The sequence below is a fragment of the Perissodus microlepis genome, chromosome 5 (genome assembly GCF_051167445.1).
Source record: "Perissodus microlepis isolate ML-2025 ecotype Zambia chromosome 5, ASM5116744v1, whole genome shotgun sequence".
In the NCBI taxonomy this organism is placed as follows: Eukaryota; Metazoa; Chordata; class Actinopteri; order Cichliformes; family Cichlidae; genus Perissodus; species Perissodus microlepis.
Window position 1 is genome coordinate 33,133,583 of NC_140465.1, and position 58,062 is coordinate 33,191,644.

The 58,062-nt window shown below is 39.5% G+C and overlaps 2 protein-coding genes across 2 annotated transcripts; one reads left to right on the plus strand and one right to left on the minus strand.

Annotated features, from left to right (window-relative positions):
• Nucleotides 1-1,027: 1,027 nt before the first annotated feature.
• On the plus strand, nucleotides 1,028-11,003 carry LOC146387680 (cytochrome c oxidase subunit FA4). Its single transcript, XM_084929474.1, has 4 exons — nucleotides 1,028-1,219; nucleotides 5,643-5,728; nucleotides 8,162-8,225; nucleotides 10,790-11,003. Exons 1-4 carry the CDS (start codon nucleotides 1,178-1,180, stop codon nucleotides 10,844-10,846), a joined length of 249 nt encoding a protein of 82 aa, XP_084785600.1. The 5' UTR covers nucleotides 1,028-1,177; the 3' UTR covers nucleotides 10,847-11,003.
• A 13,942-nt stretch (nucleotides 11,004-24,945) lies between these two features.
• shmt2 (serine hydroxymethyltransferase 2 (mitochondrial)) lies at nucleotides 24,946-51,655 on the minus strand. Its single transcript, XM_084929475.1, is given in 12 exon segments — nucleotides 24,946-26,103; nucleotides 26,362-26,469; nucleotides 27,100-27,255; nucleotides 29,176-29,275; nucleotides 29,480-29,637; nucleotides 29,755-29,899; nucleotides 35,696-35,818; nucleotides 38,608-38,689; nucleotides 38,919-39,119; nucleotides 41,860-41,936; nucleotides 44,252-44,443; nucleotides 51,530-51,655. Coding segments are annotated over 12 exon segments (1,503 nt in total). The 5' UTR covers nucleotides 51,563-51,655; the 3' UTR covers nucleotides 24,946-25,975.
• Between the last annotated feature and the right edge of the window lie 6,407 nt (nucleotides 51,656-58,062).

Sequence of the window (58,062 nt, forward strand, 5' to 3'; positions counted from 1 at the left end):
GTGTATCCAGGCCTACTGTTAACATCTGAACAAAAACTCATGCTTGTCCTTTCAATTCTGTGTTGACCAGAAACACTATTTCAAAGTAAATCATCTGGCAATTATGAATGTTTCTATCAAATTTCACTGAAATCAAAAAATTAATTATCCGGACATCTCAAACCAACCTCATGAGGGTGGTCTAAGTTAGAACTGATATAAAACAGTGCTGAGATGCGTCTTTATGTACCATAGTGGTAGATCCACTGACCAACATATTAGTCTGGCATTACAATAATGACACTAATGTGGCTTAAAATGCAACCACTTTGCTGTATCGCATGATAAATAGCACCTTAAGTAGGTAATTGTAATGACCTGTACATTTTGCAGTGCACAGCATTTTGATGTTAATTAAATTAGGTCGGAAAATGCTGTTAAGAAACCTGTAAGGTCTGCAAGTGCTGCATCGCCGACTAATCAATTGCCATTATCATGTCCGGGACAAAGGTCTCGACCCGAGGGACGTGTTGGATTCGGCCGTTTCTTCTCTCCTCTTCGCACAGAACAAGGTGCTCTGCAAAAGCAGCACAATTTTATGGCCACTGAGGGATGATTTTACAGTTTAAGAGTAACGGCTACCCATAAAAATAGTGGCTCATCATTTCAGAAATGACAATATATTGTGAAACTAGCCAGCACAATGGCTGTATTGTTGGTGTGCTGTCTAAACATGAATCTATTATAGCAACACTACTGCTGCACCTTCAGGAGGAAATGTCTGGGTAAATGTCTATATCTGTGTGTTCAGAATCTGCGTGTTCAGAATCTGCAGTTTTGTTGTTGTACAACAAAACACTTTAGGACACAGAGTACTCAGTGAGCCTCAGTGGAAACATACAGTGTCCTCAACAGATGTCATTATGTGGATTAGGACTGTCTCTCCCGCTCTGCTCCCCTCCTCCCACTCGCCTCTGACCCTCTCATTTATCCAACACGAGGGCGGGTGGGGGGTGGGGGGGGTGGAGAGACGGGATAGACTGGCAACAGGTTTCGCCACACTGGCCAACATACTGTACTTAAGCTAGCAAGCACCTCTTTGTAATAATCTGCAGAGATAGAGAGTCTCTTATATGGATATCTTCATCAGCCTTTAACTGTCAGTTTCTGTGGATTTGTTTGTGGAAGACTTATAAAGATGATTAAAACCATGTTTCAACATGCGAAGAAACATCCAGGGGTAGGTTCCGTCATTCATTTATCTTTTATATAGTCAGAGATTTATAAACAAGGCCTAAACAGCTGCCTGTAATTTCAGACTGGTGTTTGCTAACAGTTGCACTTCTAAACTGCAAGTCACTGAAAAAGAGACACAAAACTGAAAACATGACAGTGAAGAATGATAGAAGAAGATACATTTGAAGCCAACCGTATAAATGGCATGAATAATGTGCAACACTGCCTCGACGCCGCTGAGAGCAATATGTTACTGTGCAGCTTAAAGCGTGGCACTAGAATACCAATTTGCAACTACAACTTATGTCTTAAAAATGCAGTAAAATACTGTCTACAAGACATACTAATGTTATTAATTAGTAACTGAGTCCCTTTCAATTTCACGATGACAGCTCAGAGATTACAGAAAGCTTCAGAAAACTAATAAGTGGACCTTAAAGTCTGGATTCTTTTGTTACAACAATTATAACTCCTTTCCTGATCAACTTGTTGGAAACAAGTACTGTGGCAGTGTATAATTACGCTGGCATCTTAATTTGCTTTACCAACATAATAAAATGAAAGCAGAAGAAAGACACAGAAGCTGTCTTTTTTTCTGCTTCAAAGCTGTGCTGGGCTGACCCAAATTTGAGGATTGACGTTGTTGGCTTGGCAGTGCACCAGAAAAGTAATAAGGGCAGCGTCAGTATCGAACCCCAGCGAGCATAAAACATTTCCTATATCGGTCAGGCTGATGGTGAAAGGTGAAACCCTCTGCTGCGTGGCTCGACATGAAGAGATCAGCACCCGGGGATTGGACAGCTCCCGGCACACGACAGTCTTCATTATTTTCTTGGTGTTTGTTTGAGTGTCAGCGATCAAAGCTGACCTGCTTTGTTTGTGTTTATATGTGCTGCCGCTTCAGTGATGATCTAAGCGAGGCATCTGCAGTAAGATACAGTGTGTGTGCAGCGCACAACGTGAACCTTTTTTCAAGGTTATGCCAAGTTCATCGAGATCTTACTTGGAGAAAAAGCAAACAAAAAACATGCAGCGTGGGCACACTGTGCAGTACACGAGTAAGACAACATGTGCTAGATACACAAGGAAAAAGTCTGTTTTAGTTGATGAAAACTGACTACAATCCTACTGACGCTCAGTTGTGATTAAAAAACAAACAAACCTGGAAATACTTACTGGTTTCAGCTCGTTAGCTTACAAATGCAAATCAGCATCTTTAGGTTTCAGGCTATTGATGATCAAACAAGAAATATGGAGATAATTAAGATGAAACACATTTGACAACGTGTTGACAAGGATAATAAAGAAAGGTGAGAAATCATTTAATCTTAATTGATAACGCATGCAGACGACTAGTTTCATGTTAGTGCATAATATCCTAATTATTATGAAATTTGGTTAATTGGCACCTTGGATCCTGGGTGATATTTAACATTAATTAAGACAAAATATTAATAACACAAGCAGGAAAATAATCTGCAGATTACCATTTGTATTAACTAACTGCTGGCTGCAAAACTATTCAAACTTCATTTTGACTCATGGACATGAGGACCAAAAGTCTATAAAACGCTCTGAATGAAAACGAGAGCGTAGCCACGGTGATGTCACTCCTGATTTTAAATGACACCAATACTTTTAAACTATAAAGGCAGCTTATGTAGGGGTGAGCAGTGTGTCATGATTTATGAGAGGAATCATCATCAATTTGCAAATGCTGAACACACTTTAATGACCACTAAATCACTGTGATTTTTGCTTTCCGCAATAATTAGTTGATACAACAAAACACATCTTTCAGCTTTTCATGTATTTTAAAACTTTTTTTTTGGGAGACCTGTAATTTTAATGTGGCTGTCTTCTGTTCTTTAAATGTTCTATAGACTGTAAACAAAATAGGCGTGACAGTCAACACAAAATATATTTTTTGTGACATTTTTCATAGTGCATAGGTATAGTTAGGGCTGGGCCATATCATACCGTTCACGGTAATACCGGTATAATGTTGGGCAACGATAAGAAAATGAAATATCGCGATAGAATATGGGTAAAACGCGCATGAGCAGTGCCTTTGTTTTCATACGCACATGGCGGAAAATGCGTGCCGGCGACGTAGAATGAGAAGGGCGAAAGCGGATCGTTGAATGAAACAGATGAACCAGAACTGGTTTGTAAAAATGCTGCAACTTCAGTGGTGTGGAACTGGTTCAGCTTTCGTCCGTCAGATACACAACAAAGCACTATTTTTGGTAGCGCATGCTAGCGGGCCGTCGTTATTACCGTGTTTTTTGGAAAATATGGCACACTTAAAATCAATCCTTTGATTTTTCTGAAAATCGACAGTGCCCCTTATAATCCCGTGTGCCTTATGTATGAATTCTGGTTGTGTTTACTGACCTCGAAACGATTTTATGTACACGGCGCTCGAAAATCTGTCAAATGTTTTAGTACGACTTTGCTAAGCTACGAAGCCGCACCACTTGATGGATTGTCGGAGCATTACGGCTATCGTAGGCAGGAGCCTCGCGGAGTGATACGTACTGTGCTTCAACATAATATTACCGTACTGTGTGTGCATAACCTCTTTTTAAGTTTTGTGGATATTATACATCAGCGGTCCCCAACCTTTTTTGTGCCACGGACCGGTTTATGCCCGACAATATTTTCACGGACCGGCCTTTAAGGTGTCGCGGATAAATACAACAAAATAAAACTAGTACCGGTACCGAAAAAAAGAAGATTTATTCATAACACACGTGAAAAGACCCAGGAAAACCGAGTAAACGATAAAAATGATAACAAAATAACGCTGAAAACCGATAAAAACCTTGAAAACCATACATTTCACACCTGAGCCTCAACTCTCGCGGCCCGGTACCAAACGAATCACGGACCGGTACCGGTCCGAGGCCCGGGGGTTGGGGACCGCTGTTATACATGGTTACGCTGAGGATACGTCGGCTAATTTCCACTGGAAATGCCTTTTGGTTAAACTGCCAACAAGGAATTAGCATTTTTTATATAATTTTAATGCACATAAAAAACAGCTGCGTTTGAAAGTGAAGTGAAAATACATTGATGTTTGGGGTTTTTTGCACTAATAAAGTTGTGGAGTTGTAAAGTATTTTGTCTTGTGTCAATTATATCGTCAGTTATATCGTTATCACAAATTTTCAAATGTATATCGTGATAAATATTTTTGGTCATATCGCCCTGCTCTAGGTATAGTTTTTCATTTCAAAAAGATTTATTTTTTACAGTTCTGTGAGATACATACTGGACTTGCAGGATAGAAAGAAAATATCAATACGATACCGGCTGCCGGCTTTGGTATCAATTCTACTGATATTTGGATTTAAAACTTAAAACTAGTACCTGAAACCATGAAAGTCTTTACTGAGATCACAAATCGAGTCAGCACTGGATTCGTTTTCTCAGACTTTTATACAACTGCACTTCATTTTGAAACCAGAACTGTCAAATCCTGCTAACTAAAGCCCTTTTAAAGGAACTTCTGCAATAACTTCCCAAGTCTATCTATCATATAGTCTATGCTTTAAGGTAGAAAATATCAAAGTTTTATCATCACCAGACTTTCTCCTAATCAACAACAAGGCAAGTGGCAACGCAATCAGACAGAAGACAGATGTCGAGATACAGCTGAGCAGAGACATCCTTCAGTTCAACCTGATCAAACTGTCATCTCTCTACAGCTTGACTAGATCTGTGTGGGCTGCAAACAGCTGTTCGCCAGTGGTGTGACTCTCCCTCTCCATCTTGTATACACAGTATCACACAGTAATATTAGGAAATTTATGCCTATGTAGTGTTGATAAATAGATGCGCCATGGTGAAGGGATTGTCACACCTAAGCTTTGGGTGTTTAGCATGACATCACATTTCCTCCCCCTTCCCCTTAATATACTTTTTAAATTCTTAAATCCCATCATCATCACCTCTCAGGATATCAGATAAATGTGTCTGCATAAACACATTCATGACTGTGCGTCTGAGAGCACCCACTGGGTGTGTAAGCTCATTTTTGTGCACATTTGTGTGAGTGTATGCGTTAGGTGTGCCTCCGCCTCAGTGTGTGTTTGTGTTTCTGTCGCTCACTGTGACAGGTATAGCGTTATAGGAGGAGAGGCTGGCACACAGCTCTCTCTTCCACTGCGTCCTTGCCCGTTCAACCCAGGCTGACAGTGAGCTGCCTCACACATGGCCTGGGTCTCATGCATATGGAGGAGGGCAGGGAGAGGAAAAACAGGAATAACAACTACCAGTATATGTGTGTGTATTTCACACGGGCGTATGTTCATGGTACATATCACAGCCAACCACTTGATGGAATGTGTTTGTTTACCACCTTCTGTCTCTGTGCTCTGGGACTAATGCAACCCTCCTCTCCTCTACTGTCCTTTCCTCAGTTAATCCCTCAATTTTTCTTCATGACTCTGGGCATCACAGGGGCCTCTCTCTACCTGATCCGTCTGGCAAGAGGGCCGCATGTCACGTAAGTTTTCATATTGTTTGTCTGCACACCGTAGGATTCTTCCACTTTGCTATTGCTAGTGTGAGTTTACAGGTTTTGAAACGTTGGCTGATTAAAGCTTGATATCAAACTGCCTGGACAGTTTGGTTTTAATAGCTGGTCCCAGTTTTGATCTGGGTCTCTGCTGACATGACATACTCCATTTTAAAACATAAAATCGGAAAGATTTGGAGTCAGCAAGTGGATGGAATACATAAAATGCTATCACCTCTGAACCCCAATGTCACTTGTATAGATGTGTTAATTTCTAAAGTAAAAAGAACCAAATTTAACCCCTGCTTCTCTTTAAATGTTAATTCGCTACTACTTTCTGCTGCTGAACTCTCTTAAAGTCATTATGGATTTGGTAAGACCCCTTAAAAGGTCGAGAATAATTCAGTCAGCTAAGTATTCAAAAATTGGTAAAAATTGTGGCGATAACAACAAAGAGGTTCTTAACCACCAAGGATCTGAAAATTAGGTCCAAATTACTGCAACATAGTCAGACAGAGTCCATCTTCTACCAAAGCCAATGTTCCATATCACAATTTGAAATAAAGTGATAAAAGATCAGAAACAACATTTTTTCAGTTTTCAGTTTTTTTTGTCATATGCAAGTTAGCACAGGGTCAACATCGCAATGAAATGTATTTGACGAGCAGAAGACAGTCACTCAGCAGAATGGTACAGTAGAAGAAAAAAAGCAGGTACCATCTTTGCCCATGCTTCTCCAAATTTCATGACAATCGATTCAGTAGCTGAAATTTACTCCCATCTCAGCTACTTGTTGAAGCCAAACTACGATTGACAATGTCTTCATGCTTTTAATTTTCACAGTCCAAAATCTAATAAATCCCACATGATCATTACAAAAATCAGTGTCTGAAGGGTAGACAAATAAAACAAATAATTTGTGTCACAGTGGAAACACTCCACAGCTGGAAGGAATAGTGGATTAAAATATCAGGATCAGAGTCATCTTCAAGCCTGATGAAGGACACAAGCCATCTGTTGGTCAGGTAAAACAGTTGTTCTACATACAACCAGTGTTGTTGGAGTTTTGACTTTTCCAACTAGTCACCATCAGCTTGCAACCATTGGAGAGCTGGTCAAAGTTGGAATTACTTTGGTTTTAACAACTATGAAACCTGTAGGCCAACAGACCTAAAGAGCCCCTCCTCATGCAGCCTCTAAATTAACAAAGTTCAAAGACCAGAGTTCTTATTCTTTCACTTAGTCTCAGCCACAAAAGACCCAAATTCAACTCTAACTGCCCAGTTCCTTCTAACATGAGCCTTAGACAATTAAACTTTCAAGATAAAAGGACTTAATTCACTCAAGCCTCCACCGATCCAGTAAAAGCTTCTACAGGACAATAATCCAAAGCAGAGTTCACGACACAACATGGCCTATTAAACAAAACAGAAGTTCTCACTTCAGCATCATTAAAATCCAACCACACATGTTCAAACATGCTATCCATGCAAGTTTAAAGTATCTTAGAACTTGAAGTGATTGAACAAAATTGTCTGAAATTACCTTAATCAAGACTACAAACTCTCTCAGCTGAATACAAAAGAGCATTTGCTAAAAAGCAAGTTCTTAAGCACCGACTTTGTATGGTTAATGCCTATTTGCTGGATGGCTTGTGTTTATTTCCAACTTTAAAAACCAAAAGGATATTTTGCCAAGTGGTGCTGAAAACACTGCCACAGAACTGTAAGTATGCACTGATTTCAATACGAGTATCAAAACAAAGCGTAAACACTAAGAATAAGACAATTTAATCAGGTAGCAGCATTAAACTGTCACGTTTTAGAACTGCACTAACCGCACTGAACTCGGTGACCGCTCACATACAGTAAATGTTCACTGCTCGTGTCCTACTTTGAGCTACACAAACCCACTTGTTCTGAGGGTCAGCCATAAAGCCTGACCTCATCACCAGCTGCAGACACTACTGTTGGTGGTAATGGAAAGCGAGGAGGGGAGATATGCTTTCTCTGCCATCGGTCTCTCTGTCTCTTTGTGTGTGCTTTGGCGGTGTGACGTGTTGCCGGAGGGGAGGAGGAGGAGGGATGGACAGTCACAGAGGAGTGCTGTGAAATCCAGACTTTGGTTAATGAACAGAGGAGAACTGCCAAGTCACTGGGATGAGTTCACCTTATCTCATAATCACTCTCTCTTCTCCCCCCAACTTCTGTCTCCATTCGGCATCCACATATTTATCTTCTTTTGTCTCCGTCCTTCTGTTGCTCTCTTTCTTTCCCTTGTTATTTGTTGCATCGTGGTCTGTTACCCTTGTTTAAGTCTTTTTCTCTGTACCTGCCTTGCTTTATGCTTATGTTCTGTCTTTGTTCTCCTTTGTCCTGCTCCTCTTTATCCTGCATGCCATGAATCTCTGCACATTTGCAGCCTCTGGGATAAGAACAACAACCCGGAGCCCTGGAGCAAGCTCGACCCAACCTACCAATACAAGGTGACTATAATCCCATCACACACCAAGACCACCTTTGCACCAATCATGCCAGAATAGTAATCTAGACAAGAATGGCATTGTTTCACTCATTCACTGAAAATCTCACATTTATCATCAGCTTAAAAATGACCAAAATAGATTCTGACAAATCAGTTCTGGCAAAATGTCAAATACATGACGCTGCTTCCTGGCTTTCTCCACATCTGCTCAAACAAAGAAAAACAAAGTGTCTCTCAAAAACAAATTAAAGCAGATGGAACCAGGAGCTTTTAGTGGTTTGTAATAATTTGCTTTACCTCTGAACAAGGCCAGAGCTCCAGACAAACTAATGAAAATATAAACAAAACTGACCCAAAATAAAGCAGAAATATAGCCACTTGACAGGACCCACTAAAGAACATTTGGATGATATTTTTCAGAGAAAAGAGTGTTTTCTTGGGGCTTGAAGGCTGCGTTGCACGCTAGTGGAATGAAAGTCCCTGCAGACAAAAGGTCAGGACATGGCATGTTTAATTCTCGATAGGAAGGCAAAGGTCTCGCATCGAAATTCTACTGAAGTCCAAACAATGATCATAATGAGGACGGTGAAGTGAGAAGGAGGGAAGGGACGAGGGGGGAGGTGAGGGTTTTAGTGGCAGACCAATCAAGAAAAATACATGTGGAGAAAATAATCACTGCCAGTGATTTCACGGCTGGAGGTCTGAGAAGCGTGCAGGACACACACATGCACTCGCACAGTATTTATTATCCATGGCATATGCAAACTAAGGGTCGACCGATTAGTTTTATCAGGGCCAACGCCAGTAGCAGTTAATAATCCAGAGAATGATAACTGATATTTGGAATTTAAATCAATTTGCAGTGAATGAACATTTTGGTGTTCAGTGAACAACACAAAAATTTATTGGTATTTACAGTGAAAACTGCAAACTTTTTTATTCTGGATGAAGTTGTTAAGAATGGATTATGTTGCCAGAACTGTTTATTTTATCTGAGGAAAAGGCCTCGCTGCAAAGTCTATTTTATAGTTTTCTTATACTACATTAGCCATGTTTGCCAGATCATGCAGAGACAAAAAGGCTGTGCAGGATGTGTATGAGCAAAGAAAGATAGTGGTGAGATATGTGGTAGTGACAGATGGCTTCACATCAGGAATTAGGGGGTGGGATTACATCAGGTACTGGCTCTTAGCTCATTTTTGTTTGCAGTGGTGATGGAAAGGTTGGCAGATGAGGTCAGGTCGGAGTTCCCATGAACTATGATGTTTACAGATGACCTCATGATTGTAGTGAGGGTAGGGAGCAGCTGGAAGAGAGTCTGGAGACATGGAGGTATGCTCTGGAAACAAGAGGAATTAAAGTCAGAAGATGCAAGATAGAATATGTGTGAGAATGAGAAGGAAACAGGTGTAACACTGAAAATGCAAGGAGCAGAGGTAGTGAAGGTGTATGAGTTTAAATACCTGTGGTCAACCATCCAAAGCAAGGGACCGCAGACAAGAGAGGTGAAGAAGAGAGTGCAGGTGGGGTGGAGTGGGTGGAGAAGAGCATAAGGCTGGGATTTGGTACAGAAGGACAGCAGAAGTGAAAGGCAAGGTTTGGCGATGGAGATGGAGGAACTAACAAAGACACAGGAGACCAAACTGGAGATGGGAGGTTTGACAAGATTAGACATGAGCACATCAGAAGGACAGGATGGGTGGCTTGGAGACAAAAATTAGAGAGGTGGTTTGAACATGCAGAGAAGTGATGGTGGGTATATTAGACAAAGGATACTGAAGACGGAGCTTCGAGTCAGGAGAAAAAGAAAGACCACAGAGAAGATTGAAGATCCATGGATGTAATGAAGAGCAGAGGATTGGTGTGACAGAGGAGGATGCTAAAGATGTTGTGAGATGGAGGCAGATGCTTCACTGTAGCAAACCCTAAAGGAAGCAGTCAAAAGTAGAAGAAAAATCCAAACAACAATGACAGCGTTGGGGTGCATGTAGCCCATGAACGAAAGTCAAGGGAGTTTCACACCCTTAATTTAAAAAAGAAAAATCAAAACAACACAAACATATCCGCGACCTTTCCCTTGAAACAATGTTCTGATCACTCACCAGAACTGCTTCACAGAGCTTATCTGTGAAGTAACCTGCAGTGCTCATTGGTTACACAGCACACTGACTGGACAGTGGAATGGAGAGACATGTTTCTCAAGAGCACAGATTGGCTGTGATATACCCACCTCTCAAAGAACCATGCCTTTAAGTTGATTTATTTTATGTGGAACTCGGCTTAAAAACTTAAAGCAAAATGATTTGGCCAGGGCAATAATCTGCCAACCCCTACAGCAAACTGTTGTCCTAAAAGCATCAGTGGGATGAAAATATAAGAAAAAAAAAAAATAGACAGAGGTCACAGTACATGGTAGTGTTTGTTTATACTAGAGGGCGAGAAGTTCTAGGCTTTTTTTGGTTTTTATATTCCCCTCTTTTTTTGTAAAATGCTATCCTAAAGACGACACTGATGAATTTAATTTAAGCAAAACAGATTTAAATGTATTCCTCCTTCCTTCCGCAGTTTGTGGCCATCAACACAGACTACAAGAACCTGAAGAAAGAGGGACCTGACTTCTAAAGGTCCTCCAGGCAACTCCAGGGGCACCAAGTTTAGCAGGACCTCCTGCTGTTATCTCACTGATGTGAAACTTCTTTCTGATGCTCTCTAATATACACTGTGAACAAAAATAAATAAAGATCACATGAGACAGATGACTGGATTTTTAGTGTTGTCATAAAAAGTGTCGGTTTATCCAACTGACATACACAGCATTAAAAAAAAAATCTTTCAGTGGACTTTAAATATAAACATTACGTTTTTTATTCTTAAACGGCTTAAATAATAAGCACAAATCAATCTGTGATAGTTTTATCATTTTTCTTTCTTGTAAGGGCACTTTAACTAGGAGGTCAAAGGTCAGGGTCTTACTCTGAAATTCATCTCTCTGGCTGGAAGTGATCCAGCCTATTTTCTTAAAGCTGCACATATCAACATTTGCAATGTTGATATGTGCAGCTTCAAGACTTTTCACCCTACTCTGCATTACAACATAAACATGCTTGAGACATAAACAATTAAGCAAGTGTGTGTTTCATGCCTTCTAACCTTTCTAACACACACTTGCTTAATGATGTGATATAAAATAAAGTAATATAATGCCAAGCTGTTATCTTCTTTTTTACCAAGTGCTTTGCATCATGCTTATTGTGTTTATGCAGATGTATTTCACATCATGAAATGGAATAACACACCAAAAAACACAGGATCAGCAACTTCCTACTACTTAAAACACACACATGCAAATAACAATAGGGAGCTTCTGTCAAACAAAGACCTTATGATGGCAACAAGAATCATTTATAATAATAATAAAAAAATAATAATAATAAACAGATGAGCAATTTAAGATACACTTTATTATGCACCAGGGTTTCATAGATGAGAAACAATGGAGCCAAAAGTAGATGGAAAAAACAAGAAACAGTGGACATGAGCGCCCTATACCTGCATTCTTTCTAGTGGCCAGCAGGAGGAGAGGTCCGGGGTTAGTAATTTAGTTATTAAGCAGAAAATTTTAAGAACAGCATCTGCATATAGGAAAATTTTAACACAGAATTCCACTCACGCTGTTGGCGTTAATTAAACGGTTTGTAAAATTGTTACATAGACTATAAGCTTCTAATATTTGTAGCTGACTTTTCTATTGAACTTTTTCATATTCTATAAAAAAACAAACAAAAAAACCAACAACTTCCAGACAAAAAATAATATTAGGCTCATCACTTCACAAATCTGCAGCTGATTGGATAAGTAAGCCACACATGGACACATGCTGAGAAATGAACTTGCAGATAAAGAGGACAGAAATAGAATCAATCATGAGAGACTAATGTTTGTGTGGGTTACTGAGCTCTTAAACCAAGTTTCTGTCCCAGAAAGATGCTGTCCAAAGACACAAAACTGTTTGATCACTGCGTGTCTGTTAAAGACCAAAACCACATTTTTTTTTCAAGGTATGGAGCAGGAAAAGGACACTCAGAAGCAGTCGTTTCTACAAATATGTCTCCTGCTGGCACAATTCTCCCCTCTTGGAGAGTTCATTGAATGATGAATGTTTTGTGTCTGTGTGAGTCTACATGTGCGCGCGCCCTCGCTCAGTATCACTGGCCACCTGACAACATAAAATCCCGCTCTAATGGCACACAACCTGTCTCAATGACAGACCCCTGGGTTCTTCTAATACACTGCTTAATAGACAATCTATGTTCCAGACCCTGCATGGGTCCATTTATGTGAGTGTGTCTGTGTGTGTGCAGCTTTTAAACAGTAATATGCTTTCTCCAACAATGTGGTGACCTGCCCTGTGGGTATTGTCTGTTGCTGGGTATTGTGTGTGTGTGTGTGTGTTTGTGTCAGATGCACAAAACCTGCTGACAGGTAATCAGCTGGGCCAAAGTATCACACTGGGGCATAATCGCAAGGTCACACACACAGACACACACAGGGGGGACAGTTATTACCCAACCTGAACAGCTTCACAGGTCGCCGTGATTGCACTGCCTCTTTGCGGTAATATAAAACTAACACACAGAGGCGAGAGGAGCTCACTATGAAACAACTTACTAATTAGGAGTAAAAGCTTCCTTTTATAATCTATTCTGATGCCATTCACTCCCTCCTTATTTACTTCAAATATGACTTTTCAAAAACGTCACCTGCACCCTGTTCCTTCACAAACATCATTTTTAAGCTCTCGTAGTCTAATAATACGCTTTCCTTGACTGCTTTTTAACTATTTTCTAAACTCAACGGAAGTCAAGGCAACACTGCTATTTAAGGAGGACTATAGAGCTGAATTAGTATATTCATACGGCTTCAAAACTCAGTGTCAACAAACCCAGGCAATCCTTTTCCATAACTGCAAACATGAATGCAGACATGCAGCCCCAATCAGACTTCAGAAGGCAATGAACTATGGCAGCGTGTGATTAAGATCTCTGCTTCACAAACACAGGTAGTGCTGCTTTTCCATCACATAAGTTGATGTGAGAGCTCTCATCAGCGAAGCAGAATGAGAGAGACTTATGAAGACCATCTCCTCCTCGATTACATCGTCTCCGAGCAGATATTTTTAGAAGAGGATTAATTTTAATGGCTGAGATAAGAAGTAAGTTGTGGGTGGAGAAGGGACAAATAAATAAGTAAATAGGACATGCCGCAAAACAGGAGGCATCGGTGGTGGTGGTGGAGGGTAATGTGGCAGTTGTTGCGAGGCCCTGGGCAGATCCACTGATCTAGCAGAGATAGAGAGGCCTTTCATGTTTTCTCCCAGAGCTGGAGTGGTGTAAAAATCAAAGAGAAAACCAATGTTTGTCTTTAACGCCTCTCCCTCATGACCTTTCATAAAGGAACAGGTTGTCAGTTTAAATGCTGCATTTCTACTTTTTTTAGTTTCTTAAAAAAAAAAAAAATGGCCAAAAGGTGAATAGAAAAAGGATATAAATGAGATTAAAATTAAATGGGTTATGTAATTTCGATTTTTATTAAATTTAACTACTGACAGACCTTTTTATAGCAGAGATCTTTACCAATATTCGAATGCATCCAACTTTATAACAAGTATCATATCGTCTGCAATCATACCAGCATAATTGTTATGTAATAATATCATTATTATAGCAATACCATCCGTTTTTGTTCCCCAGTGTGCACAACAACGATCAAACCCAGGCATGTCCGAGAGTAAGAGCCTCATAACAGCCTCTGATGACAATTTAGGACCTAAAAAGGAGCCACTTCAACAACAACCTCTAACAAATCTCAGTACTTCAGGTCTCCACCCAGCAGTCCTCGTAAAATGTGAAAATATGCTTAATCCCACCACATTCTTGCAATCCCGCATGGTACAGCTCTGATGCTGGACAAGGGTCAGCATGGACATTCTCATACACACCAAGGTGCAACAGGTTTGTTGGACTGTTGGCAACCCATGACTCTGTTGTTGGCTTATAGGATGTCCTCTCTTCTGCCATTTTACTTTTGGTAGGTACGACCCACATGTAGGGGTGGGCAGTGTAAATGGTATACGGTACAAACGATATGAATTTGGCCAACGGTAGAGATTTAGACAATACCGCTCTACCGTGATAGCGCATGTTGATGGTGTCATCAAGCTGCGCCTGTTTTGGAAGACGGTTGCGACGTTGATCATATGCACCTGGTTTGGATTTAAGCAGTTGGATGTTAGCTGTTTTAATTTTTTCAGAAATCTCTCAGTCAGAACATGCTATATCATGTTTAGGTGGAAGCTAGCAAGCTAACTTCCTGCTAACTTCGGATGCCTGGATGTTAAACTTAATTGTTACACCTTGTAAAGCAGCAAAGCTGACCATTTTATTAAAGATTAAAGAATTTAGACAGTTTTTAACTCTCAGTGATGCCACAGTGTTCGTTAGACTTTGGGAGCTGAAGCAAATGGAGTTTTGGACCCAGATTACTTCCCGAGGCTCCTGACTACGGTAGCCATAATGCTCCGAAACTCCATCAAGCGGTGCAGCCATTCGTAGCTTACCAAAGTTGTACTAAAAGATTTGACAGATTTTTTTAGCATAAGGTGCACCAGATTATAAGGTGCACTGTCGATTTTTGAGAAAATTAAAGAATTTTAAGTGCGCCTTATGGTGTGAAAAATACGGTTTACAGAAGAAAAGAATATATCGCAATATATATTGTTACTGCACATGCTTCAAATTACATTGCAATATGGATTTTAGGCCATATCGCCCAGCCCTACCCACATGCAAACAAAAAACACCACTTGAAACCTCAATAAGATGTTCTGATCGCTCTAATCAGAGCTGCACAGATACAGATGAAGATCCACTTGAACTGAATGTTTATTTCCAGGTGTCATTGACTTTAATGTTGTGACTGATCAATTTATACAGAGTTTTTATACAGCCTATACTGATGACTATCATCAGTAAATAGAAGGAGAAAGAAGTTGTATTTATGAACTTCACAAAACAATGCCAGTAAGATCGAGTATTATTAAATAAACTGTAAGTGTTTATAGAGACACGATGTTTTGAAATAATTTTGTCTAAAGGCAAAGAAAGCCTTCCCTGCAAAAATCAACAAAAACAGGATTTTATTTTAATGTAAAGGAACCAATACAGTTAAACCTTTAAGCATTTTATTCACACGCATCAGCTGGTGATATATACACATGATTTTGTATTCCAGTCTTTCATATGTTATAAGAACATCGCCTACAATAACTCTCTGCCTTGCTTGTTAGACTAGCTCAACTGATCCTTTGTATCCGTTTTCTGAAAAAAATAAATAACACAGTTTTACTCTTAATTAATAGAGCACCAATTCAGTGCACTCACTGTATTGTCATCAGGGTCATTCAGTGTCAATTGACCAAATGCTTACAGCTTGACCATCTCTGATTTCGTTGATCTTGATGCTTTGATGTACAGTAAGATACTATAATTTTATTTCACTAAATGCATTTCATCTCTTGTGGTGTTTTATTATTTCTGCAGCAAAAGACTGTTACTTTATGGTAGACCTGAGAGGTCAAACAGACTGCAAATTAAGAACGCACTAGCAAATCAAAATACACAAAAGATGCTGAATAAAACAACAAAATTAGAAAAGTAGAAAAAAGGCTCATAAAACACAACAGAAGTGCTTCTACGGACACAATAATGGGATGGACCAGTGTGGAAGTGACAAAAATCAAAAAAATGCAAAGGATTGCACTGAGACACGCTTAAAAGAAGCGCAAGGTTCTTTAACTTTTGTCGGTTTTTTCTATTTCTGTTGTGTTTTTGCTTCCATTGTTTTTTGCTTACTGTATATTGCAGTACATTTACCCTCTCAGGGTCACCATAGTACAAGTGCATATATAATTTAGCCAAGTCCAAAATACATATTACAAAATAATCTGGACAAGGCAGGAAGTAGGAACTTATGAACTAGGTTCACACAAGGGAACCCGGAACTCACAGAGAACAGGGCAAGAGCGACGCAGCCTAGAGGGACAATGCGACAAAGGGCAAGGGAAACATGAGACAAAATATACACACAGGATAATGTGGGGACAGACCACAGATGGAACGTAGAACAGAACCAAAAAACAGAACAATGAGTCCAAGTCCAAACAAACAGAAAAACTGGTCAGTCAGGAGGCCAATTTCCTGAGGTGAAGCCAATCAGGAGGCCAGCTGGGTGGCCAACGACTGAGATGGAGGCTTTTGTTATTGCCTGTAAACAAAAATATAAATAACTCAAATATTCATATTGGGAAAGTGACACAGAACACTTTCATAAGTTTTGATACTACCAGACACCAAATCTTTCAATGAAAGTGAAATTGAAGTTGTTAGATGTCTTTTTTTTTAAATTACAATGTTTTTGCAGCATACTCTTTTCCCCCCACCAATTTCCTAGGTTAATGTCTTTGTAATATTCAAATCAGATGAATGGTCTCAAAGTACCATTTTATGGTACTGGGTACACATCATATATGGCGATCTGTGCTACACATTTCAACAGCTTTTCAAAAATTCTAGTGTAGGCCGTACTGTCAAATTTTCAAGCAAATTCAAGCTCCCACAATTTTATGCAGAATTTCAATTACACTTTTGAAATTCCATAGTCCTAAAGTCACAGTTTGGCCTAAAACACTTCAATGACATACCTTTAGTAGGTTGTACTAACTAATATGGAATGATCCATTATTATAATTGGCTATAGGTTAACTACTGTATAAGTTGTTTTTTTTATGTTGTTACTATATCATATGACTATCATTTGTAAGTGGACACAGCAGAAGTCAAAAAGAAAAACAGATCACAAAGCGTATAAAAATGTATTTTAAGAAGTGATTTGAAGGAAGTCAATGATTATGCAGCTTCATTTCCTTTGGTATGCTGTTCCAAAGTCTAGGGGCCCTGACGGCAAAAGCAGAACCACCTTTAGATTTAAGCCTAATCCTTGAAACACCCTGAAGGGCCAAACCTAATTACCTAAGGCCTCGAATTAGCTCAAAGGAATCAACTTTTATTCCATTTAGCTTGGGGCCAAACTCATATCTATGGGCAGAAATCTGTGCCATCAGAAACTGAATTTGAATAAGTTAAATTTGAATTTGAATTGCTCGGATTGAATCTGAATTGTAACTTGAATAAATGCTTTTAAAAACTGAATATGAATTAGCCTAATTTGAAATTCAATTTATTGGTTTGAAAATGATCATCACTAAATTAAAATTGAATTTTATTTTTGAAAATGAATTCATTTGCTTTGAAACTGTATTTCATCCTTTAAAAATTTAGCTCTCGAATAATTTCAGATTCACTTCTCACCATTCAGTTTCAGTTCTACAATTCAATTTCAGTTCCAAAATTCAGTTCTTTGGGACTTACATCCGGTTCCGGTAGAGTAATGAGCGCAAATTAATAGAACTACGTTTTACTAGCGGACCGAAAGTGTTACTGATGGGAATCTGCAGCGTCTTGAGCTAAATTAAGACTTCAGAAGTCATTCGTCATGTCGAATGACCAGCGGATAAACTCTCAGGTTGGTAATAAATGTATTACATGTATAAGAACAAGCATCATGTTAACAAATGATAGCTGTACAGTAACTTTTATGCTTATTGTACCTTTTAGTTAAAAACGCTAATTTAGCGTAGTTTGCCCTGGATTCAGCTTTGACAAACAAATATGATCGACTGTTTCTAGTAGAATTCCAAAGTTGTCATCTTGTACCCTGTCGGAGCCCTGTATGTTTGCAGAGACCCCTACAGTAGGGAAACATGCAAAACGGTGTCCAAACCTTTGTATTTTAGCTTTATTTATGTCTTAAACAGCATCCCAACTCTTTAGCTAACTTAATAACTTTAACTAAAGTGAGTAGTTAGTCTAATTCATACTCATTATTATTCAGTTTTTAAAAGCACGTATTCAAAAGCAGATATGACCTGTAGCTATGATTCTCTTGTAATTGTTACTCATAGCACTGATCAAAAAAAGTTGCCTCAGGTTACTTTAAAAAGGTGTCTGATATGACTGCAGGTTGTTTCCACTCATGTCTAAATCTGTGTTTCACGTTTGTTAGGTACAGCTGGTAGAAAGATTATAAACTCCATGCTATGCAGGATTTTTAGTATTGTTAGGTTGTGCATTGTTGGTGCAGGGGATTCGATACAGGGTCACGTTTGACTATGATTATCAGCACTAGCAGCAGCAGCATTTGAGGTAGCATGAAAGGATTAGGAGCCGGATTAGGATTACTGTACAGACCAGCATCATCCATGTGCTCTGATGTGATGCCACTGACACTATGAGGAGCACTCATGGAATAATTACAACGCATTAGTGTGGCTTGGATGTATAAATATGACTTGTAACATGGTTACATCCAGACAGACAGACAGCTCCTCCTGTTTATATTTAGATCATTTTATGGTCGTATCAACTTCTGCCAGGTTTAATCATGACAGGTGTTGAAGTGACAAAGGTACATTCGTGCATACTGTGAGGCACACTCATACCGTCTCTGTCTCTCTCTCACACACACACACGCATGCACGCACACACACACACACACACACACACACAGCCCCACAGACATGACAGGCTGAAGATGCATTTCTAATTAATTGCTGACACTGTCATTTATCCCTCTCCTCATTAAAAGGACATGATTTATTGTCAGATCAGCTACTAAGGGAATTAAATTTTATCATCCTTTCATTTTAAACTGTGTGCGTGTGTGTGTGTATGTATGTGTGTCTCGGTGTGTGTGTATGCTTCTGTTTTTACAGCAGAGGGCAGATCAGAAGGAGTTTTAAGGCTATGATATATGACCGACATTATGAGGAAATGTACCAGATGGGTAATACTGTGTACGATTATGACAATTACAACTGAAGAGTACTTTTTCATTGCACTTTTTCTTGCTTGTGAACACATTCCTTTTACAGAGTGATTTTATGATCTGTTCTGCTGGTAAAACATATAACTCATCTGCTGTGCTTCTATAGAATGGAACAATGAAAATATTGTGGTAACTCCTGCAAGGGATTAAGAGCAAGCTGCATTACGTAAGACGTCCAACAAAATTAAATTTTGGTTGCAGAAGAATAGTTACTGGTGTCAGTAGTCAAACACATCACTCTTTATGTAGCTGTGATGCACAGCAGGTAACCTCGGTTTTGTAGGCATTAAGTAATAACAAACTCATAGAAGAAAAATACCATGACCACAGAATGGAGACCACCTGAGTGAATACCAACAAAATTAATAATCCCAAACTATACCTGAATATATTTATAACTGCAGGTATGAATTACTGTCACTCATTGAATTTGAGACCCCATAAATTGGCAGATTAAGGTTTTCTGAGTACTCCGACAAAAGTGACCAACACTCTGCTGTCTCATTAACTGCAGACCCCGAAACGTCTAGCGTTAACCTCAACACAAAACCTCTGTACTCTGAGCTTTGTGTCATGGGCTTCCATGGTGGAGCAGCTCCTGTAGGTACAATGTTTCTATACTGCTTTTCTACTCTGAGCACTAGAAACTGACAGTACATTACTATAGTCATATTTTGTCACACACATCATCTGGAGACAAGTAAGGTACAGGCACAATTTGCTTTTCATGATTCCTACAAATCAGTCTGCTTGTTAAAAGCACCTGCCTAATATTTGGCAGGTCAGCTTTCTGCTTCAAAAATAACTCGCTGGCATGGCATAGACTTGCCAAGACTTGTGAAGAGCAACATGAACATGTATCAGCATAAATGCAAGGAAAAAAGGTTCCCCACCTGAACGGCAAACCCAGAGCCTCTTGCAGCCATCTTAGACTGAAAAAACCCAAACAAAGCTTTATTCATTATCCCACCTCTAAAGACACGTCGTTATCACAAAATAATCAATGCTACTTATTTCACCTCTCACTGGTTTTATTGTCGTGGCTGGCTGATACACAAAAAAATGTTCAGATTTTCCAACAAAAAACATTTCAAATTGTTTAACTTACATATTTAACTTACATATTCAACAATGCACATAAGCTGTTATCGTTTAAATTCAAAGTAAAGGAAAATATGACATAAATGTACCCTTAGTAAATTCTATTTTGTCATGGTTCAGTAGTGTGGATCCTAATGCACGATTCAACAAGATCACAGTTTTTGTGGGCCGATCGTGGCTCAAGAGTTGGCAGTTCGCCTTGTAATCGGAAGGTTGCTGGTTCGAGCCCCGACTTGGACAGTCTCGGTCGTTGTGTCCTTGGGCAAGACACTTCACCCGTTGCCTACTGGTGGTGGTCAGAGGGCCTGGTGGCGCCAGTGTCCGGCAGCCTCGCCTCTATCAATGCACCCCAGGGTGGCTGTGGCTACAACGAGCTTGCCATCACTAGTGTGTGAATGTGTGTGTGAATGGGTGGATGAATGGATGTGTAAAGCGCTTTGGGGTCCTTAGGGACTAGTAAAGCGCTATACAAATACAGGCCATTTTTACCATTTTTGTGCTGGTATTCCAAAGGAAAACAAAACCAAAAGCATCTGAGGAACAACTTAGAGAAAAACAGGGCACTACCATGGGAAGAACAGCAGGGGGGGGGGGGCATCAGGGAACACAGCTGTAACAAATCAAGTCAATCAACTAAACAGAGAAGCTAAAACTCAGAACAAAGCACATGAAACACAGGACTATCAAAGTAAAACAGGAACTAACACATACACTGAGACCCAGACTAAGACTTATGAACTTGATACAGGTGATAAACAAGCACAGTGACCAGACAGAAGTAACAGAATGAAAGAGGAAACCAGACAACCATGCAAACAGGACACAGAGAGACCAGACAGAAAGGGGGGCATGACTGGGAACACAGAAAGGGATCACAAAAGATGATAACTAAATATTGCATAACCAAAAAGATAAACTAGAATACAAACAGAGGATATAATAAATGGCAAAGAAATATAGAAGCCTGACTAAAATTGCAAAAGAGCCAAATTAAAACAAGTGATCCTCAAAACCACAAGGATTCACTAAATCCACAGAGAAACACAAAGCCTTGGGTTCAAGACCCAGAAACCATGACACATTTTACATGAATGAATTTAAAGAAGTGTTTCTTGTTACGCATTGAAACCAACTTGAATGTGCCACCTCATACTCAGACATGTAAATCCACAGATTTAATATGCATATCTGCACATCACATAACATGCATAGCTGAAATATCAGGGACTCTGACTTGATCAGTCCTGCAAGCAGGAACCTGGCAAAACACATGTTCACGCAAACAAAAGACTCCTCCACAAAAATACAATCCCGGCGCCAGCTTTGCATCTCTGTAAATCCTGCTGAGGTCAAATGGTCTGTGATGATTCGCTGCACAAGGACCGGTTCACAGCTCTGAAAAGATTCAGACACATCTAAACACTGCCACAGGTGTTCTTATTAATTTAATTAAAATGACAATAAAAATGTCTTCATAGATATGACATGAATAATCAACACAAAACAGCTGATAACCCAACAGTGGACAGTGGCAAAGGCTGAATGAACACTGGTTCCACTGAAATATTTTTTCTTGTCCTACTCCTGAAATTAAGTGAAATATGTGAATGTTTGCATTTAATATTCACTTTTCAATGCCAATATTTTCTGACACTGACAGCAAGCCTATAGGAAACCTCCAAAACAACAGCACCCTGTCTACAGGGAAATGATAAACAACTCAGCCCAACACTGGCACAAAAATAGTTCCAAATGCCATTCTACTTTATGCAAATTAGCCAACTGGTATCGTCATACAAACAGCTCAGCAAGAGAAAACAACCTCATGCAAACGTTTTAAAAAATTGATGGATTCTATTGCATGCAGTGGTTAGATGTTACAATATAAGGCAGTAGCAGTAAATAGACCGAAGACTTCAGCCTCTGGTGGACATATTAGCACAAGCAGCAAACAAAAACCTACCTGTGGATGCAGCCAACTGACATTAGCAGATGAACCTTTTTCGTAGAGTGGGAAAGGCGTGAGTTGTCCGGTGCAACTCTTCCTATTGGAAGCGAGCAAAGGAAAAGTATTTATGTTTATGAAAGTAACTATTATAAAACCAAAAACAACTTTTAGCAAGTTTGCTTACTTTCATGGTAAATGAGTGCCAGGTATTCACACCCACTGTTAAGCAGTCAGCAGATAAGAGAACAGCCGAACAGTGGGCGGGGCATAACAATTTAAGTATAAAAAAAGAGCATTGAGGCAAGGGCAGTGTGCCACATGAAGGAACCAGCTCTAAAAATGTCCTTTTAGTAAATTGCAGTATATATTCCAGCCACTATGATAGACTCACCTGCTAGTGCAAACATTTTCTTGGCAGCAACTATTGTATTTAGGCACGTTGACATGGTCAAGATAATCTGCTGGCGTTCTGACCAAGCTGACTCTGAATGTGGTTGTTTGTTCCAGAAGGGCCGGACTGAGTGTTTTGGGAACAACTGGTCTACTGGGATTTTCTAACACAACCATATCTGGGATTTAAAAGAAATATATCCAGTAGGGGTGGGCGATATAAACGATATACGATAGAAACGATATAAATTTGGCCAACGATAGAGATTTTGACTATACAGCTCTATCGCGATAGCGCATGTTGATGATGTCATCAAGCTGCGCCTGTTTTGGTCGAAAGCGCAGCGGCTACAATCAAATTATGCCGGTGCAAAGTTAGCGTTCATCCTCCAGCTTCACTGTGCTAATGTTATGCTAACATAGCTGTGTCACTAGCAATCACGTAGCACAACATTATATACCAGGTAGTCCAACTTCAGTAACCCTGCAAACGCCACTGCTGTTTAGTTTTCTGTCTTCATTTATGTCGGAAGTGGTAGCAGAGCTGTACGTTTGAATTAGTTTCAAAAATCTCTCAGTCAGAACATGGTATGTCATGTTTAGGTGGAAACTAGCGAGCTAACTTCCTGTTAACTCGTAACTCCGTTAAATTTAATGACTTCTGTTTTCATGGATGTTACTCCGCGAAGCTCCTCACCACAGCAGCCGTAATGCTCTTACAATCCATCAAGCAGTGCGGCTTACCAAAGTTGTACTAAAACATTTTTTAACAGATTTCTGCACGCCAAGATCGGTTCGAGGTCAGTAAGTGTAACGGGTGTATTAAAAAATAATTTATATTTCACCAAAGATCCATCCTGCAGTGTTATCTTGCTTTGTCAGTATTGGTTATGTATATGTGTTTATTTATATATGTTTATTTTCTGTATTTATATTTTGGGAGCTTTTATTTTGTTTATGTGACCTTTGACTTCCCACGAAGTCACTTCCTGTAGCTGCGCGCTATTTTCCTCTGTCGCCTAGAGGCCCCGCTGAGGAGAGTTCTGGGAGAATAAATCCACCCAGCTGGCAAAGTGAGAGCTGACTCCTCTGGTCATTCGCACAACACAACGCAGAGAACTAACGGCAATAAGAGTTTAAGGCCAGACCGGCTACATAAGCACAACCAGAATTCATGCATAAGGCACACTCTCGATTTTTGAGAAAATTAAAGGATTTTAAGTGTGCCTTATAGTGTGGAAAATATGTTATACAGAAGAAAAGAATATATCGTGATATATATCGTTACCGCACGTGCTTCAAATTATACCGTGATATGGATTTTAGGCCATATCGCCCAGCCCTAATATCCGTTCTCTGAGTTTTGATTGTTAATGTACTGACAATGAAGTACAACTTTTTCAAACTCTATCTTCTCTATATCATGGTCAACATGTTGACCAAGGATGGTTAACAGGAGTAAACCTATCTGGTACAATGATAAATCACAGAAACTCATTTACTTGCTAATGTTAACTGTATCTTGCAAGGAAGTGCAGATCGTAACTGATCTCAGAGCTGTGAAAGCAGGGCCAGTGGCAGCTTGCCTCGCTGTCTTGGTTTCCCTTAGTTTACTGTCAAATACATGAATGTTATCTACAATGGGCATGCGCAAACCACCAGAAAAAAGGTGGCGGCCTCTCAAGTCACCCTGTTCCAATCAGTGTTAAGGTGAGACGGCCACACCTTCAGAGACACCTTGCTATGAGATTGAAATAAGCGTAGCTTTCAGGGGCAAAAAAAACGAGTGAACACATGCACATATTAAATGAGATGAGTTTTTAATTTATGGTTTGCCCTGAAGAAATATTACTGTGAGGTGTACCAACCAAATGGCCAGTGAGTGTAACATGGCTGACTTGTGGAAAACCAACCAAACTGCAAAAAAATGTTATAAGGAAAAACTTTTTCATACTTATTTTATAAACCAACACTTTTTTTTGTAAAACGGTTTGTAAAAAGTTTTCTTCTTGAAAACCAGAAATGAGGTATGATGAAATTAAAAAATTCAAGTGTAATTATATGAGTATGCATGTAAGTGGAGCTGTAGAAAATCTGTACTGTTTAGGAAACTTTCATCTGCAAACTCTGCCAGGTAAATGCCACCAACAATGTTATGTCAGTCACATTTTTTTTCTATATATTTTGACTAAATTAGTTTTTCAAAGCTTAAGATTTCTGTTTTAATCCTCTGCAAATATGTTAAACATAACAATATAACAGAATTACACAACACAGACCATACTTTCATTACTGGGGTTTATTAGACTGGCACTAATAAAATTAACACAAACATGAAAAAGGTTGGTTCAAACTTTTGTGCACAGCAGTTGTCAGTTAAAAAAAAAAAAATCAGAGACTTATGAACACTATAGTAAAATATGTTTTGACTGAGTTGTGATGTAGACAGTTTATTCGCATTTGTTGAAACCATGTGCACTGTGGAGGAGCAGAATGAGCACATGAGAACAGAAAGAGCCTCCAGCAGGCCACTAGTGTGAATGTCTCTGACCAAAGATTAAGAAACAGACTTCATGAAGGTGTCTGGGGCCTGACATCCTCCAGTGGGCCCTGTGCGTATTACCTGGCACCTTTTAGCATTCGCCATAGAATACCAGAATTGTCACTAGCCTTGTGCTTTTCAGTGATGAGAGCAGGTACACACATTAAAGGGTAAATGGTAAACTGACTGGATCTTATATAGCACTTCGCACAAGCACTTTTTTTCTATGCTCTTTCTATTTAACATTCACACGCATTCATACTCTGATAGAGAGCAATTTGGTGTTCGTATCTTGCAAAAGGCTGCCCAGCCAAAGATATTTGGCATGCACACTGGAGCAGATAGGGATCGAAACACCAACCTTCCGGTTAGTAGGTGACCATGAGTAAACATATCCAGTATGATTTTTCTTTTTCATTGAGATCACAGACACTGTGACACCGACTTTTGCTAATTATTTCTTCCACGCACACTTTTATTACAAAATGATATGAAGAAGAAAATCTTCACACACACACAATGTTCTGCTCTAGAAAATCTGTCACATTGGATTGTTTCTTTAACTCAACATGGAAGCTATGTTTTTACCCAAAGAGATGACTCGTGACTGCAAAGCAGTATAAAAATTGTTTCCTGTATATGATTGAAAAAGTGAACTCAAGCCATTTCAGCTCACAGGCACCGGCCACATTTCACTCTATCCACACTTCTGCCCTGCCGGCTCTCTGCCATCTGGCTGTGATAGACCCGTGAGTCCACAGTGGATGGGCTAATGGTCAGGGAACCCTGGCATGGGAAAGGGCCTGGCAAAAGCTACAACACGGTGGCGCAGATCTGCGATGCGAGCCACCGTTTCTGGGTCCTGAAGAAGGAAGTTCTTGAAGTCCTGGAGCTTTCCTGCAAACAACAACAGAAAAGAGAAATGCTCAGATGTTTATTCTTAGCTTCCTCTGTTTCACTACCACTGGGCATTTTGTCTTCTCTCATGCAGCAATTTTAAAGACCGTGCACTATATTTGACTTTATAAATTCACTAATGCTATTACAGTTAATAATGAACAGTTTCAAACTGTGCTTTAGAAAAAGAGTTTAAACATGTTTTAGGCATCCACTGAGCTACAGATTAATCTGCCCCCCTCCTCACAGCAGGCTCACCTGTCTTTTTCTTGACATCCAAGGCAATCTTCAAACCCTCATCCATGAACTCGACAACTTGCACAAAGTCAGCTTCTTTGAACTGTCTCGAGGTCAGGGCTGGAGCACCTGACAGAGAAGAACACATCACTCAGGTTGAAATAGACTATGAACTATATACTTCCTTTTGTGCTTTTTCAGTTTTACGTTTTTTAAATTCTTGTTCTTGCTTTTTTTCTGCTAATTTGGCCATATGTTTTTAAAAATAGTATAGACTTGGAGCTTCTTAAAAGGTCAGTAATTAATCTATACAGATTCGACTACACAAATACTAATGGTTGCCAAAGTGCAGGACAAAAGAGAAAGTAATAAGTGCAGTGCGTTGGATTACAGGTAAGAAATATTGCCTTAAGATAATGCTAAAAATGAGGGAGTGTAGATGAGAAGCTCTTGAACTTCCTGGAAGATGATTAAAAAGCCAAACAAGTTTAATTAATCATGAACAGCTCAGTGCTTGTGGCTTAATTTGTGGCTGACTAATTTCCATATGCAGAACTACATTTTTAAAAAAGCAACACAGATTAATTGAAGAAGGTGGTGAATGTAAAATAAATATGACAAAAAAAACTTTATAACATTGCTGAACAACTGATCGGTTTCTTTTAACATTCAAAATGAATATACAGGGAAGTGCATGGTTTCACAACACCCCTGGTGTGTGTTTGGCCAAACACAGTGTGATGTGAAGCTACTTCTTACCTAGTCTGAGGCCACCGGGCGTCAGGGGGCTCTTGTCTCCAGGGCAGGCATTCTTATTGGTGGAGATTGACGCAAGCTCAAGTAACCTCTCAGTCCGAGCCCCGTCAACACCCCTGGGCCGCAGGTCCACGAGGACCAGGTGGGTGTCGGTCCCACCTGGAATTTTTAACGAGGACAGAAGCATGTTCTTTTGTAGACACACAAACCTCGCTGTGAAGCATTTGATCACAGCACCTTGTCACACCAATGTATGAAACACAGATATTAGATTTAGCTTAAGAAGGAGTACTGCTTGACATTTTCTCCTCTTTTATGTGCTTATCTGATTCATGCTATTTATACATTTCACAACGCTGAAACCAAAAAAGCCAAATTAGATTTTGTTCATTTAATAAGATTTAAGTGTGAAGGAGACAAATAGATCATTTATTTGGATCCCCGTTAGCTTCCACAAGAGTAAATGCACATGTTCCTGGAATACAGGCCGTCAAAATGCACTTTTTTAAGCAGGACACGTAAAAGTCTAACCAATAATAGTGACAACCACCAAAGGTATTATAAATAGCTTTATTCTAGACATAATAAACCAAAAAACCCACAATAATCCGAGTTGCTGGATGACTGTGTGAGGCAGTTTTTTGTTTTCCTTTTGTTTTCTTTTTTTTTTTTAAGTGAGGACTCACTAAATTGCTGTTATTTAGGAAATGAGTGGATAATTATGTGTTCAGAGTATCAATGGAAGTACCTGATAATGTTGCTTTCTTTAAAAACATGGATAAGTCATTAAACAACCTGTCAGCTAGTTTACCTTGCCTGGGCCGCAGGATTTGCTCATTAGTTCACAAATTTGTTGGTTATGGACAAGATGACTTTTATACTGATGCTTTTTTATCTTGGTGCTCCTTACATCAACTATACAAAGGCAGCTCTCCACAGCACTTCATTTAATAGTCAAACATTATGAAAATCTATCAGAGTAGCCCATGTGCAACTGTGTGTAATTCTACTACTCTGGAATTATCATTTACAAGTTCATAATGTACAGAGTTCAATTTTCAAGATGGCTGACCATTAAAATAGAGAACTCTACAACATAAATCTCAAAAATCACCCCCAAAGAGAATGACAGTGAGGAGATTAATGGGATAGAGTAAATCACAGGCCAAGCGTGTTCTGGACTGCGTTTTCTTTTTTCTTTTTTTTGCTTGTTTGTTTTCTTAAGCACACATTATGTCTGAAGAATGCTGCTAATTAGACAACACTTAGGAACTGACAGCATTATTTATAACCTGTGGTGGAACAAGAACATTTTAGGCCTCTTCCCACTTTGGTAATGACGCTCTCCATTAGCTGAGACTATGGAAGGTAGTTGTACAGTGTACCTCCTAGTAATTAGATCGTGTGAACTTATTCTACCTTTGTACTGAGAAAATGCAACTGGGAGATGCTAACTAATTAGATTCCACTTCCAGTTTACAGAGATTTTAAGAGTCATCCAAACGTTATAAGATAAGATATTATTAGTCTCTGTGATAGTTTGTCACCTGAAGGGAACTTAATCAGGAAAGTCAGACAGGAATTGTCTTTAGCAGTTGAAACTAAGTCAACCTACATTTGTATAGGCTTTGTAAAAGCACTGAATATGTGTTTTACTGGTACGGTCTTCCACTCTTTCCAGTTATTTGGCTAAAACATTTACTAAGGGATTAAAGAAGGGTGTATGTACACACTGCAGAGTAAGCACAGGACAAGTCTGTATTTTTAGAGTATCAATTGAAGGCTATACATCAAAAAACAGCTGAGGCCAGCGTATTGGATTCAGTACAAGATCCAAGCATTTGCTCACAACCGCAAAGTGACCACTTTCATCTGATTTTATTTTCTTGACTGACAAGGCAGGCGCAGCGACATCAGCCTATTTGCACATCATGAATTTAAATGGATTTGTGCTTTTTTTCTTGCTGTGTAATTTGCATATTGTTACAGGACATTTTATGTGAATTTTCAGTGTTAAATGCTCCGTGCTGAGTCTGTGACTTGGAAAATAAAGAATTGAGTAAATGCACACTAGATTACCTGATACCAGAGTGTAGCCTTTGCTGAGAAGAGCTGCAGCCAAAGCCTTGGCATTCTTTAGCACCTGGTCAATATACTCCTTAAACAGGGGAGACTGTGCCTGGACACACAGAACCAAAAGTGTACAGTAAGTTTATCATTTGGCTATCAAAAATAGATACAGACATCAAGAAACTGTATGATGTAACTGCATCATGTCTAAAGTTTTATTAACAAAAACTAATGTTATATGCATCTTGTGACAGAACAGATTACTTCCCCTCTGCTGACTGAAGTTTATGCAACATGTTCAGGTTGTGCAGACCTGTCTGAGTGCCACTGCTACAGCACCAATGGCATGGTTATGAGGTCCACCCTGCAGGGAGGGGAAGACGGAAAAGTTGACCCTTTCCTCGAGGTCGTACATGATTTCCTTTCCGTTTTTGTCAACTGAGCAAACACCCTTCCGATAGAAGATGAGCCCTGGACAGAACAGAATCTTTTGCTGATGAAGCACTTTTACTATTCTCTAAAAACCAAACCAGGTTTGCTTCTCAGTAATTTGATTTTTGTTCCCACCCGTGTCTCTTACAGTTTGACCTTACCTTGCTCCACGGAGGGACTTGTGCGTGGTGGAGGTGACCAGGTCAGCATGTTCAAAGGGTGAGGGGATGGCTTTGGCTGCCACCAGGCCACTAATATGAGCCATGTCAGCAAGCAGGTAGGCATTGATGTTGGTGCACAGCTGGAAGAAAAAGAGGCAGGATGAGGGAACAGTTATAAAATTAAGACAAACATGTATACACATGTGGCAGGAAAGTTCCAGTTTTTTTCAATACAAGATCAATATGACAAAGACCAAAGAATTGATTGTGGACTTTATGAGGATCAGGAAACATGTGACCCCTGTTTCAATACTGGAGGTCGATGTATATCAGAATTTTCTATGAGTCTGTTGTGGCCGCTGCCATCCTCTATGCTGTTGCATGGTGGGGCAGCAGGTTGAGGGTCGCAGATGCCAACAAATTCAATAAACTGATCTGAAAGGACAATATTGTTGTGGGGATGGAGCTGGACTCCTTTAAGGTGGTGTCGGAGAGCCGAATTTTGTTGAAAGTAAGGACAATGCTGGGCAATACCTTCCGCCCACTCATCTGTGCTGACCAGTCACAGGAGCAGTGTTAAGTGAGAGACTAAGATCACCCAAATGCACCACTGAAAGACACAGGGAATCAGTCTCACTGTACAACTCCTCCATCTAATACACAGTACACAGTGCAATAGTTATACCCTTAATATTTGCACACCCTCTACTGTGAAAATAACAAAAATAACAAAGTTTTACCTAATAAAGTTTCACCTACTAACCGGAAGGTTGGTGGTTCGATCCCAGGTCTGCTCCAGTTGGGCAAGATACTAACCTCCATGTTTTCTCCGATCGGAGTATGAATACTCCATTGGCATATGAATGCGTGTGTGAATGTTATAAAGGAAGCACTTAGTAACAGCTTAGAAAAAGTGCTTGTGTGAAAGGGTGTGAATGAACAAGTTGTGTAAAATGCTTTGAGTGCTCAGATAGAGTAGAAAAGCGCTATAGAAGGACCAGTCCATTTACCATTTAGATACAGCCACTTAAACTAGCATCCTCATTGCTAACAGGACCATGATGGATACCTAGTGGATTCCTGACCAATTGATCCGTGACTGTAATGATATCCCCCGCTGCCAGGAATGTTAACGCCCCCAAGCAGCATTTATGAAAACCAGTGGTAATGTCTTGTGCATCAACCAGGGGGCGCAGTTCTAATTGAAGTCGATTCATTACAGCTTTCTACACATGCAACCATGCATGTTTTCACATTGATCAGGGTTTCTATAAATATAACAACGGAGGTTGTGCACACTGAACTGATGCTTGCATTCTATAGTTATTACTGAATGATGTTTCTGAATATGAAAGCATGGCACTGCAATGTTTTTTAAATTCAAAAATGAAACTCGAAATTTAAACGCAAATTAATTGTAGGTTGGTCCTGCCAGAGAAGAGTGTTTTTTAGATGTGATATCAAAGGACCATGAGAGCACCATGATAGCAAAAAAAAAAATGTATGTGCCACAATGAAATATGACAGAAATATGTTGGGCTCTGTTCTAAATTTTTAGGTCTCAGTGAAACACTTCTGTACTGCAGGCGAGGGAACCAAAGCTTTGGTACTGCCCTTGCATCTACTGCACATGTAGAGGCAATCTGCGCATGCCAAATACTCAGTGTTGGGGAGTAACGGAATACATGTACCGCCGTTACGTATTTAAAAATACAAAATATGAGTAACTGTATTCCGTTACAGTTACCATTTAAAAAGGTGGTATTCAGAATACAGCTACTTTGTTGAAATAAATGGATTACACGGCGGTATTTTTCTGTTTCATATTGTCACAGGTCAGGACTGTTTGGGTTTTGTTTGACAGCTATGTTCTGTTGTTCCAGGCGGCAGCGTTACAGTTGCCATGGTTACGGGATGACACTCTCTGCGACTGTGTGTTTCCTGGGTGAGAGAGCGCCTTTTTGTTGTTGTTGTTGTGCTAAGCTAATAGGCAGAATGCTACAGTCATAGCCCTAAAGAATGTAGCCTCATGGGCAGTGTAGTCCGTGCTGCAGGGAGAATGGACTGCCATACCCGTTATGTGTCTGTGCGCATGAGGAGGGAGAAAAAGGAGAGTGGAAAAGTACGAGGTGTCACCGAGCAGAAACGGGAGCTGGAAGCATGTAAATATAATAATAACCACTGCAGCCAAGAAGAGTGCCTGACGAGCCCAGTTGTAAGTAAACTATTAAAACTCGACTGTACACTGTGTTCGTGTTTTCCTCCGAAACAATAAGTTCCGTTGGAGCAGCCTTTCAACGCCTCTCTCTGTCTCTCGCTAGCAAAGTTGACCCAGACAACAAAGTAAAGCTAGTTTTCGGCTACGAGCCCGACACGGAACCTGACGTGTTAGACAGAGGTCCCTTTACTACGGTTCGAACCTTCAGTAATAGTAATAAATCACATTCATGTAGTTGTAAACAGCATGATAATATATTAAGTAATCCAAAGTATTCAGAATACGTTACTCTCATTGAGTAACGTAACGGAATACGTTACAAAATACATTTTGGGGCATGTATTCTGTAATCTGTAGTGGAATACATTTTAAAAGTAACCTTCCCAACACTGCAAATACTGTATGCATTGGCTTTGGAAATAAACAAACATTCATTGCAGTAATGATCACAGTTATGCATGGTTGCTTTGGCAGTAGTTAAAGCAAAAAGTTGCCTGCCGTTAATACTTGTACCGCACATGTGTCTGACTCCTTTTATAATACTGCACTGTGAAATGGACACTCCAAATGCAACAACAGATACAATGCTGGTCCCCCAAAAAGTTTCCAACCTTTCAGTTACTAAATCAATGTAATAGTCTATTTTAAATTTAAACAAGCTCTTGATGCATGCCAGGTAAGTAAATCCCAAAAAGTTGATTCTGTTCATCTGGATGTAGCGTTTTCAGTGAGAGAAACATTAATCACTCATCCAAGAAGTCACTTGGATGAGTGATGAGCTATAACAGAAACAACAAAAACTGAATATGAAGTAGGAAAACCTTAAATTTATGGAATTCACATAGTAGTATATGCCCCGTTTTTGGGAAGGCACCATGAGATTGCTTTGTCTGTTCATATTCCCAAAGACCAGGCCCAAACAGCTGATAAGTTACACACCCACGCACATCTATGAAGTTAAAACTGGTCCAATAATTTAGTTTGAAACAACGTTCAAACACAGCCAATGTCAAAAGAACAACTTTGAAACACCTACATAAAAGAAAACTAGGTGAAGATCTGGCCTGTCTTATGCAAAATGTAGAGAAATTATGGGGCACTCAAGACTCTTGCACAATATAAGAGTTTAAAGAGTCTAAAGAATAAATCAAAATATTAAATTTCAACCTAACAAAAAAAATGAAGGACATGCTCAAAAATCAAACCGAGGTCTGTAGAAGCAACGACACAGCAAACAACAGGCTAAATAAAAAATAAAGTTCTACCAGTCTCAGAATAACCTTCACATGCGGTTTGGTATCTATGAAGAAGCTTGTGTGCTTGTATTATTTTCTGTATTTAATTTTCTTTTTAATTTGATCTATTTATTAGATTAGATTGAAATGGATGAAAGAAGAACTGCTTACTGAAAACAGTTTTGGCGATTTGCTGTGTAAAATGTCTGAATGGTCGAACTGACTGTAAAGTTTCATCCATGGATTTTACATTTTTTAAAATTGAACTTTGAGTTTTTATACTTTAATGGGTGAAATGTTTACAACGAAAACTAACAAAAAATGTGAAATTCCATTCAGTTTTATTTATACAGCCCCAAATTAAACCAGTGGCCTCAATGCACAGAAATCTATTTAATACTTCAATTTTTTTTGTCTCCATTTATTTATTTATACTATTTGTGTTTTATCTGTTCTAGTTCTATTGTACATATTAACCGGCATCTGTTTGTGGACAGCAGAGAAAGAATTTCATTGTACAGAGAAATGCTTACTTTGTACACGACAATAAACGCTTTGAATCTTGAATGTTTATATTATTAGGCAAAGACCCTACAATAATACTGAGAAAATCATCTATAGCTAACTATCCAAGTCCTTTTTTAAGACAATTTCCTTAGGGATTAATAAAGTATTCTGAATCGGGTGCAGTTCCCTGTGCTTTACAAAGGCTTTAAATTAAAATCACTGAGCCTCCAGGATTAGCCCAAAAACTATGAGGTGAAAATACCTTCTCTTTTCCATCTGGATTAGATTTGCAGTGTAAGGTTTTTGGCCTTTCTTAGACACCGTCCCCTGTTTTAAGGTGATACAGTACTGAGTTCAGAAAAAAAGTTCAAAAGAGAGCCGAAGCTATGATGTCCCATCTGGACAGGCCTCTGTTCCACTAGCTTCTGTTACTCAGCGCAATCTTACTTAGCATTTCTTTCATGGGCCTTTTTTTTGGGGGGGGGGGGGGGGGGGGGGGGATGGGTCTTTTTATGTTTTGGAACAAATCAGCGCTCACCATGTTTAAAAATTGTAAACACTTATGATTTGCTCTTATGATAAGCTCACTGCAGCTCTTTTCATTTAATATTTTTAAATTCCTACTGATCTCTGCCATCTGTAAAGTTCTCTGCTCACAGTGCTCAGTTGGACTTTACTGCAGACATATTAAATATGACCCCTAAACTCACTGTGGACTCTGCCAGGCGGTTACGTCTTTTCCAAAAATAAGTGATTTAATGAAGACACCCAAGCCCTGATAAAGCTCAAACTTAGCACTTCAGCTTTAGTGAGTTTTTGACACTGCTCAAATATCGATAAATTACATTGTGTATGCATATAAAATGTTTTTCAGATACAATGTCTTGGCACTACATTTACATTTACCCCCCCCACAGTTAAGATTTGAGGACTAACTCCATCTGTTAACGGTACCCATGTTCTCTAAGGAAAGACATTTCAAATGAGAGCTGGTGTAATTACATCCTTCAGCAGTCTTCAGAGGCCTGAAATATTATAACGCAATTCAATAAATCCTTGCTGTCTCTTGCCAGCATTTATTGAAAAAGGCACAAACAATAAATAGCCCGCTAACATGCAAATGACTCACTGGCGAATGATCAGAGCAGTAAACAATCTTTTTAGTGCTCCAATTAATATGCATTATCGTGACAATCTCTCTTCCTCTCATATCTGAACTGGATCTGCACATTTATTAGATTAAAAGGAAAGAGGGTAAAGAACACAAGAGGGTGAAGCACGGCAGTTGATGAATACCGATAGTAAAAGAAAAAAACACACACAAAAAATGAACAACTCTACAATCTAGGTAGCTCACCCCCGCCTAAAAATGTGAAGTCTGCCTAACAGATTCGGCCATAAAACAGAGAACAGTTGCACAGAGACATGCCAGGGGGAAAATATGGCCCCTCTTCAGGCCTAGTGGCAAAGTAGTTATGGTGCTTAATAAAAACACAGCTCTGTAATGGTGGGACACTCCATCTGATGGTACTAGCTAAAGTGGAGCTCTGCAACAAAGGGAAACAGTCATGGAGTGAATGAAGTGAATCAGCGGGTGGGTATAACAAAACAGATAAAGGGGCCTCTTGTGCACCGTCAAAGAGAACAGTGAAGTGTGTGGTTAAAAGTCGCTACTGAGTACTCGTGACTCAGTGTGAGTTGAGTAGTCAACAGAAGAAGAAAGCAGCTGTATGTAAAGTGTGTAATGACCCTGAAATTAGTTCGTGTTTGGAAAATGTTGAAGCTTCAAAGTGAATGCTCTTTATTTAGAGCAGATGAGTCTCCATTTCTGTCGGACAAAATTAGCAAAGACACGGTTTGAAGTAATGCTGGCGAGATGTGACCTGTCGGTACGGGAAGCTGGTGTGTTTGGCATTACAATGCAAAGAACGGAAAAAGACGGGGTGAGCTGTGAATGCAGAGAGTTCTCCGTGCACCTTCTTGATGCGGGCATAGTCAATGAGCCGGGCATAGGCACTGGTGCCAGCGATGATGAGCTTGGGCCGGAACAGCTTGGCCGTCATCTCCATCTGGTCGTAGTCTATAAGTCCTGTTGCAATCTGCAGAAAGGGAGACAGATTGAGGAAACAGAGAAGATAAAGGAAGAGTGTGAAAGAATAAAGAGAAAGTGGAAGAAGAATGTGAGAATATTAGAGGGAATGTAAGGGTCAGGAGAAAAAAGGAATATGTAAAGATCAAAAAACTGTCAGATATCTGAGTATCAAGAGCAAACATATCTACACGGAAGAGAGATTTTTTCCATTTGAAGCTCATTCGAAGCAGCTGTATTTGAAGTACTTTGGCTACCTTAAAAGGGGAAGGAATTTATCTAAAGGAGGCATTTACACCTATCATATCATGGAAGAAGATGGAGCAATTGCAGTAATGCACCCCTACTTATCCTAATTTAACCATTCAGGGACCTGCTATGCTGGTGCAATGAACCTGAACAGATTCAGGTTGGTTTCGAGACTCTCTCTGCCCCCTTTTATTAAAATGAACAATGTAAGAAACACATTAGACAATCCATTTTTTCCAGTAAATGCAATTTGAAGTCACATGAAATGGAGCCAGGCTCACCCTGTCCAGTGACCGATATGTCTGATGCCTCATAGTGAAGTTTTGCCCCTCTAGTCCACCTTTAAGCGTCAGAAAAGAGAAGCAGTGAAAGACACCAGAATGCAGCCGAAAAACAAAGTGAGGGACAAAAACAATGGTGAATAAGGCAGACAGAGACAAGAAAAAGAAGAGAGAAAAGGGGGAAGGAAAGCTTTATTTAGACAGCCTGATAATCTTCCATCTCCAGAGCACATCTACGGATGCCCCCTCACTCCATCAACCTGCTCATTGTGAAGACAGAGCCAGTAGTGCTGGCCAGCTTGTCGATTTCCCATTATCTTTCTCACAGAGGGGTCCTGCTTGCCCATACATCAGCAGGTCTGGACACACAGACTCTCATGACCATCCATCAGCTGCTACCAATACTGCAACTATGACCCCAGAAATAAAATATAAAAATATAAATACACTAAATATAGTCGAGTGATCATAACTTTATGTTAATTTTAAAAAATCACTTGTTAAATCTGATGCAACCTAACTTAACAGATGCTGGTGCAGGTGGAAAATACTTTGAATGTGTTACAAGTATAGCAGTAAGGCTACATGGTCGCCGTATATTGACTATAAACTTGCGAACTGCCCTGTGTCAGCAAACAGCTGCCAGCAAGTGTCTGTTGCGTTTAAGTTTTGTGAAGTTAGACACTAAATCCCAAGCCACACTGCCTCATGTCTTCCCTCTGGGGGCAGGGAAACAAACAGGATTTTCTAAAAGGCTATTATTGTCTTTACATTTCTTGCTCTTGTTTTGTGTTTCTTTCAATGAATAAGTTAATAATTTTAAACAAAAAGAGTAACACTGTAAAAAGATTCAAATATAGTTTAGTTATTCCAGGTGTTCACATTTGATGAACACAACTGCCAATATTATGACAGCAATCTAAGACATGGCTTATTGCTCAGTGTACATTTACTGTAATGTGGCAGTAGTCATTATTACATTATTATTTTAAGTTTAAATTCTATTATAAGAAGAACTCCTAGCAAAAAAGCTGCGTGTGTCGGCCTTGTGCAATGTGTTTACATCTTACTCTAACATACTGAAAGCTTGACTGTCTTAACATTTGCTGGCTTATTGGCTTTTGGAAGACTTCTCACACTGACATTCGTAAGACATCAAAAATACATCAGTATATCTTCCAGTTTTCATACTCTACCCCCAAAAAGCGAATCGTTCTACACTGGTATAAATAGTAGGGCTGTGCGATATGACCAAAATCTCATATCCCGATATGACATTTCTTATCCCAATAACAATATATATCGCAAAATAGTGCATTTTCTGTAAATTCTGTAAATCTCGGGGAACTCGACTTGTGTGAAGTGTTTTCAGCTGGGCGTCGTGTACCTGGAGTCGAGTGTTTTGACTGATGCATTAAACTATACATTTTTAGACATAACTTGTACTGGCTGTCATTTTCTTTGTATTTATTACACGGTGTGCTGTGGGGAAAAGCCTGTTCTAATGTTTGAGTCTAAGGTGTATTTTGAACACCTGATGGCTTCTCATCTATTAACTCTCTCCATACTTTCACGTGATTCTTGCGTAGGTGGTTGAAGAGGTTTGCCTGCTCTGTGTTTTCTGGTCCGTGTCAGACTTTTCATAACCAAACCCTGTCCATGCTACAGAGGTAGCCCCTCGTTTAGGAATAAGGTCCTCGATTTGTTTTGACTGGTCCTTCTGTTTGGAGCTACCTGGTTCTGCCTCATCTTCACTGGCCATGCTGGCATTCTCTGTGCCCGCATCCACATGGTGACTGTAAGCATCATTTATAGTTACCTTATGTTTTTATTTCAGGTAATTTGTTTGACGCATATTCTGAAATTTGATGTTTGAGAAAAATGTATATCATTTCAGTGTATTTTGAAAAGTCTCAACGGGATCTTTAGCTTTATTGTGAAAGGTTTATGTAGAAAATAAACAAGCAGATGGCGGAACCACACAATGATTTTATCGTTGTTGTTGCTAACGAAAGTACGCATAAAAACAGTCGCTTGTCCGTCCATAGTGTGGTTATTTTAAATCGCCACTACAGTGACTATCAAAACGATGAAAAAATATTGCCGTAAACAGCTTATTTTGCGACACCACAAAACAAACGATAGCATAATATGAAACGATGTTTTCATATCCGATATGTATATTCATATCATCCGATATGTATCATCCTATCAAACAGCCCTAATCAACAGGTGTCAGTAGATGTTAGTAGAAGGTTTTTCTACTTACATTTAGCTTGTAAGGCATTGTCTCAAAATAGATTGAGGTTGCAGAGATTCTTTTCACATCAGACATGTAGCCGTGAGACAGACTGGAGTGAGAAAAAACAATATATACATAAAGAATAAAACATGGAAGTTCAAAGACTCTGTTTGTAAACCTTTCACAAAATTTTATTCAATATGAATATCAGATTTGTAGGAAACTAAAAAAGGGCAGTAACACATTACAGTTGACCAACAACTTGGGTGGCTTTAAAAGTGTGTGGATGAAGAAAAAACAGGACCAACAATGAAAATAAAGCAACAGTGAATACTAACTGTCCACCATCAGATACGTCCAGGCCCATGATACGATCGTGGGGATTGAGTATAGCGGTGAAAGTGGCAAAGTTGGCAGGAGAGCCAGAGTACGCTTCGACGTTGACACCCCACAGAGCTGGATCCAGGTCAAAGGCCTCCAGAGCTCGCTTCTGACAGAGCAGCTCAATTTGGTCAACCACTCCTCCTCCACCATGAGACCTGTGATGGAAAATTTGTTTAAATTCATCTAATGTCAATGTACTATTGGTATGTCATTGTGACTTTCTGGTACAAAGACGAGTGCTTGAGGATGGGAAAAGAACTAAGTGCAAGCTGTGTTCACATGCATGACATGCAATGTTCCCTCTAAGCTGCGCACGTGCGCAATTGCGCACTGCTGGCACGGTCTCTGCGCACAGAAAATCTTCGTTGCGCACAAAAAAATCTAACCTGAATTTAAATTAAAATTTCAACAATTCTGTTTTGCAGTGTTAGTCAGTAAGTGACTGGCTGCTCACGTATGGGATTAGAACGATGCCACCTTATCCCATAGTCCAGCCAATGATGCGATTCACATTCGTATATACGCAGCTAAGCAACGTCGACAGGCTATGACAGCGTCCTTATGTGCCGACACCGGTGTTTTAGCTAGCAAAGCGGCGTGGCTGATGTGGAGTGAAGCCACGTTAATGACAACGTGTACAACCATTGGAGATGTGAGCAGGACAGACGGAACAACTGACGGGAAAAGTGTGGACTTTATACCAGTTTTTAAATTGTGTTGACAGGCCACGTAAAACCAGAGTTATGATAAAAATATTTGCAATGTTTAGTTTTCTTCCTGAATACTATCGTTGTTTATATTTACTGCGGGAAGAAACGTTCTATAAGAAAAAACGCTCGAAAGCCCGTGAGCAAAAACAAAACCAAAAACACCCCCACCCTTTCCTATTGGTCGAAAAAAGTACCATGTCGACCAATCAAAAAATGATATGGCAAGTTGTTAAGAAACGGGGGAAACGGCGGTGTTTTGAGATGTGAGATGTGTAACTTATGTAGTTAATGTGTAGTGTAGTCCAGCGGTCCCCAACCCCCGGGCCTCGGACCGGTACCGGTCCGTGAGTCGTTTGGTACCGGGCCGCGAGAGTTGAGGCTCAGGTGTGAAATGTATGGTTTTCAGGGTTTTTATAGTTTTTATCGTTAACTCGGTTTTCCTGGGTCTTTTCACGTGTGTTATGAATAAATCTTCTTTTTTTCGGTACCGGTACTAGTTTTATTTTGTTGTATTTATCCGCAACACCTTAAATAGTTTGAAATGTTTATTAAAAAAAACACCTTGGCTGCATTTAAAAAAAAAATACCTGCAAAAAACTTTGTTTGCCAAACTGAGTTACTTTTTTGAAGAAGTAACTATATAATTAATTGCCCAACATTGGTCATTATATACTGTATTTTGCAGACGGAGTTACAGGACTCTCTCCCAGACCACAGACTCATAATACAAGTCAGAGCTTCATAAAAAAAAAGAAAAAAGAAGAAAGTTGTGTTTTCAAAATTGGAGTTCAAGTTATTTTTACTCCCAATAGTGTTAACATACTACACAGGTCAATGACTACATTTTTGTTTTACATTTTCATTGTAGTGGGCTAAAGCAGTTAATTAAAAGTAGTCTAACATAAATGTAAATGCTGTAATTTGATTATCTTAATAAACCATGTAACTTGGATGGATTCGATGCTGGTGTGACCACAGTGCACACGTCTGATGTCGCTCACAGTGGTCCAAGGGATCGCTCAGGGAGTTTGTGTGTTCGCTCAGACACATGGAAAATTAGAGGGAACATTGATGACATGCTTTATCTGTATTCACTATCTGGTTGGTCCCTTAAACCAGGGATGGTTCATTTTTGGCCAGCAGAACAATGCCGTGAACACAACGGACAAGCCAGTGTGGTGAACTGCTGTTAACTGCATTCCATGCAAATACAAAATGAAATTATCATTCATCAGATTAGCTATACCAGTCTGTTCAGTCCATTAAATCTATTTTTGTTACAGTCAGCCCCTGATGGGAACTGCCTATATAGCCAACAGCAATCGCCAGGTACTTGCTATCTATTTGTCTGTTGCTTGGGATTGAGCAGGTAGAACATATTGGTAAAAACCAACACTATGACAGGTATACATTATGGACACAAATGTTTTCTATAGTCTAGAGTCATCAGTACAAGCAAACCCTCTAAGTAAAGCACTAATTTTGCATTGTCATTTGGTACATCGCTGTAAAACTGTTTAGACTACGGCCCCTTTAACATATTTTCACACATTTTCCACAAACAGTAATTTTAATCAAGAAAGATCTACACCAACCTAGACCCAAAACTTCCACAGCAGATGTGAGGCATCTCCGGTGAAAATCAAACCCTTTCAGTGGAATTACAGATGAAGGTCCAACAGATGGCTACTTTACAAACCACTCATTCAATGAGATCATCCTTTTGTTACATTACATTAAAAGTGGGAGAAAAAAACAACAGATGAGTGGGATGTTGGGGGGGAAAAAAACAAAAATTAAAAACACAGTCAGTGGGAGAGAGATTTGTGGTAGGATTGTATTCCAGGAATCAAAGACATCAAATGAGATGAATTTCAAAACATGTCATCTTTCTGGTTGCTGCTGATAAATGCGACTTATCTGAAGGAAATAACAGAACTAAACTGAAAATAGAAAACATGCAACTATCAGCCCGGCACTAAATTCTTCAAATATAACCCCTCAGGAATTTTCTTTGGAAAGGCAGAGGCTGTGGATTATGTACCTGGTATGAAATTACTATCATGGGTAAACAAGACTACACAGTATAGATCCGTGTGTATTTGTGCACGTCTGTAACAAATATCCTCAAGCACATAATATTAATAGTGAAAACAAACAGAGGTGTGGCTGAATAAAAACTTACTTTATGACAGGGTTGCGTGAATATTTGTTGGTAAGACAGGAGCCGAGAACTTCCTGAGCTGCTCGGCTGCAGAAATTCTGCAATGAGAACACACAGGCGGACACACACAGATCAATGGCACGAGTAGACAGAAGGGACAAGGACAGCAAATTAAAGTCTGTTAAGTGATAGTGAGAAATCCCCCTCCGGCAAGAGGCAATCATTACAGTATTGAACCTCTGGACTTCCATAGACTAACACTCTGCACTTTCCAATGATTATCCCCTTGCAGCTGGAGGATACAAGATAATGCAATAAATGTTTCTGCACATGCTGAATTACATCGGGATCGTTGAGACGCACTGAGAAACAAATTTTAGTCATTATTGCTAGAGGAAAAAAAGTGTACTGTTTCCTTTGTATCTTTTCAGTTTGCTCAAGATGAAATTTATTGGCTGGACTCATTGACTGATGATGTCAGTAGATGCATTCCTTTGCAGATGGCTTAGATGCCTTTCCTTTCCTTTTTTTAAAATCTGCAATTACTGCAATACAGTAGAACTTGACCAAAATCTTAAAATCTGAGTGATGCAGCCCCGACTGTGGAGCATAACTCTCTTGTATATCGTCACACTGGTCAGTAACAGCATCTGACATAAAATGAACACAGACAAATAAAGTCTGAATCCTGCCTCTCTGAGTGGGGTGGTGGTCGTGGTGTGTTGTTATGCAAATGCTTCACCTGTGAGCCAAGAGGAGATCAAGGCAGATAACAGCTCCAGTAACAGCTTTCTACTGCATCCGTCTGTCATGACAACTACTGTGCATATATTAGAAAGGAAACGCATTTGCTTCTAAGTGTCAGTGTGTGTGTGTGCAAAACTGTACGTCTTCTCATCGGAGGAATGTCTGTCTGAGCTGTACTGTGATGTGAGTTGCAGAGTGAGCTGGGGAGGAGGCAGAATGAAGACATCAGCTTTATCTCACACTAGAGTGGTCAGGCTTTGTGTTGAGAGGGGGCTGACATACTCCACTGAACAACTACTGTGGCGAAGAAGAAACAGGAGGAGAGAGAAGGAACAGCAGAAGATAAAACCTCGTCTGCTCTTCTGAATAGTAAAATTTTTCATTTCACACCATCCAGCCTTGGAATGAAAACAAAGAGCTGCCCAAATCTTTCTGATAACTGAGCTAGTCTTGCTTACAACAAGCAGAGTTTCTTGTAAGTGTTTTTACTATTAAAGAAGTTGAGTTTGAATGACTTCCAGCCTACTGTGGGCAGTTTCTCAGTGAGTGAATAATGAATTAACAGCAAGCTTGATATGAATTTATTCCTGTCAGAGATCATGACATCAGTTTATGAGTTGTATGTGTGAGACAAAAGTTCAGTTTTAGAAGCCTCAAAGGCCAATGGAAATATTTAAAACAGAACATTTAGAGGTATACAACATTAATGCAGACAGCAAGAGGATTCAAGAATAAATAATTTGGCAGAGTGTGAATTTCAAATGCTATACCCACAATCATGTGTTGGATTTGGTGTGCACATCTATCACAAGACCTCAAAGGCTTTTCCCTCACTTTTCCAGCCAGCAGTAACATGTAGAATAACTAGAATAAATATCCCAAAGTCGGCGCATTCATTCATTAATGAGAGGGGATTAGTTATTCTCAGACAGTTGCACTGCTAACATGTCAGGGAGAGGCTATCAGCTCTCTGAGACACTGAATAACTGCTTACATTGACCATCTTTGCTTAAAAAAAGAAAGACAATTGAATCAATACAAAAAGTGGAACGAGTGTCTGACTGACTAAACCCTTTTAAAAATAAGGTTTTTTTTAACAAGTGAGTCTGTCGCCTTACAACTCCATGACAACAGTTTTAAAGGACTGGGAAAAATTCAAGCGCCTGTTCTCAACTGAGTGTTTTAAGGTGGTAATCATGGCTTATATATTTCAAATAACCATCCGCTTCAATCAAAATGACGAGAGGAAACAAAACCATTTATAGATTAACATAAAAGGTGTGCGCTGACGTATTCTGACTTTCAATGTAGGTTTCTATATAGATTTACTAGCAAGTTGCACCAGTTCAAACTGGGCTTTAATATAAAATTCTTTCATATTTACAAAGAGATTACAGTGTGTAAGAGATGGGAACTCAGAGATTTTTGCAACTGACCCTGCTGCATTTACATTTCTGAGATTTCCTTTCTCAGAGAACAAACTGATTTACTAATGTTTGCCACATACAATTTACTGCCAGTTGCGCTGATGTTGAATGCTATTTTTTTCACACTTGATATTTAAACAAACTCATGTCTGTGATTGGAAAACTAACTGCAACCACAAGCGAAATTTGGAGATTGCGCTCACATGCCATTTTGCGCCACTTAATCTGGCTCCTAGTACCTCAGATGCAATGAGCTCCAAACCACGGCGCTGCCTGTCCTTCTCATTCTGCAGCAGATTCCACATCTCGGGGTCATCCTGAGCCAGGCTCTCCTGACCCGTCCAAGGACGATCTTCATCCGCTGCACGGGTGGCAGCGTGAGACTGGTGGGCACGTGCACTGAGACAAGCAGGGACTCGCTGGCACAGTGGCTGTGGGTGGAAGACGAGTTGGGAATATGAGGAAAGAAAATACAGAAAGGAAAAGGTTTGATTTAGAGTTTGTCAGCTTTACACAGATATCGCAGTTACAGTAGAAATGTTTTCTAAAACTGTGTCATTGCACCAAAGTGGGTCATAAGGACTAACATGAGTTGCCAGAGTGTGCGTGTGTGTGTGTCAATCATCCTGCAGCTAACAGATGGTTGTATTGGATTTCCAGGTACAACTATTGTATATTTCCCACCTAATCATGTCGTTCTCTTTGTAGTCTGCTGAAAGCTTATCATCTCAAAGTTGAGAAATCAAATTAGTTTGACTTGGTAACCACAGATCATGCTGCATTTTTTAGTTTTTGGTCACCATGTTGCTGCTAGCTGTCCTATTACAAAGAACATCAATTCTCTAGTCTTTATTTGATCATTTCATATATTTAAAGTGTCATCCTAATTTGTCCTGTACAAATTAGGAGACATTTGCCTCCTTTCAACTACTGTGCTTCCCTTACACTCTAATGCAGCCTGGTATAATTAGAAGCTGGCGTGTTTTCGTGATATCAATAATCAGCATGGTTGTTCAATTATGCCTCTATCAGCACTTCTATAAACTGGGACCGACTTCTACAGCCTCAGTGTACCAGAAGGAGGCATATAGAGAACAGATTCAGCACTTCCTGCTTATCTAATCTGGACTGGGGCTGGCGAGTTCTTCCTCTGCTGCAATGCTTGATCGTGTGAGAGTGCAGACTCCATACAATTTTCACTGGCTCTTTTCTAAAGTGAATCCTGATCCCACTTTTCTTTGTTAATATGACACACCACCGACACGGTGCTTGGACCATCAGAAAACCTCTGAATACACACAAAAAAAGGTTTGTGTTCTATTTAAGTGGATTTCCATTATAACTCTCAATCAAAAAAGAAGCACTGTGTGGGAGAGCTGTAAGGTTAAATAAAATGTTGACAGGTTGATTGCACTCAAAACAAATTGGCTCATTCTCTTCATTTAATCAGCAATATGATGATGATGACTCTGTGCTGAGATCAATCGCCCCACTACAAACCTATAGTTATCATCTGTACAGGTGTGCTGGGGCGTGAGGGACAGCCTCCCTTTAATAGCACCATTAAAAAGCAATTAACACAATACTTAGGACTCTTTAAGGACACCCATATGAAAAACGTGTAATTATGCTTATTCCATGCAGTGTGAATTAAGTTCGGCTTTTTAATCATTTGAAATGGCATTTACCAGTGTTGTTTTTCACAAGCTTTAAGAGATATATATATATATTCTCATTCTAAATAATCTCTACAACATAAAAAGGTCTAGCTATAGTATAATTCAATACACCCTTTAAAAACATTAAATAAAATACCCTAAAGATAGTTTATCACCTTCATTGTGGTTGTCTACTTCTTCCTCTGCTCCCCAGTGTGGCAAAAGAGACAACGGTGACACGCCAGGGGAGCCAACTGGCACACTAATGACTGATTTCTAATAGTCTCTTCCCTGGCCTTCTGTCACCAGTAGCATTTATGATGGTGGAGATTTCCCTCCCCAGGATCCTGGAAAAGACAGGGCCTGGGAGACAGGTCGAGCTGCCTCTGAGGACACATTTCTCACCAAAAAAATCACACGGGTCATTAAACCTTGACGGGAACTGTCCTTTGCTGTCTCTTTTTCGACTGTGGCACACCAACGCCAGGAAACGCAGTGGCAGAAAAAACCCAAACTGAGTGGCTACAGGGTTACTGAAGACTGAAAAACAGACAAGGCTGCCTCTCCTTTCTCCTCTTCACCTTCACCTTCATCCTTTCCCCGCACTATCCTGTCACCCTACGCCGCTAAGCACTCTCAACCAAGTAACATTTGTGTGGCATTTTTGTTAGTTCCTCTTGTCATCGATATGAATTTCACAGTGTCCAAATGGGAAAGCTCTGAGCTTAATCAGCCAAAAGACAGGTTACTCCCTGTTGTGTTTCTCTCTGTTTCCCTGCTTCATTTCTCAGCCTTGATCATTATGGGAGATTAATTAATAAACACAAAACAAACTGATCCAAGAGAAGCGAGAGCCAAGATACAAGCACCAAATATGTCACAGCGGGACTATTTTTAGGCAACAGATTACGCTGTCGTTTGAAGGTGAACTTGATGAAAACTCTGCTGTGAGAAAAGGGGCGGGATAGGCCGCGTCAACCTGGGTGCTGAGCACAAAATAATGGCAGAGTCACAGATGCACTACATCTGCGTGACAATGATAAGGTAATTGTTGGCATTCTGCCTTCCCTGTCAAACATCTGTGCTCAAAGTACAATTGCGAAATAGAAGAAAAAGGAAGGAAGAAAATCATTTCATTAATCCTACTTCTGTATTGTTTTTGCCCGTTTCCTGAAGCAGCTCCCGAGGAGAGTCAATTTTACAGATGACTGCTGTCCATCAGCAGCTATACCAAACAACAATCAACCCAGAAAAACACACACACACACACACACACACACACATGGGATTAGAGTGGTGAAAGTAGGTTGCAACGATTCGAGTAACTCAAATAACTCGATTATAAAAAAAAAAAATCCTCAACGCAAATTTTTTGCCCTGGGTTTTCCAACAAAAAACTGATAACACAACAGTAGCAGTGAAGATGACGCTGTTGTAGTTTAATGTAGAGTCTGTCCACACACACACACACACGTCAAAGAACAAAGAGGCGGAGCCATGCTGAGAAGCAGAACCCGATACTGTAATCACCATTAAAAGCATTTCTGTTAAAAACCCGGGGAGGAGTCCTGCATCGAACAACCTGTTTTACAAGATCCAATATGTTGAAAAAACGTTTTTGTAGCTGCTCCTATCCACTGCAGCAAAAAACTGCTAGACATTATTGACAATGTTGGTCACTAATAACCAGAGAAGTCTGCTCAGCGACAGGTTGCTTCTCCCCAAGTCTGGGACCAACAGACTTAAAAACTCCTTTGTCCCACACGCCATCAAACTGTTTAACTCCTCGCTGGAGGGGAGGCGGAGGGGAAACAGGAGGACAAAGGGGGCGGGGACAACTAAGCAGTAGTTTTTGCACAAACCAAACACTAAATAAGAACTGATCACTGTGCGCACGATCTGATATCCTTGTGTTGGTGTTGGAATAACTATCTATTTATCTATCCATCCCATTTTTCTATTGCAGTGATACATGCAGCGAGCAGGGGTGAGTCTAAAGGGGGGCATGGGATGTACTAGATCATATTTAATTCAAAGCTTTAGTAACATTATTTTGCTTTTATATTGATTAAATTATATTAATATTTCAAAATATAAAAATAAAAGCTTTTTTCAACCCGCAGGCCAGTAAAAATATACATAAGCTAGCAGAAGTCACTGACCCAGTGCTGTTTGACGCTGAATAATTATAAACATGAATTATTAAAATCTACACCATCAGAATGTCTGCTTTCTGCAGCAGAAAATGTTGCATGGAAGCATAGTGCAAACCTCAGACAATGCTGATTTCCTCACTTCATTCCAGCTACAGCTTGTTCCTCTAAAGGCTTAAAACCACACCTTCTCCTTTATTCATTACAACATTTAATAACTCGGGATAACTTTTGTGATTACAAAAAAAAAAAATTAAAAAAAAATGAAAAAAAACTCGGACACACGCACACCCCACGCACACAAACCAATGAGCAGTTCATTCCCAAAAGAGCTGTCTTTTTTTTCCTTTTCTTAATATTTACTATAGCTCATTAACAAAACAGAAGTGTTTCTTATTCGATCATGTAATTAACTCAGAGAATAATCGATCCTCGATCACTAAACTAATCGATAGCTGCAGTCCTGGGTGAGCCTACAGAAGAACACAACAGATATTTAAGGTTGCAGAGAAGAAGTGTCAACAGCGCAGCAGCATCCGTCAGTTTGACACAGCGCTGCCTCTTCCTCTGTCACTGACTAATAGCAGGGCTGCCCATTACAAATTGCCCTGTGATACACTCTGGATGACACTAGACTGGAAATCTAGACTAAAATCTGGACGGGGTGAGGAGGCGTAAAGGGACAGAGGCACAGTCAAGACGACTACACTCCATTCGGATCAAAGGATTGTCAGGGTGACAATCAGAGACTTAAGCGATACTGGCAACAAAAGCAATCTTCAGGAGGCGTAGGCAGTGGAACGGCACATTTATACTGTAATCTTTGCACTGCACTTCTTAAAGATGGTTTCCTAGTGCTTCAGACACATGCTGTGGATGCTAACACTTTTGGGTTCAAGGCTGGCTCAAAGCCTTTCGTCCTCTGAAACCCCGCTCATAAACTCTATCAGGTCTACAGTGTGAAATATGTTTTTGTTCAAGTCATCCTAGCTTTTAAATCTTTTAAATCATTTTTTGGGCAGCTAAAAGCTACTTTGGACCTTATCAATGCAGCTAATCCTGTCCAACAACGTAATCCGATTAATGTAAATCTGTCAAAATGAAAAGCTATGCACTAGTTGTGATTCTACCGAAATTACAAGGAGAGAATGTCAACTTTAAAATGTTTTCTTCATTTGATTCACAATAAATACAAATAAATTAAAAAAAGGTTGTCTTGCAATTGTAGTAGACCTGACTAAACATATATGTTTAGTGAATGGGAGTCAGTGCGCCCCAGGGCAGCTGTGGCTACAATGTAGCTTGCCATCACCAGTGTGTGAATGTGTGTGTGAATGGGTGAAAGACTGAATGTAGTGTAAAGCGCTTTGGGGTCCTTAGGGACTAAGTAAAGCGCTATACAAATACAGGCCATTTACCATTTACAATCAACACAACATGCTGAAGTTCAAATTGAGCATCAGAACGAGGTAGAAAGGTGATTTAAATGACTTTGAGCTTGGCTTGGTTGTTGGTGCCAGATGGGCTGAGTATTTCAGAAACTGCTGATCCAATGGGATTTTCCCACACAAATATCTCTAGAGTTTACAAAGAATGTTTTTTCTTAAAGTTTCTTTTGGTAAATTGATGTCAGTTTCTTGGTTACATCACTGATAGGATGACCTTCCTACTGGTCGAGTTGTTAAAGGCCTTCGGCCATATCAGTAAATCTGTAGGAGGCCACATCTCTTACTGACAACTAAAGATTTTCAAGTGTTCAGCAAAGCAAACCCAAAAAGTTTAGATGTTTGAGCTACGTTTAGTTCAACATGACCTCTAGCTCTCACAAAAACCATTGGTTATAAAAAAAAAAAAGTTTGATGTACACGATTCACTCTACAGTCTGTGCGAACAGCAGCACTCTCCGATGTTTTCACAAACAATCTTATTATTGTCTCTACACCTCACGTCTCACTTTGCAAAACCTGAACTGATGAAAATCAAATCTGAAAATAATGTTAATTACAAAATTCAAATTCCATATCTGTCACTCACAGGTATATCTCAGATTTCTGTATAGTTTTTTTTATTTCATATTTATATCCTGTTCATAGCCTGTACATAGCTTGTACTCACTACAGCCTGTACATACTCATAGTTATAGAATACTCACAACATACTTCATACCGTGTACATTATAACATACCATAATAGACCCATTTCTGTAATATACTTACATATCTATATTATTGCTAATATATATTGTAATATATCTATATCAGGGCAGCACGGTGGCAAGGTGGTTAGCACTGTTGCCGCACAGCAAGAAGGTCCTGAGTTCAATTCCAACATCAGGCCGGGGTCTTTCTGTGTGGAGTTTGCATGTTCTCCCCGTGTTTGTGTGGGTTCCCTCCGGGTACTCCGGCTTCCTCCCACCATCCAAAGACATGCAGCTTGTGGGGATAGGTTAATTGGAAAATCCAAATTGCCATTAGGTGTGAATGTGCGAGTGAATGTAAGCGCGAATGGTTGTCTGTCCCTGTGGGTTGGCCCTGCGACAGACTGGCGACCTGTCCAGGATGTACCCCCCCTCTCGCCCTATGACAGCTGGGATAGGCTCCAGCGCCCCCTGCGACCCTGAAAAGGAGAAGCGGAAGCGGATGGATGGATGGATATCTATATCACTAAAGCACTTCTGGATGGATGCAAACTGCATTTCGTTGCCCTGTGCATGTGCAATGACAATAAAGTTGAATTCTATTCTATAAACCCTTTGTCAGCAGGAATGGCAATCAATAAACATCTAAAATATTTACAGTTATTTATTATCAGACTAAATAATCTAAGACTGTACTTACATTAACTGCATTTGCATTAAACTGTACGTGACTCCAACCTAACCATGCCACTTCTTCTCCACTTTTTCCAGCAGGCCAAGATACCATGCGAACACAACTTTACAAAGCTAGGTCATTAGAGCTTAACTTATATGAGAGATCGTTTTTCATGCGTAGATATAATTGTTAGGTCCCAATAGTTCCAACTTCCCACACAAACTTTAAATACACTGTTTTGGTTGGGGTTTTTTGTTTTTTTCATTTTTAAAGCATGCTGATATGAATCTAATACTCCAGAATAAATAAAAACAAAGCCAAATCTGGTTTGCAACAAAGTTTGACTTCCTAATGAGTTGTTGTCCTTCTTTTTTCATTTTTAAAACCTCACTTGTTTTATGTACTTACTTTATAAGAGTATGTATTAATCCAAAGGTAGACAGTACACAGTTCAGTATGATTTCATCCAGTCTTTTTTTTTTTTTTTTTTTACAAAGTGATCATCTGTCAAGCTAGCACAAAAACATACAAATACATATAACACATCCCGGTTCCAAGTTTTGCACTGAATATCATGTTATCTTTAATGAAGGTTCTTGTGCAACCATTATTAATTTACACTTAAAAAATAATAATAATGAATTCACTTTTTATGCTTGTAAGCTGTGGCAGTCGCTGTGGCATCATCACGTGGACCCAGCTGCATTTACCTAACTTAACCTCTGGCAGCCTCAAGTTTCCATGAATGCAGTGCATAAAGGGCAGAAAGAAAACAGCTAGCGGTTTATTGCTGAGCATGTCTATTTATTAAATATAAACAGTACACTTTACTTAAGCAGCAGTAAGAAACATTACCCCAGGGGCAAAATAGCACAGAAATATATTACAGTTACCCGTGTGAGCTGTCTCAGAGCGAATAGCCGCATATTTCCAGGTAGACCAGACGAGGAAGCAGCACAGCAGCGCCCACACCCCTGACAGAAACGAAGGGCTGGTTGAAAAAAACCAAAAAGGGTAGTCACTTTCGTCCTACCGAAGGGTTTGATGGGAAATGTAGGCACACTGCTGTGAAGAAAACACAAAAACTAGCTGTGTGCCTACAGTGCTCATATACAGAAGTGCCCAGAGTGCGTGGTCGCACTACAGTCCAGCTCCTAAAGCATGAAGTAAGTATTTAATAATCAGATAAGATAAGATAAGATAAGATAAGATAAGATAAGATAAGATAAGATAAGATGCCTTAATTAATGTCAAATTACAACAGAAAAAAACATTGAACACAACCTATGAATTAGGGCTGCACAATTAATTGTTAGAAAATCGCGATCTCAATTCATACTCATTTCGAAATGACAACGATTAAAAAAAAAAGAAAAAAAAAGATGACGATTGTACCGCATTTTGTTCCGGGACATAAGCTGCATGAAAACAAGCGCTCACTCTTCAAACAACAAATGACTCAACAAATGACAAGGGCGGAGGCTTATACCACGTGATACAGAAGTCAGCTGGCAGGGAAAAAACAACGGAGAGCACGTGAGAGATGACGAAGCTGTAAAGGCCAAGAAAGTGACAGGAGAAAATCCGTCCCGGTCAACCACCCAAACATCAATAACGGGAACCTTATACAGCGCTTCCCCATACCCGTCGAACTCCCGCAGGCACAAAGAAATTACGGAGGTTATCACTTATCACCTGACCGAAGATAACACTGTTCAAAACGAGGGATTTAGGAAAATGATCAACACCCTAGACCAGTGGTTCCCAAACTTTTTTTGCTGGGCCCCCTTTGTTTTACAAGAAAAATGTTCGCGCCCCCCCCCCCCTCCCGCGCATGCACAACACAACACAACACAAACACATCCTCCAACCACACCCTTATTTTGCTCCATTTCGGTTTATTTCACACCTCAAACATTCAGTAAACAATTAAGCAAATACAAGTAATCTGCAATAAATTACAGGTAGTAATAAAATAAACTTATAATTCTTATATGCTACATCCACACCTACACGAGTATTTTTGACAACGCAGCTGTTTCGTCCACACGTAAACGGCGTTTCGAATCACCGAAAACTGAGATTTTTTAAAACTCCTTTTTTGCGTTTATGTGTGGACGAGGAATACAGAGTTCGTTGCAACGTCAAAGGTATGTGCCTTTTTCCACATCACGCTGTGCGCCACGTTATTGTTTACATGAGATGAATTGCAGAATGGCAGATAGAGACAAAATACCGTTTCTGTTAATCTGACTATCTTCAGTTTTTACAGGCTTACATACACACACGCAGTTACTGTCCCTCTATTTAGAAAGGCAGAGGCGTCACCGTGTAATTATTTTACATGTAGTTGTTTTTTTTTCCTGTGTAATAATATTCAACATTGCTATCAATAAAAATGGCAAATGGCCTGTATTTGTATAGCGGTTTTCTAGTCCCTAAGGACCCCAAAGCGCTTTACACAACCTGTCACCCACCCATTCACACACTGGTGATGGCAGCTACATTGTAGCCACAGCCGCACTGACAGAGGCGAGGCTGCCGGACACTGGCGCCACCGGGCCCTCTGACCACCACCAGTAGGCAACGGGTGAAGTGTCTTGCCTAAGGACACAACGACCGCGACTGTCCAAGCCAGGGCTCGAACCGGCAACCTTCCGATTACAAGGTGAACTCCCAACTCTTGAGCCACGATCGGCCCCAATACATTTTCAAAAGATGTCTCTCTGTGCAAAATGGATTTAAAAACATAAACAGCTGTGGGATACTGTTTGTCCGTGATTTAGACAGGGGGAACAAATCGTGGCAGGATCAGCCTGATATTATTTGTATCCCCCTGTGACTTTACTGTATAAAGAGCTAACATCTCCAAAATGTCAGGAGTAGTTAGTCATTACAACAAGTGTTTGAACTAAAAATCAAGAATGTGGGATCCTGTTTGTCAATGATTTGAAGAGCCCAGCGAAAACCAATTCTGCTGAGGAGACCTACCTCGGCACTTGTGCAGGTGAAGCCAAAGGGCAGATATGCTTCACCATATTTTCTAGTCTTTGGCTTAGAATGAAATTGGTTTGGAAACATATTCAGCGATGCTTCATCTCCTGCTTTGCATTTCTGTGGCTGCCCCGTGCTAGCAGTGTCCAAGCGTTTTGTTTTTTTTCTCCCCCTTTTCATACCGCGCCCCCCCTGCAATGGCTCTGCGCCCCCTAGGGGGCGGGCCCCACACTTTGGGAAGGTCTGCCCTAGACAAACGCTACACAGTGCCGTCCCGCAACTATTTTAAAAAGTGTTGCACTACCTGCTCTATACACGCAGTGTCAAGCAACGGTGGAGACGGAATTATAAGCAGTACAACATTTTGTGGCAACAAAATGTGAGACATTAATTGTTTTTATGTTTATTTATTATTTTTATGTTCAGTCTCAACTGTTACGAAGTTGATGTGCAGTTAATAAATGCAAGAAATATTTATATTGGAAAAGAAAATCGTGAGAGAATCGTGATCTCAATCCTAAGCATGATTCTCATTTTATGCAAAATCATGTAGCCCTACTATGAATATAAACAAGCACAATAAGCATATAATTTAATATAGTAAAATGCAAAATATAATATGAAAAAAAAAACCAACTTAAAAACTAAAGAAAAGAAAGGGACACAGTGCTCTTTGCTCATCACAGCTGAACCAGCAATACTGGCTGGTTGCTACATTTTATATATGACTTTTAAAAGAGAATTTCCCTGGAAATATACATGTATGGAATGAACTACATGACACTACTATCTCTATAAAATGTGGGTACATTTAATTCAGTGTGTCAGGTATAATCTTTCCAGTTTTTCTCTTGCCTCTTATATTTTATTCTATAAAACTATTTCAGCCAAACAATTGGTTAAAAATTGTGAAACATGATTAATTAATGATTCATTGTTAATCATAGGTAATATATATCAAGTTAGTTAAGTTTAAGTTCATGTAATAAATTGGTCATTGTCATGTACAAGTCCAATCCTTTTAAGGTTAAACCTTAATTTTTAATTTGTGATTTACGGTCTCTGATCTTAACCTCAGTGATTATAGGCCAATCTCCAACCTTCCTTGTATCTAAAAAATTCTTATAACAGTAGTCGTAAAACAGCTAACTGATAATCTGCAGAGGACTGCTTTTACTGAGTTTCACTGAGGTTTCAGAGCTCATCACAGCACAGAAACAGCTGTAGTGAAAGTTACAAATTATCTTCTTATGGCCTCTGACAGTGGATTCATCTCTATGCTTGTCCTGCTAGACCTCAGTGCAGCGTTCGATACTGTCGACCATAATATTCTATTAAAGTGATTAGAGCATGCTGAATCATATCCATCCAATAGAGTTTGTTCATGTAAATTGAGACTTCTTCACACACTAAAGTTAATTATGGGGTTCCACAGGGTTCCATGCAAGGACCAATTCTGATTATACATGTTTCCCTTAGGCAGTATCATTTGAAGACATAGCATACATTTTCATTGCTATGCAGATAATACCCTGCTTTTATATCTATGAAGCCATTGGTTAACACACACCAATCAGTTAAACTGCAGAAATATCTTAAAGACACAAAGACCTGGATGACCTCTAATTTCCTGCTTGTAAATTCAAATATTGTACTCAGCCTTGAAAATTGTAGAAATACGGCATCTAATCACATGTGTACTCTGGATGGCATTACCTTGGCCTCCAGTAACACCGTGAGGAACCTTGGAGTCATTTTTGACCAGGATATGTCCTTCAATGCACATATTAAACAAATATGTAGGACTGCTTTCTTCCATTCGCGCAATATCTCTAAAGTTTGAATTATCATGTCTCAGAGTGATGCTGAAAAACTAGTTCATGCATTTATCACTCCTAGGCTGGACTACTGTAATTCATTATTATCAGGCGGTCCTAAGAAGCCTTCAGTTGATCCAAAATGCTGCATAAAGAACGAGCATATTTTGCCAATATTTTTTTCTCTAGCTCTCTTCATTGGCTCCCTGTTAAATCCAGAATCGAATCTAAACTCCCTTTCCTCACATACAAGGTCTTGAATAATCAGGCCTCATATTAAATTAATGACCAAATAGTAACCCAATAGAGCCCTTCACTCTCAAACTGCTGGTTTACTGGTGTCTCCTAGGATATTTAAAGGTTGAATGGGAGGTAGCTTCTGTGGAACCTGCTTACAGTTTGGATTCAGGACACAGAGACAAGGGTAAACCAACAAACCAACCAGGCAGGTTGGTCTGAACTAGGAAGCAGGATTTCACAAATTTACCCCTAGATTTTCTGATGACTGTCTATAATCAGAAATCATCAAAGGAATATGTAATTTAGCTTGACCCTTAAATGACCCTTAAAAATCTGGACTCTTTTTACCCCAAGGAAAAAAATGCCACCTTCCAAAAACTGCTGTAAAAATATGGTAATTTTTTTCCATTTTAAAAGACCCATAGTTTAAAGGCCAGTATGTTTACATAGCTCCACAGTCAGTGATTGGTAACAGCATTGATTTATTTTTTCTTTAAAAAAACAAACAAACAAACTGACACTCCTGATCCTAACGACCAAAAATGGCAGGTTCCCAAAAACTGCTGCAAAAATACTGTGTAGTAATAATTTCTTCTACTTTAAATCATTATGTATTTTAAAGCTGCCAGCTCTTCGTCATAGTTGGTAGCATGGTGTGCAGGTATATATTCGATGCTTAGAATTTTGTGTTGCTTAGCCATTTTAAGCTAATTTCAGGAACTGAGAGAGCAGTTATCCTCTGGCAAATATGAGCTATATTCATCCTGGGCAGCCAAAATAGCATGAAAATTTAAAAAAACCCTGAGTGGCACGAAATGTTCCCAGAATAAGTTTTCTTTCAGTTTCTCTGAGTTCAGTATTCAGTTAGTTTTGTGTCTGATAACTGTTAAGTTGAAGTAACTGTTTGTTGTTGTATAATTTGTTAGTGGTTGTTCCTCCTTGTCTCTTGTTTGATTGGTCAGCTTTTGGTTCTGTTGGTTGGAGTTATTTTTATGTTCCTGTTCCTGGGATATTTGAACTTTTGGGGTAAATAAACCCAATTTTGCTCCAGCATAAACATGACAGAGGATGAAGCTAAAAACTAAACATTAAAATGGTCTTTAAAAATAAATAAATAAATAAAATCTATCTATCTATCTATCTATCTATCTATCTATCTATCTATCTATCTATCTATCTATCGTACTGTTACACTGCTGCTTAACAACCTTTATTACAATAATTGCCCTGTTGTTTATATTCATTCATAATTTATTATTTATTTTACTAAAACTCAATTCCTATGACATTCCTGGACAAACATAGACACACAAAAACATTTTCAACATACAGTTAGGTTTATAAGTTTTGGAGCAATGACACTTTTTTCTACATTTTATTGCTATTGTATGCAACACCACTGTGGATTTTATTTCAAATAGGGCAGTAAAATGCAGACTTTCAGCTTTAATTAATAAGGATTAACAAAAGTATTTCACTGACGGTTTAAAAATTACATCTGTTTTAATAAACAGGCCTCTGAGGATTGAAAGGAATCGGACAGTTGACTGATAAGCAGCTTCATGGCCAGGTGAGACCAATTCCTTCATTATTTCATGACAAAATTAAAATCAACTCCAAATTAAAAAATGAAAAAAAAATAAAAAATCCAGAGGTGATTCCAAGTGTTGAACTTGCATCTGGCTGTTAACAGGAACTTTCAATACAAGGTTAAAAGAGATTTTGAATAAGTGGTTGGTTTGAAAAAACAAAATAAACATCAGAGAGACCTTCAGAAGTGTCTAAATCTACAATATAGTTCATTTTAAAAAGAAATTGGCTACATTTGAAACACCAAAAGACCGAGAAGACCACAGAAAACTTTGCCATAAAACATCTAAAAGACTCTGTCCAGAGTCTGCCAGCAATGCGATATTCTTTAAGTTAGTCACCCGATTTCAAGCCAACAGAGCATGGGAACACAGCATGTATTGTTGGGCATGGGTTCTAGGTTTCACACTGTCATTGACAGCAATCCTTATATTTAAAATTATGTGAGGGGAATTTTGTCCAGTTACTGCTGAAAATGGGAGACTAGTATGCAAAAAAATCTTTCATTAATACTTAAAGCAATTCTTTTCCTAAGCTGTTTAAATAAAAGTGGAAAGTCAGCATTTCAAAGACGTATCGATTGTTTGCTTTATAATCCACAGTGATGGTATACACAGAGAAAATTACACAGAAAAGCCTCATTAACAGAACACTTATGGACCTTACTGTAGCTTTCACATGCATCTTCATCCAGTCACAAACATGCACTCATACGTACACTTACATATAGTTGTGAGTAATCTCCAGCACCTTTTTAACAACTCTTCACTAAGCTTCTGTCTAAA

Bases quoted from the DNA above. Each gene is read 5' to 3' on its own strand.
- LOC146387680 (XM_084929474.1), top strand. From the start codon at position 1,178: ATGATTAAAACCATGTTTCAACATGCGAAGAAACATCCAGGG. The intron at 5,729-8,161 runs GTAAGTTTTCAT...GCACATTTGCAG, and splicing joins GCAAGAGGGCCGCATGTCAC to CCTCTGGGATAAGAACAACA. The intron at 8,226-10,789 runs GTGACTATAATC...TTCCTTCCGCAG, and splicing joins ACCCAACCTACCAATACAAG to TTTGTGGCCATCAACACAGA.